Genomic DNA, 51,941 nt, shown 5'->3' on the forward strand with positions numbered 1-51,941 from the left:
GTTAAAGTACGAAGTGTGTAAATCATCCAAAAATGGCCATAAAATTCAAAATGGCCGACTTCCTGTTGACTTTAGGCTATGGGTTCTTGAGGCTTTTTTGTGCGTCTTGATACGATACATGTCCCCAGAAAATTTCGTACATGTAGGTTGAACGTGAACGAGGGGCTAATCATTTCCAATTTTCAAGGTGGCGCTAGCGAGTCATTTTGCCACGCCCATGTGCGAAACTTGTAGAATACGAAATTTTTCACCGGTTCTGACATGTTTGCAAATTTTGGTGAGTTTTCGAGTATGTTTAGGCCATGTCATTTGGGCCTACTTTGCAGAAAAAAAAAAAAAAAAAAAAAAAAAAAAAAAAAAAAAAAAAAAAAAAAAAAAAATAATCCGAGCAGATTCAATAGGGACCTCGCACGGTCGTGCTCGGGCCCTAATTAATCCCAATTTGGACAGGATTAGCTCAACAGGAGGAGGTACACTGCAAAAAATATCCACCTGAACTTAAATTTGATTTTATTGAAAATACATGAAACAAGTTCTGGCTCATGTTTACAATGCAAATAAACTTATTTTGATATTTTTCTTAAATTATGTGTTAGTTTGTTAATATTACTGGGATGGTCGGCCTTCTTTGAAGATACTGACAAAGATTTCATTGTAATCAAATGGAATTCTACCACTACGCTGGCATCATTTTTCACTTGTTTGAAAAAAAAAGGTAAACACAAAATGCTCTAGGGTTACTCAGTGAAAAAGCTCCTCCAGAGCCACACAATAATCAAATATCAATAGGCTTAGTAGTACTCCTCTTGACTATTGAACTAATGTTCTGTATAAAATTGTTGGCTCCCCTTTAAGACTTATTACTAGCTCAAACTGACATTTTTGCAGTGTAGGGGTTTAATCGTTACTGGCACAGGTCCATGCTTTCAGCCCCATCCACATCTGTCAAGTCTGATCAGGTTTAGGCATATTTGACAAGAATAATTTTCTCTGTAGATGAAGGAAAACCCGTTACGGCCTACAGGTGAAGCCTTACTTTTTCTCAGCAAGGAAGCATCTGAGGGAATTATAGCTACTATTCTCAGCTCAAACTTTATCTCCTTGACAACTGTGCACTTAATTTTGTCTTACTGTACAACAACCAATCTTTGTACGTGTGACTTTACAGCTCTTGGTGTTCAATCACAAAACCCCAGTCATAACCCTAAACAGGGCCTCACGGTGCTGCAGATACACATCTGGGCCTGAGTGGGCCATATAACATCACAACCATTACTCCATCTCCTGCTTACAGCAGCTGGAAGCCATTTATACTGGGCTGCTCCACTGGAGGCACTGGAGGGGGAGAAGCAGTGAGAAACACACATTTTTGCACACTTCTCAAGTTCCAACTCCTGTCCTTAATGTGTTTTCTGGCCTCACACCACAGGAAGTAAAACCTTATGGCTGATGACACAGCAAAAAAAGTTGGGGAGCAGCCACAGAGTAATTTATGGCTGTGCATAAAATAGAGAGAAAACACGTCATATGAATGTTTGGAATGGCTTCTCTTTGCAGTGGACACAAGAGATCCACATTAAAAATGTTAAATGGAAGTTGTGTTCTATGTCAGAGCAAAGGGAAGGGGGTGGTGTGTCAGGGCTGGTTGGTGATTGGGGGAGCTTTTTGTCCACCCCCTTTTTAAGTGCATAGTATAAAGATGGCTTCAGGCCCTAGTTTGGATATGTCTCTCATTTAGTCTTTACTCAGTATCTCCAGAATTGTTTGGCTGGCTGGTATCTGCAGAACAAAGAAGCCACATCGAAGCATTAGATTAATTTATTCATCCAAGTCACTGAACTGAAGGCAAAAGGTGACTTTATATAAATAAATAAAAAATAATACAATCTTTAAAAAAATACATATTTTATCACTTTAGTTAGCATACAAACTAACTAAATATTTATTTAAGCTGAGCAAATGTTAGCGACAGCTAGGGCTCACAGTGTCCTGTGTGTGCTGAATAGTGCCAGAGAAACACTGATTTTTAACGTGAAACTGCTTTATTCAGTGTTTCAACTGGTTTTAATCACTAGGTCCGTTTTATTTGGAGAGGAGGAGACCTCTGTGGTTAATTCAGCTCCCAGTAAAAACCTCCTGAACAATGAAAACTGAAGGACCCACGTTGCGCTTTTTATTATGCCTTTAATAAATCTGACAACTACAAATAATCTATAATAATATAAAACTGAAGCTAAATTAAAACATACTGTAACTAAACAACCACACTCACTAACACCAAAAACAAATCCCCCCATAAAGGGAGAGTAAGTGATTCTGCAGAAGGATTGTTGGTATTTGATCTCAACTGCCCAACAAATCCACCCCCTCCCTTCAGTACTCTCTCAGAAGCCCCGCCTCCCAAATTTCAAATATCTGAGGTTTCTCCAGCGTTGAAACTCCTTCGTCTCAGCCTGGCCATCCAACTTTCTTCTCTGTTCATGCTCTTCAGATCTTTTCCATTTTGTCTGTGTCTCGGCCATCTCTCCTTCTTCACAGTACCTGGAGTCCAGGACGTTCCAATGTGTCATTCAGAACTCTCTCTCCCACTGTCCACCTCCCCCCATCACTCCTGTGCACGAACGCCACCTGTTGCTGGAACAATGTTGTGTAGCAAGGTCCACATCACTTTTTTTTTTTTCCATTTATAGAGACTGTGAAGGAAAACCGGATATTTTTTTCAGAGCACACCCATTTGCTGAATTTAACAAAACATTTATTGGATAACAATCAATTATCCATTCACCCTCGATTATGGAGTGCTGGAACAAAATCATGGCGTCCACTTTTCTTTCTCACACATACTGTACTGCAAAAATGTCAGAACTGTTATGACTCACATTGCATTTTAACACCTCCGTTGTGCTGCTTCCGCAGGGTGCTGAATCAAATCTTATTGACTTACGTAATATCTAACTAAGCAGATACACACCTTAAATGCCTCCCTGTCAATCAACATGATTGTCATACTGACTGCGAGACGCCTGACCGTAGGCCTTCACAGCCATTTGCTCATGCGTTCTCCAGCCCCTCAGGCTGTGGTCTGATGATGTGTGTCGTGTGCAGGAGGCCAAACAATTGGTCCCCGTGCTGCTCTGCTTCCAACATGTTTACCTGCTCTTGGTTTATCGCTTGACAACCTTCACCTAAACTCAGGCTCAAGCTTACATGCGCCTGAGATCAAACGGACTGTCAGTTATTAACTTGTGTATGCTTAAAACATGTCAAGGTTTTTTGGAGTGATTCAATCCAGTAGTGTTGTGGGGGGGTTTTATACTAAGGTTGCCCATTTAAGCTAGCTGACTCCAGTATTTCAAAATCTGTCAGGTATACAGAAACAGGCATGATACATTTTAACCCAATGAACATATACATGAATATTTTATATTATTTCATACATTTCATAGGAGACATCCATGAACACGTACTTCTAAACCAAATAAAGTGATGCTACTTTCTTAAAAATCTTGAAAAGAGAACTTAAAGCAAGAATTTGTAACTTTTGAAAAAAGAAATATCACTTTGCTTTCAGCTGGAAATGATTAGGACAAGGCAATAAAAAGTGTGAAAAACAAGCTAGCAGAAAGAGAGAGGCCTCACACGGGGAGTTCCTCTTCTCTGGTCTGATAACGCTTTGATGGGCAGGCCTCAGAGGATGGGCTGCTATCCAGCTATAAGTCAGGCTGGGGACAAATGCTGTGTGGTGTTGTTTCATTTTAAAAAAACGTGATAAATTATCCTTTGTGACAGGAAAAGAGTGTAACAGCAGTGTTAAGCTAAACAAACGTGTGCCCTCTTGTTAATATGCAGAAGAGCTTACATCCCGTCAGTGCTGCACAAACACACCTGGGTCAGGGTCATAGTTCTTGTTGAATTTATAGCTACTTGACTTGGCACGTCAGCTGCCTAGCTGTAGTGAAGTCTGTTGCAGTGTGTGTGCTACCTCACACTCAGCATGGCAGGCCCTCACAGGGATACTAAAACAATATTTTCAACTTAACTGTCAGTGTGTCCATTTCTTATCCAGGAACAAAACATCAGCTTCATCTGTCGTGTTTTACTTTCCCACTGAGTGAAAATAATATTCAGCCAAAAGACGATCAGATGACTTCTTGTTATTGACATGAACGTCAGTCAACCACATGAGTTTAGGTTACTTCAAAATAGCACAATCAAGGACTGGTCCAGAGGTCTCTACCATTAGACTACAAGCAAGTGGCTTTTATGGCACGAGGCCCAGGATAACCCCATCTGGCATTCCCACAGGGAGAGAACCAGAGACAGAAACACAGATGTGAAGGCCACTGACCTCACAGTTCAGTCCAGCCTATGGGCTGGACCTCCCCACCCCAGCATTACGCACTATGATTGGTTGATTTCAATTTCCAATTTCCCAGTTTGGTGCGCATTATCTTTGGCACTAGAGAACACAAAAGCTGCCGTGTGAGAGCTGAAGTCGCCAATCAGCCTGTCATGATGAACGTGTCTAATACAGAATATGTCCCCTTTGGGAAATTTATCAATGTCTATAAAAGTGTAACTGCCGTTTTCACTCAGCAAACGGTTCACAAGATTTTATTGCAGGACGCCTAACAGTGTTTTCTTCAGTGTTGATAATGTTACACAACATGTCGAGAAAAAGAAGCGTCTGTCTTTGGTTTGAGTGATGTGGTCACAGATATAGTAGGTGAGACAAAAATGTGCCTTACAGCGTGACATGTTTTTTATGTTTAAATCTCCTTATGGTTAATCATAAAGAATCCTTCTACAGCCTCAACCAGCTTAGTGTTACTTAATTAAATAACACAGAGCTCTGTGGGGCTGTAGAGAAGTAATCTACTGACTTATCAGAACAGGAAATTCAGATTAAACCATACAAACTAGAGGCAAGATAAATTCTCAAAACAATAAATGTTAACAGTTTACGTGAAATCTATCAAGCCACATCACTTGTGAGCTGAAATGATACACACTGCAGTTGGTTCCATGTTGTGCCACAGGTCAACTAAATAGCATCAAACTGCTGGTACAAACTGAGCTTCTTCCTTCTCAGAGGCTGTCAGGATCATCTAATGAAAGGCATCAGATCAAAAAACAATCAGGGGTCCTGTTCATATTCATGTTTCCAGCGGGAGTCCTCTAACAACAGCCGAGCCATGGTCCCCAAAGTGAGAAGACACACAAGGGCCATACTAATTTGATTAAAACAGGACTCAAGGGGGATTTTCATTTTCTGAGGGAACGCCACCACAAACTGACATGCTGGGACAGACTGATTCTTGTCCTTTGCACACACCAGGAAATGAACACTACGTTTGAATGCATAAGACTCGCAGCGACCTATAGGAGTGATATTTTGGAAAGTATTTTCGTTTATAGGACATTCAATTTAAAAAATCTTAAAATAAGTACTTAAAATAAGATACTACAACTTTCATAGAACTTTTTGAGGAGCTGTCAATTGATGCTGTAGACTTTCGGCAACTAAGCTAAAGTTACTGCTCACATAGCTTTAAAGTTGATATAAATCTGCAAGTAGGTCTGGCCCTGGAAAAATAGGTAAAATGGTAAAATGTTTGGCGGTTTAGGATGAGGTGCACTGTTACGTTTCATCTGACTGTAAATGTTGTGGAGTTGGTTTCTCCAACAGCATGTGAGTTTGAAGTTTGAAGAAGCAGCGTGTTGCGACATGTGCATTGGTATGTTGTGTGTTGTGAGCTCAGATGGATTTTCAATGTCTTCAAGATTGTATCTTTTAATTAGATCCAATTGCAATTAAACCAGATGGTCCAAAAAACAAACAATTTAAAAAGCAAGCATTCCATACATATAAACATTACAGCACTTAGCTTTTTAATATGTCAGTAATTGTGGCCAAAGTAGTGTTATGTCTTAAGAGCAGAATGGGCAGTCCCACACATGCCTGAGATAAAGGTCCACAGGTTGCCAAAACAACACCCCAAACTTGTAGTATTAACGAGAGGAATGCTAAAACGAAAAAAAGAAAAGGCTGTTTTCATTAATCTTCAGTTGGTCATGAACATTTGTCACTAATGTAAATACAGTTATTTACCCTATGGAGCCATATGTGCAGACAACAGAGGGAGGGGACCGGCTGAGGCCTGCAGTGTTAATGTGTTCGGAAGGGAAACTGCTGTCTTAAGATAAACTGAGCATAAAGATAGGTGTGGTCATGTCCTAAACCAGGATATGGTGGTTAGCTCCTCTTTCAAAACAGTCTGGAAGGCAGACAAATGTGAAGGGACATACTGGACGAGTGCATTAAATTAGGATTAAAATGATAACTGTTCAAGTTAATTTGCTACTGACATGCAAGTATTACTAGTATTGACACTCAACTATTAAAGCAAGCAGTACTAAGCAATAATATCATTATCATAATTATACTTTTTCTGCCAGCCTCCCCCACAGCCACAGAAGACGTTTTCACAGGCTGAGTAGTAGTAACCATGACAAGTAAACTGGCTTCATGTGTAAAACATTCTCTCATTTGTATCTTTTCCAATTGTTTTGGACTTTTTATTTATTATTGTATCATTAATGAAATTTTCTATCTGTAAAATGAATCCATCTCAATTGTCTGAATGTGATTATAAGAGATAAACACTGAGATCAAATTATATGTCCAGCTATAGTCATCCCCTCAACATCCCTAAAAGAGCTCACCTCAATAATCAAATCACTCCGTGTTGACTAATAGTCTTAACAGTAGTGGTCGATAATAATAATAATAATAACAACTTGATTTTTATAGCGACTTTCACAGGACCCAAAGATGCTTTGCACATAACTAAGGAGACAGAACAACAAAAAAGTTATTCAGGATTGAATGCCTAGGTAAAGAGGTGGGTTTTTAGTAGATCTTTGAAAATGTCCACAGAGGGAGCATTTCGGCTCTCTGTGGGGATGGAGTTTCAAAGGATGGGTGATGCGACACTAAAGGCTCTGTCCCCAAAAGTCCGGAGTCTGGTGTGAAGGACAGAGAGCAAGCTCTTGTCGATGGACCGCAGGTTCCGTGAGGGAGCCCTGGCAGCTGAGTTCTGTGCAGCCTGTCTAGGACCTTGCTGGGTACCCCATACAGGTACGATCAATATGGGTTTTTCAATGCAGATGGGAATATTTAGAGAGCAGGCCGGCCAATGGCCATATATAATGCCGATATCAAAACAAAGAAGAGTCATGTATAATTCAATTATTTCATTATAGTATACATGGTTATCTTAGCCAGCAATGTGTTGTTTCAGACGGCCTCTTTATTAATGAATGAAATATAGAGTGGTGGTGATGGAGCAGTGGGTAAGACAAGTGCCTTTGGTGTGAGAGACCTGGGTTCAACTCCCCACTGTGACCCATCCACCATTGTGTCGCTGAGCAAGAAACTTAACCCCTAGTTGCTCCAGAGGCGTGCAACCTCTGACATATATAGCAATTGTGAGTTGCTTTGGATAAAAGTGTAAAAATGAGTAAAAGTAAATATAGAAAAACACATGGGGTATATATATATATGTGTACAGTATATAAGGCTAGCCAGTAATGGTTTTAGATTAGATCTGCCAATGCCGATTATCCCAGAATGACTATCACAAAAATATCCAGTGGAGTTTATCATAGTGTCACGTAGTTCTGTCTGTTCACTAAGACAAAAAAATCAATGTCGGAAAGGAAAGAGATTGCATGAGAATGATTTATGATGTTTACAAAGTATTTTTGGCAGCTTATCCTGCCTGTCAAGGTGACAGGTTCCTCCCAACTTCAAAACCACTTAACAAGCTGATGAATTACCCAACACCCCTCCTCTCATGACAGGAAGACCTGCGCTAGAGTGTGGTCGTCTTGGCAGAAACAACACTTGTTCTGAGAACAGACAAACAGGTTCAGGGACAACACACATGAATGTGTGCTCACGTCAGGAGGTGGACTAATACAGGAAAACAGGGCATAGCAGGAAATGCACTGTTATTGCCATCAGAAAGGCAAGAAAGACTAAATTTAAACCTAAGGCTTTGAATCTAAACTTTACATCTTCAGTGTCAGGTGTCTCCATTTGAGCTGCGGATTTTTAATCCAATTGGTGTAAGTCTGTATTATATTATTGGGTTATTATTTTGTGGGGGTTACAATACCAACACTTTAAACACATAGACAAGTCAAGCCTGTCAAGGTTTATACCAAGGTTACAACGTCATACTACTGAAGGGAAACCCGTTGGTCCTAGGCTAGTATGTCTAGGGAAAACAAAGCCTGACAGATCTTCCAAAGAAAGTATGCAGTAAGTGAAACATACCCCATGACACAGCAAGTAGGCCGACAGTTTGGATGCAGGATGACAGCTGGAGGGCAGCTGGAAATTACAGGATACCGCTTTATAGAATAAGAGCACAAAGGAGAGGAAAAAACACTCTACATGGTGTTCACGTAAAAGACTCCTTTTTATAGGAGGAGAAGCAATTTAACATGCGGTGAAAAGGAAAGGACAAATACAGAAAGATATATTATAAAATAATAATGACAGTACTAGGGTGAGAACCTGTTACTTTTGTTTGTTTTTTCTTGTAAACAAACAAAAGGTATGTTGTTTTGCAGCATACCTTCACACATTACTGCCACCTGTAACTCAGCGGAAGAGTGTGAAACCTTTGTCTGGAATGTGTATCTTGTCAATCGCCAGCCAGCGTCCAAATCTCCACAGGGAGGCATTGATGTTCAAACAAGAAATGAAGTGTTTCACAAAAAGTGAAATCAGGCTATGTTAAATGTTACAGTCTATCTTATTCCTATCACCAGCCACAATGAACATAGGGACCTGTCCTAGGACAGCACTGCGAAATGAGAGGTCATTTCAAAACTCATGTTCAGCCCTAGAGCAGAACACAACCTACTGAAACACCCAGAAATTACGACTTTTGGTAAAATGAAGTAAACAAAGCCTAACGCCTTAGTTCAATATGTGTGCTGTTTAAGATGTAGAGCTCCATCTGAGCCCTAAAGGCCCCGTAGAGATGAAACACAGAATGAGAGGCAACAAACCAAGAAGAGACAACAAACTCAACAGTAAGATGAATGCTTCAGGTTGAAATAAGCACAAACGTGGGCCGTTCTTTTCTTTTTTTGATCCAACCTTGGACTTGTTCTGGACTCAAACCTGACTGGGCCTGATCTTGGAGCACATCAGTAAATGACTGACTTGACTGGAATTTAGGTTCACAGGATTAAAACAGTCCTATTAAATGGATAGGAGGCATAAGAAATAGTCAGATAGATGCCCTCTATGTTCCATCGTGCTATAAGACTGTTGTTATCTTGTGAAAACAGAAAAGGCGGTGAAATCCTTGGAAGAAGTTGCATAAGTGAGCCTTGAGTCCATCTGTCGTGTCCTCGCCATATTCCCACCGTCCAGTTGTCTAAGCCTCGCTTGGGCATTACTCATCAAGACAGAGTGCCAATGAACTCTGGTCATTGGTGTCAATGGGTGGTGTGTGTGTACATTAGGTTGAGTTGCAGAGAGTATATCCATGTCAGACAGAGCTATATAAATAGCAGCAATGATAAAATAGTTTTTGTTTGTTTGTTAAAGACAAATTGATTGTGTTGGTGGATCTGTAAGACTATTTTGTGAGATTTTATCAACTGTAGGCTGAAGTTCATCACAAAAACAGCACAACAACATGAACAAAATGCAGATGAATATGATCGCAGTGGATCTGTCCTCTTACCACACCCCCACTCTAATATGTGAATCATTTAGTACTGTTCAGGTTCTGGACAACCAAAGAAGGGGTTTCTGCTTCATGCTCATCTGCCAAACAGCAGCACCAACAACAGTCCCTCCCTCCCTCCCTCTCTCTCTCTCTCTCTCTCTCTCACTCACACTGTGGTAGAGGTTTTTTTTGATGTGCCCTTTTCCTTGACTTCGCTCAAAAAAGGTCCCCCAGACCGCTTTATGACTTAAACCAACCTTTCTTGGAAATGAAGAGTGTCAAAACCTTATAACATCCTACACAAAACTTATTGTCAGTGGAATACACCACACGTGGCATTACATAGTGTCAGTTAAATAGCTGATAAAATAAATGTATTACAATACAGAATACGCAGAAGCCTGACATAAAGGAACTAAAATAAAGGTACGGCGAAATAGGAGCGTTTTTTGTTTGTGACAAGGTGAATTGCTTTTTACGATCATCTGTACAACGTTCGTTCATTCACAATTTAAGCGCCATGACAAATATCTGTCGTGTCTTCCCGTGTTTCCAGTCACTGAAAGCATGCTGCAACTACACACTGCTAACAACTTTCACAAAGACCGCTCAGTTTCTGACAGAAACCGTCACAACCCCTGAATAAACATCGCCACCACATTTAGTCCCACGGCATCACCTGAGTGTACATTATACCACTTTTATCCCCGCTGCCACTGAACCACAACTGGTTTTGTGTTGAGCATGATCGCCATGCCCCCCCCCCACCCCTCACCAGGAAACGACATTTCTCTTGCTAGCTGACGATAGCTAACTTACAGGGTGTAACGTACAGATGGCTTATTGGCAAACACATCTGACCAGTACTGGTGGAAAAAAACATAAAATACAGCAACAGAATTAATTGGAGTGTCACCGTCTCAATTCACCGAAACTAACTGTTTAACGTCATATGTCACCCAGCAAGACACCATTAACGTTTACACTGACTTTAATTCACTGAGTCACGCCGGAGCTTCCGAGGCCACAGCGCGCGCAATGGACTCCTCCAAAACAATACGCGTGGAGGAATTACACACTCCAGGTAGATCCCATACACCCCGCATGTAAAATAAATACGTGGCATGCTCAATTTTAAGGCCATTTACGGTGAATTCAAAAGTACAACCTCTAATCGTACGTCACCTGGAGTTGACGTCTGTACCCCCTCCCTCACTCACTCACCTGTCCTGAAGCGGAGGTCTTCATCGTCCTCGGAGCCGAACTCCCGGAGGAGGGAGAGGAAGAGTATACCGAAGGCGTTCTGGATCCCGAACACCGAGCCATTACACCACATAGCAGCCAGCATGACTATCCACCCCCAGCCGCCCTCGGGGTGCACAAAGTCAACCTCCTCCGCTCCTGGAGCCGCGGTTTGCTCCGGGACGGTCACTTTGCTGTCCCCGTTCTTCTTCTTCTCCTCCTCCTCAGGCCGCTTCTCCTCTGCGGGGACACCGGCGGGCACCCCATTCTCACCCGCTGTATCACCCTCTGGCATATTGTTCTCTTCTGTCATTGTTTGTATGTCAGAATATTAAAAAGCAAAGAAACAAGAAGGTTTTTTTAGTTTAAGAAAAATGAATACAGGTTATGTCTGAGCAACGACGGCTTTCGGGTTAGGGTAAAGGCACATCCATTGAGGTGAGCTGTGGCTGAAATGGTGCTGACAGCGCAGCATCTGGTCCTACATTAACTGTTAAAGCTTCCCTTGCAATATTATAAATAGACCGCGCGGAGGGGCGGGGCTCCAGGGAATCCTGTAGCTGATTGGACACTGTCACTGATCTGTGACGACCAGGTATCGAAATGCAGACAAAATGTGTCTTCAGTAGATACGGTTTTGCAAGACTAATAATAAAACATATAAAAATTGTACAGCATAATAAAAATTTCCCCTTCGGCAGCTCCCTCACTGCTATTATGAAAGGCCTCACTTCCCCTTTCCAGCTGCTAAAAATAGACTAACAGCCAGGCAAGCAGATGGACAGGCATGTAGAGGGATGTGCAGGCCAGGGAGCAGATAGTTAAAGACAAAATGTAAGTGAAGTGCGATTAAGGAGATCATAAGACTAAAAAGAAAAATAACAAAAGTGCAACTTCACAAAAAATATTATTCCCCTTAAAAGAGCCGCATTTTATTTAACACATTCACTGCCGTTGGTTACTAAACAGATTGCCACATGCCATTTTATAGGGGTAATAATTTTGTAAAATGATAATATGTAAAATGATAATTTTGTAAAATGATGTTGAAATTACTAATTAATCAAACTAGAAATGTAATGTTGTCAGTAGGCCTAACTGAATTACAGTTGTTGTTGCTGCAGTTATAAACAATCTGAGGATGCACACTTTATTTGCACACTAATATTTTGGTAAATAGTCCTAAATAGAGAAGGTAAGGGTGTAACCTGGCCTCCCAGAAGGTGAACTCGTTTGTAGCCTATCAGATAAATTAAAAGACATTACATTCATACATGTAGGTAATGACGTTTGTCATTTTCTGCTGGTGAGCAATAAACAGGTCAGGCAAGGAAACTTCAGTCGGCAAAATACACATGCCAAGTTCTTGTCAACTTTTACAAGGAGCAATAGAAAGCATCCCGGCTGGAAACATTACTAATTGGCATGGGATGTGCACAGGGCTAAACTTATAATCTGGCATACCGGGCAAATGCTCGGTGGACCACGCACCTTTGGGGCCAGTGTAAAGTAAATTATGTGTTTATATAACTGTTTTTAAAAAAACGGACCAACGACCGGCCCATAAACCATGGACAGTACAATTATCTGTACTGACACTGGGCCGGTGTAACACCAAAATCTGTGACCTATCAGATTCTGTGACTAAACCCAAACGACGATGTTTTCCTAACCATAACCAAGTACTTTTGGTGCTTAAACCCAACCAAGTACTTTTAGTACCTAAACCTAATCAAGTGCTTTTGGTGCCTAAACTTAACCAAACTGCAACTGCTTCACATCGTCAACAAAGTCTCTGGCGCTAATCTTCCCGTTTGGATCACAGAATCTGATAGGTCTCACATTTTGGTGTCACACCGGCACAGGCACTTGAAAGAGTAAAGGAGAGCTTTGGCCAACTGCCAGGCAGAGGAGGAGGCATGTTTTAGCGAGTGACAAAGTGACAGGGCTGAGTGAGAGAGTGAGCAGGAGGAGAGTGGAGGTGAAGCGGCAAGCATGGAGTAGCTCAACCTGTACGTAGGGAGCAGGGAGTGAGGCTCATTTACACTGGGGACGCTGGGGACATGTAGGCGACCCACCACTTTTTGAAAGCAGATGTTAAAATGTTCTGAAAAATAGCTCGCACCAAGAAATGTTAATTAACAAATAAAAATGCTATGAGAAAGGTTTATTTGCACAATAAGCCTGCAATGCAATGTAAATATAGAAGAAAACTCGAAAAAAAGTAACTTAAGTTAAAAACAATAAGTTACCAATTACTGCATTATAGTTTTATATTGTGATTTGTCACCTGCCACCTGAATTTTGTGCTTCCCTGGTGCAGAAAATGTCCCCAGAATGCAGAAAATTTATGTTTAATGCTCCAAATCTTCTGGGGGAGGACCCCAGGATCCCCGTATCAACTATTTCATCAATACATTTTATTTCTAAATAGTAGGCCTATTAAAATATATTCTTGTCTTGTTGTCATGGCCTCAATCTTGTGCAATGTTACATCTCTTGGGCTAAGTGTTTCATCACACCCCTAATCTGAGCACTTAAAGGGAAGGATGGTCTTTAATTTAAGGGCCGATGTTTTGTGCAAGTCTAGCCCTGGATGTGCACGGCTCAGGACAGGAGGGCTTTGCAGCAGGTAATTAAAACCACTCAGATCATACACATCCCATCAGTGATATCGGTGAGGTGCCTGCAGAGCTCAAAGGTTACTAAAAGAAAGTACCCACCCAGCCACAGCCTGTTCACCCTGGCAGCCATCTGGCAAGAGATAAAGAAGTATCTGCTGTCACAGCACCATACTGCAGAGCAGGTTCTTCCCTCAGGCTGTGAGATTCTTCAATCCTGTAATACTTTTCTGAGAGTAGCTTAAAAGGAACTTTAACCTAATCTCATTATACAACCTTGTGTTGTAAAATGATAAAACTACCATGTACTTTGTAACCATTGAGGTTACCGTTTGTTAGCTTGTGTTAGCAGCAGTCAAACATCACTCTTTCATAATATAGGACATGAAAGCATATTTATGATCTTTTGTCCCATCATTTAAAGCAACAAAGCAAGACTTCATTTAAGATTTCCCTCAAATTCAAGTATAGTGTTCTGGAAATTCCCTCCAGCTTTAATTATTAAGCCTATGAATTATCCCAAAAGTGCATTTAAAAGGGTCCACATAAGTACATTTGAAAATGGTACTAATCTACTCCCTGTGCAGTCAAATCAACCATTCGTAGTATTTTATTCCCAGAAACACAGCACATTATTACTAATGCAAGACAGTGAGCCCTTGTGTTATGTTATTATTGTTGAATTAAAATAAAGCTGAGGATAAAGACGCGTTTACAAAACTGATAAAGCTTCAACACTGTTTAGGAGAACCAGAATGTAAGCAAATAAAGCCCGACTTAACACAAAATCAGAAGTCATTGGGGACACAGATACAGTGAACACAGGAATACATTTTTTAATTAAAGATTTAAAAGCCCAACACAGTTTACAGATGGTTTTATTTCCTTTAAAGTGAGTGCTGCCAGAGAAATCCCATTTTTATACACTTATAGAAGAAACCACTGAACTACCAATAGATAGCATTTGATGGACTTTTCGGATGCCCGTGAACACATTCATGATTCTTAAGATAAAGAACCATCTGAAAGTCACATGGCACAGGGGATAGAAACACAATAAGGGCAGGAATAATAGAGCTGCATCCTCTTTGCTTAGTGGCTGCTCACATACTTGGCATGGCTGTAAAAGCTGCCAATGATTAGCACATGACCAGTCTTAAAAACAAGGTGTCCACAATAACAATGTGATAAACACTGACAGGTACTGAACATGAATCTGTGTGCACAGGTGGTGAAAGTGACCTCAGCTCTCTACTTTGGCCACTTTGGGTGCCTGTCCGTCCTGGTCTCCAGCGGCCGCCTCTCCCTTCCTCTTCCTCAGGCCCTTCATCTTACGTGTGTGCAGCTTGGACAGATCCTGCTTCTGCATGTGCACCCGGCCGAACTTGGTACCAAAGGCATTATGGGAAATGTTCTTCTTCTTCTTGGGCTGTAACAGTGAAAATGAGAAACATTAATGACGTGTCAGTTAGACAATTTAACTTTGTATTCAGACAACCTTTTTTGCCAGATGTTTTGTCATATTTTGGTCTTCTTGGAGACTTTTTAATGATTTACTCAACACACCTCCATTAAATACTCACAAAGAAACTGTCAATTCATACCACAGGCACTACTTTCCCACCACTGATACCTCTCTCTAAAGCTGCTCCACAGTTGGTATATATATATATCTCTCTCTCTCTCTCTCTCTATTTATCTATATATCTCTCTATCTCTCTAGATATAGATATACACACACACACACACACACAGACTTGTTTCCCAAGAATCTCTTCCAGAAGTTTTGTGGGTTTGAACATTTTTGAGCTGTGCAGCATGAGTTTGTAGTGCCAACAGAGGGTCAGTGAAGGGGTGAAGTGTAAAGGGTTTGTTGTTAATGTTAGCATGAACAACATTAGCACAGATAAGTACAGCTCAGAATGGCCAAGTCTAACGATGAAGAGTTTAAGACGTTCTAAAATGGTAACTGTGCAGAGGAACAATAATGTCTTTCCTCTGGCGCCACCTTCAGGACAAACTCAAACTTTCCATGGTGAACAGGATCCAAGGACAGCAAAGTCACCCATCAATTTTTCTGGGTGTGTTAATGTCAGAGGCCCAATCGCAATGCCCCCCCTAAACCCTGAGGCCTGAACCTTCACAGACTTTACTGACGTCACTTGGAAAGTGATTGAGTTTAAGAGGCTGCAAGGGCTCAAAATGCTGTAAACAGGAACGGGACAGCACTTTGCCACTTTATCACGTTACCTTGACGACGCTGAAACACGTTGCACACTTTTTATTTTATGTTTTTGCCTTATTTTTAAGTCCTGCAGGCTCTCGCCCTACAGAGTGGAGGAGAGGTAGTCTAAATGTCAATATATCCTCTGACTTACTGTGTTCTATGCAGCATCTTAAGTTAAGAAAACTCAGCATTTGTATCGATGCTTGTTTGTTTACGGTTTTCTTCTTCTCTTATAACGCGGATTTGCCGTGATATTTCTCTCGCTTCCGAGCTTCCCCTGGTGTTTTACGTCATACCGCTATGAACTGACGAATGAGTATAACCGGTCGGGAAAAGCACTTTTTAAACCTTATTTTGGGGCAAAGTTGTCAAACTCAGCGATTTTTATCAGATTTTAATGTTGATTCTATTCATGTAGTTTTTATGTCCCGGTGACCAGTAAAAGTCATGCAAAGTCTGTAACCGTGGGAGACATTTCCATCCAAGCCCTGTTAAGATTTTAACATTTTCCCAGGACAAATACCTCTCATTTTAATTTAATTCCCTTTTCCCATCAAAGGAAAGCTGACAGAGTCAGGAGAGATGTCCACAAATTCTATCCAAGTGATCTTTACCTTCAGAGCCTTGGGCTGTCTGTGAGCTAACTTGTACAAGTCATCTGAAGCCAGGTGTGTTCTTCTTAAAACCAAGTCAAATGATGGTCCGATCTCCTCAAGCTCTATCCGCGGTGTCCGGCATCCGGACTTCTTCAACAGACACCTGCAGCGACATAACAAGCAATCTCTCTGTTGAGTAAATGTTAGCAAAGAAAATATGCGTGGCTGGTTCATACCAAAATTCTACAACCCATCCAGTACTCTGACCCATGACAGAAGCAAACATGATTTTTAAAACCAATTCTATGTTTCTATACCTGTAGCTGCGCATGTAGATTTTCCCATCCAAGGCAGTAAAGTGCAGAACATGTTCTAAACCTGCCAGACGCACCGCAGACACAGTGGGACCTCTGAAGAAGTCTGCAAGGTGGGTCAAAGAAATGGACAGACTGATAGTAGTAGAACAAAAATACACAACCCTCACCCACCTCTACATCTAGAACCACAAATACCGAGTAGAATTAGTGTATACCTATGAGCAGGCTCTTCAGACGTCTGTGTTCATTGTCTGTATCAAAAGCCTCTCCTGCGAACACAAGCATCGGTTTGGTCCCCTCAGGACATTTGCTGGTCTGCAACAGAGAAACTAGATTTTAGGGGACAGTGAGTGGTTTTATCACTGGAAGAAGAAATGTCACTTTTATACTTCTGTTTGGAAAACTGTTTTCTGGCAAACAGAGCTGCACGGTCAGCCCACACATTTACATTTCATCTGTTTGTATACGCTTTAAACAAAACAACTCTTCGTGGTTTGATGAGGAGTTTGGTGCTGAAACAATTTCTTGTTGAACAACAGCTTTGTGCAGTGACCTGCAAGTCTGGTCATCACAGAGAGGTTGCCAGGTTTGGTTCCATCACGTCTGTATAACCCAAACCCAAAATATACCCACACACCGACTGACGCTGCAGCTCCAGACGTCTTTTTTTGTATACAAATAAGATCTGTGTTCAGAGGTTTTGGTACCTATATTTTGGAAGCGGTTTCCTGCTCCATATTTTACACATAGACATGAGATTGATGTTACACTGCAAAAACTGAGCTCTCAATAACAAGGGAAAAAAGCATTATAATGGGGGAAATATTACTTAAAATAAGCAAAATTATCTGCCAAACAGAACAAGAATATTTCACTTGCTACTTAAGGCCAAAAAAAGTTGAAACAAGTGAAATTCTCTAATATAAAAGCCGCCTGGTAAGAAGAAATATCTTGTCAGACAAAAAAAAGAAAGTTTTGCCTTCAATTAAGATAATTATTCTTACTAAAGATTTTATTTTTATTAAGTGTGCACTATTCCTTTGAAATAAAATCTGCCCTAAGACCCCATGTGCGGAAGAATACCTATTTCTGACTGGCAGGTGTCCTCTAAAGCGGTTTGCTTGGACACCCAAAACATAACTCACCAATTAACAGTTTAACCACTGCTCTAAATCAGTGCTCCAGGTATATCAAAGTGCAGGTAACCATAGCAACAACACACATGATGAAATGAACTTGACCATGGCTTCAACTGACTAGAAATGAAGAAAAGGCAGAATAATGCTTCTCCCAGGACCAGGAACCACACGGGGAGGGAGAAGGGCAGCAGAACATTCATTTTACAGTTATTACCGCACACTTTATGCACACTAGTTTGTCAATAAGACTGCAAATCCAATTTGCCTTAACAGAAAACACAGACGTTAACTGCAGCCATTACCTTGATCTCACTCAGAGAGACGTACTTCTCGACTCCAAGTTCAATCATATCAAGCACGTGAAAGTCAAACAGACGACCTGCAAACACACCAAAAGAAGCAATGACACACAAATCATTTGACCTGTCCTCACTCTAAACTGATCTGATGAACTCTGAAGCATGTAGCTTTAAGAAGAAAGCACAATCAGTTAACAGACAGGAAGACATTTCTTTCCATTGCTGATATTACACATTTTCTTCCACGCTGCAACACATAAAATAGATTTGGATGGTGTACAGATTAGGGTTTAGAAAATTATGTCGACAGTAAGCAGATATTGGGCAACATGCGAGTTGACTAGATCTGGCCCGAATGTCATTCTTTGAGCTTCGAAGCTTCGACAGTAATTAACAGAAGCTGTGTAGGCGGTGCGCGAGGAGAGGTTGGGGGGGTCGCAGTTGTGTTACGTCAATTGTTTAGATGTCTGACAAGCAGGCTGTCATTTCAAAAGCTACAGTTATGTAAGAAATGGATAGAAGTGGAACAGCTGAGGCAGGATGAATGCCCATGTAGTTCTGTCAATGACATGAGTGAGGGACAATCTGATGGGCAGATTGAACAGACAGGATGATTATGCAAAATCTGCTTTTAATTTTTATTATTAATTTATTATTAATTATAGGCTATTTGATCTGTAATTATTTATGAAAACTGTAAAGTAAATACACCCCATAACTGCCACACTGTAATTATTATCACTCAGTTTAGCTGAGGGCTTCATTTTGTTTCCCCTTTGATGTGAACTGAATGCATTATGTTCACTGCTGTGGGTGCATGTCAGGTGCTTTTATAGAAATTATCTACTGTACATTCAATTGGAAATATGTAGAAAAAACACACACAATAACATGGCTTTTAATGTACGTTTAAAAGTTAGTGAGCGAGAAGAGAATTTACCAAATATAAGGTTGTTGGGCCGTTTCTTGTTGTGGGATCCAAACAGAAACAGAGAGCAGTCTGTCTTCTTGGAGAAAAATTCCTGATGAAGAGTTAAAATGATTAGTAATACTACTAACAACCATGTTGACGACATTTAACTGTCATAATGAAATTGGGGTGTTCTATGTTTCTAGTACACTCACCAGTGATGTTGAGTCCTCAAAGGGCCGTGTTATGTTCTTCCTGAAAAGAAAGGACAGATCTTATTAGATTTTAGCACTCAAACATTTCCTAACAAATAGGAAGATGACTAATGGTGCTGACTAAACACGAACAATAGTTTGTATTTATATTCAGTCAAATTCATCTTTGAATTGATATCTAATTAGCTTACCAGTTTAGCAGTGATTCTGCTGGTTTGTAAAGGATTTATCTGTACCCAAGCTCACATCATATCTAAATTTTTCAAAGGACTCAGTTAAAGAATAATATTGTTTTTGACAGGATCTAAGTCCCCCTGTGTTTTTTATAAACTAGATATAAACTACTTACTTCTTGTACAGCACAGCATTGGGCTTCTTTAGGGCATACTGCAGAAAAAGAAAAAGATTTAAAAGGGTGGTACTTAGTCTGGAATTCTGGGTGTGTTTTGGGCTTAACATGCAATTAACCAATCAGAGTGTCAACTCCCCTTCCCTTTGAAAGCCAGGTGCGCTTGCACCATGGCGCATTGCTATTATAATGACGAATGAAGGGCACAATATTAAAAACTGATTTAATGGCAGACTCACAGCAGCGAGGGGGACAGAAGTGTGGACGTGATATAAAAACCATCTCTGAGCATGAAGCCTGATGTTCCTCTGCAGCTCTCTGGTTTATCAGTAAAGTAACAGACAGACAGAGGCTGTCCCCTCTATGAAACATCTGGATCCACACTGTGCTGCATTATTAGAAACTATGATGAACCGGTCGTGGGTCACATCCCTCAACCAACAGTGGTTTCTTTATTTTGAGTTTTATTTTGAGTTTTCCTTTAACGATTTACTTTCATGATTAGAGAGGCTGCTGTCAGTCATTCAACATTCCCATGTGTGCAGTAAAGTCACAGCTAATACCATGGGCATTTAAGCAGCAAAACAAAAAGAACTGTAGTTATAAACTTGACATGACAGGACAGAGAAAACTCTCTGAAATAATCTAGACACTCTGATGGAGTTCAGAATTGATCAGGAGGACGGCTGCTTTCCACCAAACTGTTTCATTGTATGAACCTGGACTGTGTGTGACACCTTCTGGATGTGTAGAAGAACATAGAAAATGAATTAACATTAGTTCTTGACCAATCCTGTCAGCGTGTTGGGAGATTTAAATAATCCATGAAGTTACCTCTGCTATGGCTTGTGTGTAAGGGTTCAGTGTGTAATATTTCTGAGGATCTATCGACAGAAATGCAATATAATATAACTATGTTTTCAGTGGTGTATAAAAACCTTACATAATGAACCATTATATTTTTATTACCTTAGAATGAGCCTTTTTTATCTACATAACTGCCGTCGTTATGTTTCTACCGTAGCCGTCAACGAACAAACAGCGCCACAGAGCGCGTTTCATCATCACGGCTTTCTTCTTCTGCTTGTAAAATTCCGGTAGTATAGACACCCGTCAATACATTGAATATGTACAAAGAAGAAGAGGAAATAATAATAATACTAGTAATATACAGTCAGTGAGTACTCTTCTGGTTTATTAGAAGAGAAGTGACATTTGGACAAATGAAGGAGCACACACGTGTTATTTAGCACGAGAGCCGCCAGCGTGTGGATCTTTATACCATGACGCCAGACGAGTCGGGACAGATACAAACATCTGACGGCAGAAATCACGGATGTTGTGGATTTTCCCAGATGGAAGGCTATAATGTGGGACAGATGTTTTCAAAGTGGTGCTGAAGTTGTCTGTTTTCTGCTGGACAGGTAAATAAGTTTTTCAGACTATAGCAATGCAAAAGAAAGCTGTTTGATAGTTTTAGCTAGAAGCTGGCCATAATCACGAGAGACTTGACATGTTTCCCCTGTCAGTGGTGTGAAATATGGATTAATTTCATGGCGCCTACTTATTCTCCTGCCTGTGGTTTGGCTTTGCTGGTTATGGTTACGTTAGCAAGACAATCAGCTGATCAGTAACATTAATTGGCAATAAAACCGTAACGTTAGCTTAGAGCATGGAAGCATCAGCCAGCTAAACTTTTACAGTACTGGTAGAAAAATATGCAGCGTTACTTGGATTGGTTTATTCTCTAGCGCTGGCTTTTGCTTGTGGTGTAAACTTCATGTAGTTACTCTCTCTCTCTCTCTCTCTCCAGCGCTCTGTTTTGGCTTTGTTACGTGGACAGAAATGTGCCGTTACCTTCCTGAGGCAGATGATGAATATTATTGGCAATAAAATGGTAACAGCAGAGAAGCTCAGATCAGCAGCTAAACTTCACATTTTACTGCCTTGGTGGAAAACATGTATTTCTTTTTACTGCTAATGGTGATATATAACAAGACCATGTGCCTGTCAAGTGACCAATAAATACTTTCCGAATTTGCATTAAAAATGAAAAAGAAGCGTGTTTTTTGGGTATTTTTTTGGTCATTGGTGCAATTGCTTTCTGCTGCCTTAAGATAGCAATGCGCCAACAATTTGCCTGAACACACCTCATTTTAAGCCCAACACTCCCATGGGCACACAGATGGGCGCAAGTGCAAGCGCATCATCAGGTTACTTACTATGTCCTTGAGGGCCTGGGTGATGGTTTGACTGGTGTTCCCCCCTTTCATAATCATGGCAGTCTTCACATCCTCCGTCAGCTTGGGCGCTCTGCTCTCCAAGAAGCGCTTGGCGCGCTTTGTCTTGGGTTTTCTGAGGATACACACAAACACAGGGGAAGATAACGAGCGGCCAGTGCTGTTCAGTGCTACAGAACATCATCATCTCATCAGAGTCCCAATATATTTAAAATGATGATAAAAATAAAGGAATGTTAAACATGGCACTGATTCTCAGGAGCTTTTAATTGTTTATTCTTTAATATTGCTGGTTATTGTTGCTCACTGTACTGTAGAAATCAACAATATCATCAGTTTTACAGCCGGTTTATGGTGAGCTTTGAAAGCAAGGGCAAACCCACATTACACCTCATTTGATCTCACAATTTCTCTACCCTTTGCTAAATTAAACTCTTGAATTTAAATATAAAACTATTTCAAAGTGTTTATTGGGCTAGAGAGAAGGTTTGTTGAAAGAACTGGCTGATATAGTAATTAACCACTTTGCCTATCCTAATTTGAGTAATTATGATATAACAATACAGCTTCACAAATTATTAAACATTCATACTTTTTACGTTTCAGATGATTTCTTTAAATGATGATTCTGTTATGGTTTTCCCTGTTAAGCTAAATGGGCCATATTAACACTATTTTAGCTTCAGTAAATTGATTTGATCTTAATTTATAAACTAAAAGGAATAAAGAGTTCATTAAGGAACTCTACAATTTACTGATATTTAAAGTAACCTATACAGACTAAGATGAGCACCAGAGCTTCAACAACTAGTCAATTAGTTGTCAACTATTAAATTAATCGGCAACTATTTTGATAATCGTTTCATTCCTCCTCTGTGACAGTAACCTGAATATCTTTGGATCGACATCATCTTGGGCTTTGGGAAAACAGTGATTACTGTTTGTAGACCAAATCAAGAAAATAATCTACAAATGAATCGAATGAAAATAATCGTCAGTTGCAGCCCTACATGATAAAAGAAATGATAAATGATAAAAGAAACTTTGCAATAATAATGCCTTTTCCTAATTTAATGCAATTTATTGACATCTACCCTTTGCTAGGCAAATAAAACAGGGATAAACCTTTGTCATCTCATGCTAAAAAAGTTATCTGGCAATTCAATAGTCCAGACCACCCCTCAAACTAAGTAGAGCCCTAGGTGTAGGAGTATATAGTTCACCTGCCTATGGTTATTTAGTACTGGATTATAACCAGAGTAGGCTACTATCTTGGCAGCCTATCTTGTGACTGCTGGCCTAATTTATTATTAAAATATTATTTATTATTAAATATGAGTTGACACCACTTAAAATTAACGACAGCTCCCTCCATAGTGTAACGTTAGCAGTTGTAGCTGCTGTACGATAATAGTTATACTTTAGTGCTTACCATTGTATATCACTAGAATACCTTTACGTCTGCAGAAGAAATATAACTGAAACACGTACAAATCAGAATAATATCCAACCGTAATACACATTTATCATAAAATTCCTGTGCTCTATTCTTCCCTTGGCATTTCAGACTGACCTTCCACACAGCAAACTCTGAATAAAGTAACGTTAACTGACAGTTCAGAAATTATACTGCGATAATTATCATTATTGTTTTATTGCCCAGCCCTAGCTCAACATAGTGTGATTTTCACTGAAAGTAGATACCGAGCTATTCGTGTCGACCACGGCCCTGATAAATTCACGTTCACGTTAGAAATAGATGTAAACATCAACCTCTGTCTATACGTGAAGCTCGCGTTAGCGGACCAGCGTCATGCTAGGCTAACGTTAGCGGTCTTTACAAGATTTAGTTTCACGAGCACTGAACAAGCTAACCCTGGAGAGTATACATACAGAACACGGGAAGACAGCAAATTCCTAAGAATTGTCAAACTTACATTATACCGTCTAACTGCGTCATTTTCTGCCTTTATTCGTGTTCCTGTCCGCAAAAGCAGAATCACGCTGCGGTTCTTCCACGTGAATTCAGGGGGAGGAAGACAACACTGGTGTTGTTCTTCTTCTTTGGTGGAACGGTGGTTGATATCCTGCTTCTAGTGAATTACCGCCATCTAGTGTCAAAGCTGCACCCCGCCGCACAAACTGTCCACTAGGGGGAGCTACAGACTGAAAGAACCACTTTGAAATGCTGCCAAGTATCTGAACCAGAATCTGAATCTGGATCTTGTTCTGTACGGTCAATAGGTGCGTTCGAGATGACTGCGGCTGACTTTCGCCGACTTGATAGTTTAACGTGAGCTGCAGGCGACTGCAGGGGCGGGGAATGAAAACTGCGTCGTCACCTCGGACACATTCTACCTGTGTGAGCTTACTGTGAGCTGCTCAGGAGCAATGACTGATCTCACAGCATTTGCAAAGAAAATTTCTTATGTTTAATTTAAACTCTAACACTTCGGCTCACACAGGCCGTTTATGTATTTATTTAATATTTAATATTTAAAATACCCTAGATTGATGACGTCCAGAATGCACTATCAACATTGTAGGTTTCATCTCTTCACCTCCTTGCTATTTGTCTATGAGTAAGGGGGAGATGTGGCTATTAGTGGAATTGACCATTCAAATTCACTTTATGTTTATTTGACATCACTTACTCCTGAGGAAATCCAATTTATGTGTGAATGTTCACATAAACAGAAGATAATCCAATCGCTTGTTTTTGTGAACATGCTAAAAGCATTTGCTTACAACCGTAGGCTTTATCTAGACCTGTGTTTAGGAGATATGTTCTAGTCTACAAGCCCTGCTGCCACATTAGGTAAAGTTCTGTAGGTTTTGGTGAGGAATGTGAAGCCCCTGTGAATTGTGAATTGTGAATATTACTCGTATACTCATTGGTTATCTGGGGTAACTCATTGGGCAACTGGACTGGTTGAACTTGCTACTTGCAGACATTTTGCCTGCATTACTGCAACAGGGGCGATTCTAGGATGAGACCTTTAGGGGTTCTCAGCCCAGTGAGAATGTAGCATGCATAAAATGCCTTTCAAAAGTGTTCACTAATTGGTGGAGAGTGTAAGTAAGCCTATTAGAGAGGAGCTGGTGCAGAGCAGAGCAGGTTAGTAAGGATGTCACTTTGGGTTGAAAAGTGCTGGGGACGTAAGGGCTCAGTTTAGGGGCGTGAAGATACATTTTGGTTATGAGATGTGACAATGCACGAGACAGAGATGGGGACTCAAGTTAGAGACTGGGACTCGAGTGCGATTTAAGTCGCACACACAGTGACTTCAGACTCGACTCGGACTCGAGGTGCGGGACTCATGAATAATGTTTATTTTTAGGAAACGTCTGATGAGCTTGCTGTTATTCCCTCCCCCCGTTACCTATAACCTGCCTACGTAACACGTAGCATCTGCGGCGCGCGGCCGCACAACACCGGCAGCTGCTGTGCCATTCATCATAAACTTTTGTTGCAACGCACATTAGGCTGGATGGTTGTGCTCTGTAAGTTAAAAACAGACAGATTTATTGTTGATTATGTCACAGTTTTATTTAGTTAACGTTACACTGGGTTTAAGAGTCTGGGGAGTGTGTTGACTTACAGTATTTAATAAGCCGTCAGTAATCGCATTGCACATTACATGGTTGTGCTCTGTAAGTGAAAAACAGGTTACAGTTACAGTATACCTTATAGCTATGCAGTTTTATAAGCAGCCTGGATTGAACGTAGCAGTTGATACAACATTCGTAATAACCACGAGAGACTTGACTCTAGCTCAAAGACTTGTGAGCATCTCTGGCACGAGAACAAGACAAGAAGATTTTTAGCACTATTTAGATAAAATATTTGATGCAGAAATATATGTGAGGGGGGTCTCTGGGTCCTCCCCCAGAAGATTTTGAGCATTAAACTCGTAATTTTCTGCATTCTGGAGACATTTTCTGCTCCAATTTATGGTGGAAATGTCTGTTTTATATGAGGGAAAACTGTATTGCATTGCACGTTTTCATTTGTTAGTTAACATTTCTTGCTGCAAGAACACTTTTAACAAATGCTTTCAAAAAGTGATGTGGACAAAATCAGCCATTTCAGAATGTAGTGGGGACATGTCCCCAGCGTCCCCAGTGTAAGTGACACCTATGTGGTCAGTGGACCAGTTAGGGTCAGCTCGTGTTTACTCCCTTGGAGGATGGAGCGTGTTAAAAGTGTTTCCCTAAGCTAAGTGTTCAGTGTTGTGTTTTCAGTTAAATCTTGTTACATACTTGCTTTCTCTTTTAAGAAAGTAGTTTGCTGTTGCTGATTGAGTTTTATTTGTCATCCATCCATCCATCCATCGTCAACCGCTTATCCTGCATTGGGCTGGAGCCAATCCCAGCTGACATCGGGCGCAAGGCGGGGTACAGGTCGCCAGTCCATCGCAGGGCCACACATAGACGAACAACCACTCACGCTCACACTCACACCCAAGGACAATTTAGGGTCACCAATCAACCTAACCATCAAAAATCCCATTGATGTCATACGCAGTAATAGCTCTTACAAATATTTGTTGCTGCTCTTACTAGTATCTATTGTCACATGGAGATCTCTTACTGTATTGATGCTTTTTTGATGCTTGTGTGTTGTTCCTCAAATGTACGCTTTGGATAAAAGGAAATGTAATGTAATGTGATGTCCATCAGGTGGTAGCATGTCTTACTACATGAAAATGAAACACAGAGGGAAGGTGTCTTAATAAGGTAAACAGTGGGGTATAAACAAACTAATCTGACCTCACGTGAAAGTAATAATAAAAATAATAATCTTCATTTATAGATCACTTTTCAAAAGACAACTTCACATCACCTTGATAAGGACACCACAGGTGGGGATTCCCTGCCAAGCTCCTTGGAAGAGAGGTAAAACGTCTTGTCTTCATCCAAGTCCAATTACTCTTGATTTTAACCTTCCTCGAAAAACCATGACCTGGATGACTGAGGACTTGAAGTATTGGACAGCAACTCCCAACATTAGTGTTTTGGTGAGGTTAATGAGTTTTGGCCCTACAGTGGTGTTTGCATGGTGTGCTCTTCCCTTCACTTCCAACAAGTGTAAATACCACAATGCAGAGACTTTTTTTCTGTTTTCTTGAGCTAGGAGCTCGTGTGAGTCATTTGTGTATTTATTTAGCAATTGTTTGGTATAATTGTTATTGGTAGTGGTGGAAAGTGACTGAGTAACTTTACTCAAGTACTGTACTTAAATACAATTTTGTGGTACTTGTTATGCTACTTTATAGTTTTTCTGTACCAAATATTGTAACTGTTACCTCTCTACGTTTATTTAAAAGCTACATTTACTAGGATTAAAGTTTTACATACAGGATATATACTCTGGTAGGGGTGCAAAATTAACTTTTTTGTCCACCAGCCAATGGCTAATGCTAATGCTCAAAGTGTGCCAATCACTCAAACACACTCTGTGTTGAGTACTGCATATGTAATATTAATAATCCAGTAATATGATGTCACACTGACGGGGGTCATTCTGCTGCCTAATACGTGATTTTACTTTTGATACTTTAAGTCCATGTTTTGAATGCAAGACTTTTACTTGTGGCAATTCTACCCTCAGGTATTAGTATTCCTACTACTAAATACAACATCTGAATACATTTTCCACCACTGAGTAAACATCTGAAATGTATGTATTAACTATTTTTCCAAAACTACATTTCCCAAAACAGAGTAAAGATATTATCTGAGGGCTGATCTTATTTCCTTGAGTACAATTTTGATGCACTTGTACTTAACTTGCGGATTACCATTTTCCACTACTGTACTTTATACTTCTACTCCAATACATTTCAGAGGAAAACATTGTATCAAGCTCTGCACTGTATCTTGTGACCCTGTGACCTAGTGAGCCTGGGAGCTACTGGCCGGGAAGTGCAAGTACATGTTGTAGTTTGCTAACTGTTTAGGTAAGGCAGAGAGTGGATTACAATAGTCAAGCTTAGATGAGACAAAAGCATGAACAAGTGTTTCAGCGTCAGCCATGGAAAGAATGGAATGGATCTTGGCAATGTGAAATTGTAAAAACAGCTGTGTTCATACTGAGATCACTAAATTTATTGTTAATCTGCTTTGGTCTGAGAATTAGCATTTCACTTTTATAGCATTGATAAGGCAAGGCAAGTTTATTTGCATAGCACATTTTAACAACAAGGCAATTCAAATTGCTTTAGATAAAACATAAAAGCAACGTAGGGAAATATAAAAAGACATTTAAATACGATTTTTTAAAAAGAGTTAAATTGAAAATAAATACAAGTTTATTTACCCGGTATACCTATGTTTGGTTTTGTAGAATCTTAACTACATTTTTTCCGCGTAATTTCTATAATGGGCGACAATTAATCAGGCTTTCCACCTTCCATTGTTTTGCTTTTTATTTCCCATTTCTCACACAAGTCAAACCTGATCCTCTTTATCATTTGGTATTTTTTACCTCTTATTCACGACAAGAAGGAAGTTAGATGACATCATTTCTCATTTGCATTCTTCCAGTTTCACCGGCCGATGACAGGTGTCAGCTCAATGGAAATGTAAAGCCATGTATCATCTGCATAGAAATGGGAACCTAGTTTGTAACGGTTGAGGAATACACCATGGGGCAACATGTAAATAGAAAAGAGGAAAGGGCCTAGCTCAGATCCCTGTTGCACCCCATAACTGAACTTCTTGTGGTCTGATGAAGAGTTGTGTAAGACAAAATGAGATCATATAAGCCAGGACCAAAGAACTGCATTTGCATTCAATCAATAAAAAAATATGGAGAAACAACATATTTAACAATCAAATCATCAGACAATCTTTGTCTATAACAAAATACATAAATCATTGACAAAAGCATCTTGCCTCCTTTTCCAGGGTTAGCAAACTTCTATCAACATTCAACAACCATTCCAGTTGTTGATCATGTGTACATCAGAATATTTCAGTTTTGTCGAGCCATTTTATGGCATCATAAATCACAGTACAAAAAAATGGGACTCACTTTCCACTTCTCATAAATCACATAGCTCACACAATCAGTTTTCCTCCTGAACGTTTTTGAATGGACCGGCCTCAATGGCCACAGGAGGAACACCAGCTCTCAACTGTGCAACTAAAGATCTTTGGCTTTTAAATAAATGAGATATAACATGCAATTTCACAGATGGATCATTTCGCATATTCATTGTATTGACCCTGGTACCCTGGTCTCCCTGAAGACTGAAGTCAGCTGGAAGAAGCTTCTGAGGTCTGATGAGAGACCAATATTGAACTTTTTGCTTCTGTGCAGGATCCCCAGGGAGGCTTGTGAGGGCAGAAGGTACAGTTGAAACCAGTAGTTTACATACACTATATAAAAAGACACATATGCTTTTTTCCTCACTGTCTGACATGAAATCAGACAATCACCTTCCTGTTTTATGTCCGTTAGGATTACCAAAATTATTTCTATTTGCTAAATGCCAGAATAATAACCATTTTTCATTACTTTCTTCAAAGTCAGAAGTTTACATACACTAAGATTACAATGCTTTTAAACAATTTTGGAAAGCCCGGATGATGATGACATGTCTTTGGAAGCTTCTGAAAGGTGTATTGACAACATTTGAGTTAATTAGAGACACATCTGTGGATGCTTTTTAAGGCACACCTGAAACACACTGCCTCTTTGCGTAACATCGTGGGAAAGTCAAAACAAATCAGCCAAGATATCAGGAAGAGAATTGTGGGCTTGCACAAGTCTGGTTCATCCTTGGGTGCAACAATTATAAGCAAGTGTAAACACCATGGGAATGTCCAGCCATCATACTGCTCAGGAAGGAGACGGGTTCTGTGTCCCACTGATGAACATGCTTTGGTCTGAAATGTGCATATCAACCCAAGAATAAAAGCAAAAGACCTCGTGAAGATGCTGGCTGAAGCTGGTAAGAGTGTGTCATTATCCACAGTGAAACGGATACTGTACCGACATGGGCTAAAAGGCCACTCTGCCAGGAAGAAGCCATTACTCCAAAAGAAACAAAAAAGCCAGATTACAGTTTGCAAATGCACACAGGGACAAAGACCTTCATTTTTTGAGACATGTCCTGTGGTTTAACAAAACTAAAATCGAACTGTTTGGCCATAATAACCATCGTTACGTTTGGAGGAAAAAGGGGGAAGCTTGCAAGTCTGAGTACACCATCCCAACTGTGAAATACGGGGGTGGCAGCATCATGTTGTGGAGTTGTTTTGCTGCAGGAGGGACTGGTGCACTTCACAAAATAGATGGCATCATGAGTTAAGAACATTATGTGGAAATACTAAAGCAACACCTCAAGACCCAAGTGATACAGTTTAAAGGCAATGGTACCAAATAAATCCTTCTCTCATTATTCTGGCATTTAGCAAATATAAATAATTTTGGTAATCCTAACGGACATAAAACAGGAAGTGAGTGAGTTATATAGTGTACGCAAACTTCTGATTTCAACTGTAAGTGAACATAGTGACCTGTGTGTTGGAGGTGACTAAACCAACCTGCACTGACGATTAATCATTTTTTATTCTGTTGAGCTTTTTATCTTGATACATTTTATTTTTTTTAAAGTCTATGGTTAGATCTAATTACAAATTTTGCTCTTAAATGCTCTGGACTGAAAAAAAAAAAAAAACTCAAATAAAGAACACAGTTGCACGGATAAGTATCTTTTTTTATTGAAGCATCAAGCTCATAGCACAGATATATTTAGCACATCTTGACCATCCAAAGAACAGCAAAAGAAAGAATTAGAACAGCAAAGTTTCTCCTTCAGTACATCCTGATAGATCCTGCAACTGTGCCCATGTCACCCAGGGGAGGCTTTTACTTCCCCTTCCGCTGGAATATTTCAGAAGAGTCACAGAGGAAGGGAAAGTGAAATAAAAACATGATTTAGTCAGCTTTGAAAAGGTCATCCCTTAACACACTTGCTTTGAACACTAGTTCAACAAAACATTTGGACAAGAGGGGGGGGAAAAAAAAAAAAAAAAAAAAAAAAATTATATATATATATATATTGGTCCGCAGCAAAATACAAAATATTTTTTGTATAAAATTCTATTACCATTCAACTGCAAAAATGCATTTTGAGTTCACTGTATAAAATATAAAACAAAATAGCAATGATTCACACCAACAAGGCTAAAATGTACTTTAGGAACAGTCAGCATTAAACTGCTTCAGTATTTTTAAATTATTATTATTTTTTTTTTTTACAGTTTAAATCCCCTAAATGAGCGACTTTTTATTTATTTTTTTTAAAAAAAAAAAAAGGACCCATTACAGTCACGGCAGATCACCCAAGTCATTTGACAGCAAGTTGAAAGTAGTTCATGCAAGAGCAGAAAATTGGTCCTCAGGAAAAGAATGAAACCACTCCAAAACGCCATGATAGACAAACTAGAGAGAAACTATTCCAAGTGTCAACTTCACTGCTCATTCTAAGATGAACTGTTCCAACTGGCTCACAGATGCCTTAGGTGATTAATGCACTGTTACAGGTGCTGATGCAATCATCGCAGATCAAAGAAAAGGGCTGAAAGCAGGTTAGATTCCCGCCGCGTCTTCCCCCCAATTCAAACTGCATTCTCTGGCAGGAGAAGCACTGTGAACGCTACTGAAGTCAGGCAGGCAGAGAGAACAAACATTGGGCGTCTGACAAACGTTTCATGAAGTAATAAATAAGAAACCTAACCTGCATTCAGCACTTGAAATAAGATTACATGTTGACCCAGCCCCTAAAGGAAAGAGTCCCCGCCTATCCAAAACACATCAGGATGTGGTAGTTGCAACTACACTTTCAGCTGGTAAAACAAGAGGAAGGTGAAGCACAGACCTACTGACAAAAGGAGGAAGAGACGGCGCTACATTACACTGTCAAGCAACACGGCACTAGTAGTCACATGCACCATGGTGTCACAGGATTTTCCCCCCCTCAACAAACAAAAAGGGCATTGATCCAAACAAAAAGAAAAACTGCTATGGGTGTCACATTTTCGACCAATTCACTGCAAAAAATGTCTGGGCACAATAAATTTAATAAAATGGCAGTTTATGCAGCAGTTACATGTGGAATGATCCGGGATCCCCCTGGCATGCTCAGACTGGTGGGCCTCTATTGTGTGCCTACAGATTTCTGTATGGGGCGGAAAGAGTCAGAGAGAGGATAGATATTATGTGGGAAGAAGAAAAATGCTTTGCTGGGCAACTAAGCAAAAAGTGTCTGATTCATTATTTCCCATTCAAAGCGGGCGCAGCCAGGAGGGCCAGCTCTCGTCATGTCACGGTTCTGGGGCCAGCTGACAGTCTGACTCTGGCAGGGCGAGACCTGCAGCGAGCTGGACAATGGCTGGTCGACAGAGGTCATTGTGAACGCTGTGTGTGCATGTGTGTGGGAAGAGGAGGGTGGGGGTGTGCTCTCCTGGAGTCGTACATTCAGCTCAAACCCGGTCCAGGCTTTTCTCTAGAGATGTGTACATTCGAAAGACAGGAGGGGGGGGCGGGGGCGGGCAGGCCGCTGCTTTACACTGCTAGTGCTACATTCAGTTTGAACATTTTCCATTTAAATTCATGTAAATGTGGAAAATTAAGAGTGCTGAATATGACGGGTGTGTATAGGATAGAACCTTCCTATAGACACAGCCCGCTATAACAATAAGGATTCATAAATAGATTTCCAGGCATACAACTTTAAAGGCTGTCTATTTGGGGGAAACAAGACTACAGTAGGTGATTGTCGAGGTGGAGGAGCACAAATGGATGAATGCAGGTCAGCTTCGAAGCCCAGCAAAAGCAGGAAGTATTTTGCTTAAGTGCAGTTTACAGCAACCAAAGAGCCCATTGACCAATGAAAACATTTTATCCAATAGTGCGACATTAAACATCAAGTATGGCATTCGTTTTCAGAGAAACTTCAAAAAAATGTCCCGACGATGTTTGGAATGGCCAAAAGCTTACCACGACTTATACATTCAATGAAACTTGAGACAAAATGTCTTCTTTTACCATGAGTAAACAGGTTTTTAAGTGCGCTGAAGAACTGGTTGCGATTCATAAATACCAATTGTCATATTAGGTGGAGAATTTTAATAGACAAGCTGAGTTGAGCTGATTAAGGGGCAGACTGATCTGAGCATGTCAGGGCCCTGGCCTAGTGTGGGCGGAAGCCTTGTCTGTGGGGGATGAGGGGGGACACCTGCAGGAAGGGACCGTTGTACTGGGTAGAGGTGGACAGCCTCAAACAGAGCGTGTTTAATTCCTCTACATGCACTTCAAGATCACAGCAAGAGTGAGCTAGAATATCGAAACAGAGAAAAGAGCCGTCATGCAAGAGATCTAAGTCACAGGTACAACAATGCAAACAACTCAAACTGGAGGTTAAACTAGGGCTCGCAACCGCGTCAGCACCGGGAGATTCTGAACGACGACGGCAGCAGAGGGAGGGGAAGAGGAGGGGGTAGAGAGGGGGGCAGGAGGACAACAAGCTCTCTACTGGGGGGTGAAGCCAGCCGCAGGGGGAGAGCCCCGAGCGGCTGCCTTTCTTTTTACGCCTCTTCTTCATTCTCAACCCTCAGCTCTGCTGGTTCTGCTGGCGGTTCTGGGCGTAACTTGTGAAGACAAAATTGTAGTCGTTGAATTGAGCCAACTGGCGGTCGAGACGCTTGTAGCCCTCGAGTTTCTGGGCAGAAGAAAAGACACTGCGACATTTGGAGCTCTGCAGGGGCAAATAGAAGCAGAGAGGGAAAAAACAAAAACGGGTTTATTCTGTGACAAACAAAATAAAAAAAATCACTGTGAATGAATGAAAGCATGTATTTTAGCGATACCTGATTGACGAAAAGCGTAGTCACAAATTTTCCTGGCTTGAACACCTCCACCACCTTCCTGACCAGATCATCGTACGATGTCTGGGACAGGTTGGTTTCAAAGCTGACGTAGGAGAACTCCGGCTCCGGGGTGATGTGGATGGTCCAGTAAGTTCCCTGGAGAAGACAACATGCAGAGCCACGTTACAGAGATGTTTACATCGTTGTCACAACAAAGGCAACAGATTAAATTAAAAAAAATAAATAAAAACAAACCAAAAAAAAAACACTCACGTCCGTCTTCATTCCATTCATTGAGTATCCACAAGGGTTGAACATTGTGGCATCGATCACAGAACCTGGTATCAGGTCACGAATTCCACTCATCTGCAGCAAGAAATGAAGAAATGAAGACTAGGTCAACGCTGATTCATGTTTTAGACCCTCCATGTCTGCCCACCAACTGAATTCTTTACAAACCTTAACGTGTTCCCATCACAACAATGGACGGCTTACATGTGCTGTTGACAGAAAAAGAAACTACTTACACGAGTGACATCACTTGCAGAAACACCATCTTTCATATAGAACTGGTCCATAATGGCTGGATCGAGGTCACTCATCAGAACTTCCAGCGTCTGATCCGCATGCTTGTTCTCCCAGTACTCTGGTAAGTCCAGGGTAAACAGGTACCTGTGGGCGACAGGCAGTGAACAGTTATTAAGGTCTGTTACCAAATCAGGAGAAAGCGTCGCCGAGTTTAACCATGACAAGACCGTACAGCAGGGGTCGGTAAATAAGTCTGGCATCAGCCCAAATTTTTTCAAGTCATTAGATGGCGGCCCAGAACACAGTCATTTGATTATTAAAATGATCCATTACGTACCGTGCGCCTCCTTAGCTCAGTCAGTAGTGCACAGGACTCACGTTTGAGGGGTTGTGTTAAATCCCTGCTTGCTGCTAGTACCCCCCCCAACAAATTGATCATGAAGAACTCGTTTTACATCAAGCACAGTTAAGCATGTGCAGGAGTGTGTGCGTCCCAGTGACTGGTCCACGTTAACTTATGGAGCTTATTTTCATGTCCCCGGTATCTCCAGGCAGGGGAAGTTCCTGCGTTTCTCAGTCAGAGGAATCGCATCTCACGTTCTCTCTGCTTTCCCAGAGGTGTGTCAAGCAAGCCAGAGACTTCTTCTGAATCTTCTTCAGAAATTTTCAAAGTAAAAGCTCTCAATTAAACAGAACATAAAGTCCTGCTGTGAAAACAATCTTGCGCTTTTAGTTTGTAGGCACAATCCCTTAAGAGGAAGTGATTATGGTATTAACTTTTGCTGTCATGACTGAGATCTGTTTCAGCACCAGCCGCTATCATTTTTATTTTGGCCGCTGCTAAAGTAATCTGGCCATGGGCCAGATATTATTGCTGGTGGGCCAGCTTTGGCCCGCCTTTTGCCGACCACTGCTGTACACGAAGTTCTGAAAGAGCTTTGATACTGGCAGAATTAGCCAGAGAACAGGAGTGACCTTTTTACCCCAGTCTCATGATTGAATTAGATACAGTGGTTATCTCTGCTAAAATCCAAATGTCATGGCGCAATATCCTGCCGTGGCTGAAACTCAACAACACAGAAGCCTCTACAATCTTTGGCTGCCTTTTCATTTATCTAGTGCTTGTGTTTTTTTATTTGGCCTTTTCTTTGGAGAAAAAAATAAAGACAAACATCTTTCAAGGACAAAAATCAGTGGAGAGTATAATTCAGTATTCATTACGACAAAAAACACCTACTGATACTAGCAACACCGTGTGACAACACATGACGATTCAACCAGTACAGGAAACTGATGCTTACCAGCAGTCAGAGTTCAAACGTCCCATACAGTAGGCTGCGCCATCTAGAAGAAGCAAAAAGAATTTGTTTTAATTGTCCTTATGGTTAATATTTGCATGAAACCATCTCAAATATGGAGTTACATGCATCGGTTATTTCTAGAGCCCAAGGCGACTTCTTCAGCCTTCCTAACAGATACGCTGGAGCGCAATTCTAAAGGAGGCACTGTACCATTATGGTTTCTTTACAGATGCATTCTCTGGACATTTTTCAGGAAGGAAAAATGGGAACGACTAAAAGGAGGGTGGTGCTAAGATTATATAATGCTACCCACTTGGGAATATCTGGCTGAGAAAGTCCACTTCCTCCTGGAAGTTTCGATGAGGGAACTCTTGATGGGTTGGCTTCATAAAGTTCTTGCGGGAGTAGAAGAAATTCTGTGAAAAACAAAATAAAGATACAAAATGTGAGAGAAGAGCTTTGGGCATCAGGTGATGGCTACAGAAACCAAGTCAAATGTTGTATTTCATCACATGTGCATTTAGCTTGGTAGGCTGTTACATATAGTCAAGGCTGTGTGTGTCCTACCTCGATGGCATCGAAACCGCAGTACTCCCTGGCGAGTTCCAGCAGAGGCACCAGTGCTTGCAGTAAGAGGGTGGTTCCGCACGTCTTCAAAATGAAACGTCTCTTGGAGACAAACATGCTACTCTCACTGTGGAAGGAATGAAGGAGAGGTGTAAAACAGCTCTACCGTTTCCTTTATTACACATGTGATGATTAACTGGTGGCTCTGCTTCCACCCATGTCCTGCTATACTTTAATGACTACACCCAGAGGTGAAACAATCTAATCTAAGACTGGGACAAACATATTTGTAGATCAAAAGGCAGCATTTGTTCTACGGTTTCCCCCCCTTCCTGTGTAGTAATTTGTCAAGCATGGTGCCAACATTTCCAAGATTAAGAACTCAATTCCCACTTACAGACACTTCACACGTATTAATAGGAACTGCATACATCACTTGGAAATATAGATGTTTCCTTGAAACATGTACACTTGTCACATCCCCCTTGGTTATACAATAAATAAAACAATGAAGACTATGCAGAATGTAATGCATGTGCCCATGGCTCCATCTCTTCACCTGAGACAGACTGTGATGTCAACGGCAAGCGGCTTACAGGTGTCTAATCCTGCCTGCCGTCTAATCAGCAGGAAAACAGAGCATACTATGTATCAGGGCTGTAACTGTTCTGAAACAGAAACCTAAATCGCGACACAAACGTCCACAGTCTTGTGTGGCGGATCCGAGAGACAGAACCGCGACGCACCAGCTCCCCGGACTGTTGAGACAGATTACTGATTAATACAGTGTAACTGCGGCGGTCAGTGGGGATGGTAGCGGTGTAGGCCTATATCATAGCCCATTTGCTTTGACAGTAGGTTATTCTAGGTCATTTTCCACCTTAGTTTAGTGTTTTAACCATTTTTGCCGTATGTGGGTCGACACCGAAACTAATGTTAGTGAGTGACATCTGTAGTGGTCGTTCACTGTTGCTCCGTAATATAAAATTTCTACCATGTCCACTTAATGTAATATACAACATCTGTGTGTTTCTCTGCATGCTGAAGTGGGTTTCAAAATATACTTTGGCAGGTGCTAATATACCTGGCCGGTACGGTTAGTGCAAATTGAGTATTAGTATAGAAGTATGTGGATTTTGTGTAGAATTTCTGAGTAAGAACCGTGATCTTACTGGACATACTCAACCGCCCCAAAATGCACTGAGCCTCTTCAGACTGCAATGGCGATCATCCGATGCAGTCACATGACTCTTACTTGAGTATACTTCAGTGTGAACAGTCTGCTGGAAATAGCATACTTAAATCGTTCATTAGTATACAGAACCTACTGATTGAGCATGTACTAGGCAGCATTAGTTAGTATGTGATTTCACAGCACTCACCTGAGTATATAAGCTTCCTGCTTGTCAGACTTTGTCACACTTATGATCAAACAATGCACATTCTCCAAAAGTTTGTCCCACTCAAACCTAGAAGAAGAGAAATGAAAAGAGACATTTAGCATTAATTTACCGTATTTTATTATTAACTTGTTAGCAATTTTTATTTGTTGGTACTGTGCGAGTACTGGAGTGAAAGTCCTAACAGGGAGAGATTCTGGTTTTTGGAAATTATACTGCTAGGGGGACTATCACAAAACAAAGCAACATCCAGTAGATATTAAGACATTTCTGTAATTTGTCTATTGAAATACAGCAGATGTATGTATTCATTTGACCTGAAACCTCACAATGCTACATTTTGGAAGAAGAAATGGTTCAGACTGACAGGAAGAAGTACTTGCTAGGTGCAGGAAAGCTGCAGGGTAACATGGATTTAGGTTGTTTGAACATTGGCCCCACTTCCTTGTCCCTTGGCAAACAGAAAATCACAGGCTGTGGCAGACAACACCACCAACGGCAGTAAGGCTGCTTATGTCACTGCCCCACCCCCCACACACACAAACCTCACATTTGTGCCACACAGCTGCGGTACAAATGCAGCTGCGTCACGTCGTTACTACCTTGGAGAGCAGCCTGGGCAAACTAGATCGTCGAGTAAGAAGTACAGCCTGGGCCCGCAGGGCACTCACAAGCAGCAAATATTGCAACGTTCAGCTCCTGAGAGACCGATGAACCTACAGCCTTTTCTAGGGAACCTCTGAATGAGGAATGTGCCTCAGTGACAGTGACTAGACTGTCAGCACCAGTTCTCTTAACTGGCAGTGACAGCTCTGGTCAGAGAGCAGGTGTAAGCAGTAAGTCAGTTATTCACCAACTACTTAAATTACGTAGCTTTCCACCCGCCTATGGTTATGCACTGTAAAAACCGAGCATATTAAAAACTGAGGGGAAAGAGCTGTAAATATCATGAGGCTGTGGGGAAACCCTGGGATAACACTAAAGAAAGTCCATCTGCTAAGTTTTGCCACTACTCCACCAGAAATGTGTAAACGGATATAAATATTAAGAAAATAAATAGCTGGGGGTGGTCTACAAACCAGACACACTACTACATGACTACGTAGTTCCAGTCTGGCCAGGGAACCTTGTTGGATCCCACCCTGGCTTCATTTACACAGCAACCCTACAAAAATCCTGCACGGTACATGTGGATCAGAAAACCAAAGTAACACAAATGCCACCTTAAAGATTAGACCGGTGAAATGCCAAATTTTAAAGTTACTGGTGTTGATTGATAACTTGGAGCATATCTGCCTAACTATCATTGATAGAGAAAAAACAAAAAAAGCACAGCTTCACATTGTCACTGGCCTTTAGATATATTTGCAAAAAACTAAAACACCGAACACATGGATGGAACCTCAACTGACCAATCCTACATCCCGCCTCCTTTTGCTCTGCGCTCCGATAACAGTTGAGCAAGCTTTGTTGATTCAACTCACATCTCCACGCTCGTGAAGAAAGTTCAGAAAAAAAAAAATAAAAATTTGAGGAAGCTTAACAAGGCCAAATTGACCCTTTGCTAAGCCCGCCCCCCTTAGTTACTGTTGCTAAGTCCTAGAGTCCTGGTTTTATTTTAGGTTTTGAAAAGAGAATAAAATCGTACATCTATCAACTTCTCTGGGTAGCTGCTGTAATTATTACAAGAGCCCCAGGAACAGCGTTTGACCATATCTAAGAAAAATACAGCCAAAAAATAAATAAAAGCTAGAAAATGACTTTTTGCATTAGAGCTAACGGAGCGCAGCCACGAAATTGTCTCAAAAAGTTCTTGTCAGCTTTTACAGAGGAGCAATGGAAAGCACTGGGAACATCACAAACTGGCATGGGATGTGCACGGCCCAGGACTGGAGGGCTCTGCAGCAGGTGATTGATGCTCGGGAGATGGGTACCAATGATCTTCTGAGCAGTTTAAGTGATATTGCTGAGGTGCCTACAGAGCCCAAAGGATACTAAAGGACAGTACCCACCCACCCACAGCCTGTTCACCCTGCTGCATTCTGGGAAGAGGTACAGTGTATAAGTTTCTGCTGCCACACCAGACTGCAGAGCAGCTTTTCCCCCCCAAAGCTATCACACTCTTAAACTCAAATCTATCCTCAGCACTGTTCCGTTGAGGATAGTTGCTGTAACAACCTGCTGTAATGTGACAGATATACCTCGTACCTCGGTACCCGGCAGATCCTCGGTCAACTTTCCCCCTTCCTGTTCTTAGATATGCTATGTAGTGTTTCCTATACATGGATTTTTTTTTGGCGGCCTGCCAAATTACCAATGCTGACCGCCACATATTGATTTTCAATTTTTTACCATTTAAAAATTGTGAATCTGCACGCAAAGACTGACTCAGCCCCTCCTCTCGCTCGACCCTCTCTCACACAAACACATTGACTGTAACAGCTCCTCCTCTTCATGTACAATCTGAATCAAAACATGATCATGGGCTGGAGGCAGGATTGTTGCTGGCTTTTCCCGCAGAGAAGATTCCTGAATCAGTCAGGAGTTCTCTCAGCTGAATAATTGCCCCAGTAAACAATTTCATAATGAGTTTATGGTCTGAATCACTAGTTTCATGTCTTCAATAGAAAATTATGTTCATTTAGTAAATTATGGTCCCATTTAGAGGAAAATAGGGGTTGTGATGGAGCCGTGGATAAGACATGCCTTTGGTGAGAGAGACCCTCAACATGGCGGTGGCCCTATCGGCCAAACTCGAGGCTTCAAAACAGCAGTCCACAAACCAACAGGTGACGTCACGATGACTACGCCCACTCCTTATATATAGTCTATGGTTGAAAGGGAAAACGCATCTTGAAGATGGTTAAGAAGGACACACTTGATACCTATAACAATGCAAGGAGTCTTCAAGGAAATTGATTTAGTCACATATTAAAATAGCAAATGTCAGCAAAGTGCTAGCTAACGTATTGCGTGGTCCATTTGGGTTTTTCAATGGCCACTGCAGATTTTTAGAGAGCAGGGTGGCTGATATAATAACAAAGAAAAGTCATGTAAAGTTCCACTATTTCATGCAGAGTACAATCTAATATACATGTCATTCAGCTGCATTATTCTCTATAATTATTCCCTCTACAACAATATACACTGAAAAGGGGGTCCAACCTGGCATAGCAAGTGGCTGGAGAGTGTATATTTAACACTAGCTATTAATGGTTTCAGATTAGATCTGCTGTTATCTAAGATGACGTATTGGCCAATTATCTCAAAATGCCAGAGATGAGTCCGATTAGTCAGCCTATCACTATAAACCATCATAGAAATTAACGTTTTAATGTAAACATTGATAGAATATCTGATAGAATAAAACCCCTAAATGCCTTGTTTACGTGTAAATACAGAGTAAGAAGAGGAGGAGAGCACATAACTTGTCGTTAGAGCCTGACAAATTTATCAGAGTGCCGATATGAGCCAACTGCAGATAAATCGGTATCAGCGTTGATAACAGCTGATTAATGACAATTAAAAAATAAACTTTCACAGCCACACAATACAGCGATCAGCTGCTCACGGTAAATGACTAATAAATATATCCCCCATCACTTGTCCTCTTAGCCCAAATACATTTGACAACATTCATGAACATACTTGCTAACCCTCCTGATTTTCCTGGGAGACTTTGTCCTCTCCTGGTTTCCTCCCGTGGTCAGAATCCTGATTTTCCATATTTCTCCCAATTTATGACCGATGTTCACAACCTGCTGCTGGCACTGTACAGTGCATATCAAGGCCAGTTTATTTTTGTATTAGATGCATTCAAGAGCAGCGTTTCCTCTCTGTCACTGTATCGTAGATCGCATGTTTAAGAGCCAGGTGGTGGCTGGAAAAAGAGTGTTGGTAAAGGGATAAACTAGATGTGAATATGCTGCATTAACAGCAGCAGGGTTTGGTTATAGTTTCTGTTTGGCAGGCACACATAATACAGACACCATTTTCCTTTCAAGTTCATTAGTAGTACTGCTAGTAATACTTTTTTTTTTTTTTACCTTTAATGTAGTTTTAAACATTTGAGTCTTATTTATCAATACTTTAGTATATTGTTGTACTTTAGTGTACAATTAATAAAAGTATATGTTTAAACTGCATTATGTCATGTTATCTTGATGAGGTCTAAATGCATTGTTAAAAACAAAGATTAACCCTATGTTTCCGAAAAGAGATTATATTGCAACTACAGAGAACATTTTTGACTTCTGATTACTGTCTACATAAGTTATTTAAACATATGAAAATAAATACTAGGTTCCTAGCTATGTTTGTTCCACCTTCATAGATGTGACGTTACTGTATTACTTGAGAAAGGTATGTTTGGTTTCTACTCCAGCATGCCCCTTATTAGCTGCTGCAGTGCAGGATGAATAATAAGCCAGTTTCTCAACATGTTCTTATTCCTAATCATACAATTAATTTGATGAAATGCATAGTGGAGCGAGGCTGGCCCGCTGAAGGCACAGCTTCAGTCCAAAATAGTGGCAGCGCTATCTAGCGGCAGTTGTCAAGTAAAAGCACGCAGGTTTTGCCTCTTTGCTTCTAAATTCTTTGGCGTTGCCATGTTTCTTTTTGTCAAGCTTGTCCAAACTATGAACAGTAACAGAGCTAGGTGAAACTTGAAAGCTAGGACTTCCAGGAGTCCACAAACACAACAGTTGTCATAGAACCAAAGCAGCAAATGCTGAATTAACAGATTACCATTCTTCTGAGACGCTGGGTGTCATGTAATCAGTGTACTCCAGCTGTCATGAATGTTGACTACCTACTTCAGTGAGTGTGCGCATGTGTTATTATTATGATGTGCCTCAGCAGTCAGAGGCCAACATTAACTTACCAACAGACCTCATACAGATGATTAGGAGACAAAACTATGTCAAGTGTCACAAACATCTTTTACATGGATAAACACCCACACTGTTCATCACCAGAGCTGCACCTGTCGGTTGTTGTGGTCTCCAAATTTAATTTGCTCCCCACAGAGAATGAGATAACCATGTCACGTTGCAGGCTAAAGGTGAACAGGCTAGCTTCATAGTCCTGCCCCATCTTACTTCTTGACCATGGCCACCATATTTAGACATAAAAGTGAACGGGAGTATTGCGTGTGCATCAACACTGAGCCCTTTTCATTACTTGTATGTTGTGTTGCTGTAAGGATGTGTACTATACACGCAGGGGTTATTTGATAGTGAATATAGATGGGAAAGGTTTACCTCCTGCTTCTGTTTGTGACAACGGTAAGGCATGCAGCCTCGTTTCTTGTTCATCGCATTATCAGCTTCACTGGCCAAGTACAGTATGTTACACATACAAAAGGAATTCGACTCCGGTTTCAAGATGCTCTCAATCTTACTACAAAGAACAATTTACAGGAAGGTAGAAATGGACAACAAAGCTGAGTAAAAATAGGTTGTCATGGCATTGGCGGCGCAAGTAGATGCGGCCACCAGCAGCTTCATTAAACTTTGCAATTTATTTTACTAGTACCCCTCAGGGCTATGTTCACTGCCCCCTCCTGTTCACGCTGTACACCCATGACATGGAGAGAACCGTTTGCGGATGACACCACCATCACCAGCCGGATTTCAAACAATGATGAGACAAGTCCATACAAGTAGGTGAAAATGGGTCCATCCACTTATCTAGTGGGTGGTTATGTACTGTATATACAGGGTTCAAGATTCACTGATGGATTATATGTACATTAGTGTATTTTAAGCTATAAATATAATTTGTAGCTAAGAGGATGTCTAAGTGTTACAGGGTTATTAACCCTATATGGCTGACTTAACAGTTCATCTGAGGGATGGTGTGAGGAAAGAATGGTTCTTATGTCTGGCAGTTCTGGAGTACAGCGCTGTAGAGCCTACCAGAGTTGTGGTAGTTGTGTCCAGGTTGCGATGGATCTGCAGTGATGTTTCCTAACTCTGGAGCTGTACCTCTACTGGTTGCAATGCGTTTACATGAAAGTTAACCAAGCTTAAACCCTGACGCAGCCATTCTACGTAAAACTGGCATTTCTCCTTTCTGCCTTTGATATTTAATACAATGTGAAATAGCAGAAACAGGCGGGCCACTTTATACAAACAAAGATAAGCTCCACAGGTATGACTTGGCCAGTTAAAATTTTATGCGTCGTCACCCCCAACCTCCACATAAGGGCATAGCTGTCGCAACATGCCAGCTTCCCAGAGTCATAGCAGAGGAACAGCGTTACTGGAGACCTGGGTCAGCTCTCGTTTCAGTGTGAAATGGACACCAGAGGCTATTTGTGGTTGCTCGGCAGCATCAGATTTTCCTAAAAGAAAGTAGATGCCAGGAAAGGACCCGATTACACTGCCAGCAAGTAGTTTACAGAGTTTTAATCCTTGCCCAAGACAGGGACACGTGGTGTACCAAGATGACACAGGTTCCAAGAATTCTGGCTACTTTAGATGCAAAATTTAAAAGACTGGAGAGCTAAAACGACAACATAAAAATGATCAGACAGCTACATTCACAAGAGGTCATAACTAACATTTAGCTGCGGAGTCATGAGGGCCACATTTTGAAGTGTGTATAATTGATCATGATTTTAACTGGTCCTCAGGACTAGTTGCTTGACAATCACTAGAAGCAGACTGCTGTTGACCCCCGAGGAAGGACAGCAGAGGTAAAGTGAGCGAGCTCCACATTTGTGAATCATAGGCCCTTTGAGATCCCTCTGAGCGGTTAATCTGCCGCCAGGCTTTAAATTAATGCTAGTCCTCCTTGACCTGACCGGCCACACACACACACACACACACACACTTCTTAAAACGGACCTCTCTAAAATCGACGTAATGGCCAGGAAAGTCACTCATCCTGAAGGCAGAATTATTCTTGAACTCTGTGTCAAGCAGTTTAAAAAAAAGAAAAAGAAAAAAGAAAAAAAGAAAAAATGTTAAACCCCAAACAATGTAGAAGAACAGAAAATGCAAGTAAAAACAGGAAAGAAGGACGTGCTGCTGGGTGAATTTTTCCTAGTTGACAGTTCGAATCGACTAACACCTCTAGTTGCTCTACGCCCACACTGAAGAGTCAACACCTGTCTGGTGGGAATTTTATTCAGCACCAGATAGCGACATAACTGTCATCTTGAACTATAAATGTATGACTGACTCCCTTTCCTCAGCCTTGAGGCACACTAACATTTATTTGGTGTTGTTGACTAGGGGCTTAGGTCAACAACCATTCACATCCAATTCGCTGAATGTCCCATCACTCAGACATTCCACGTTCTTTGAATGCAGCGCCTCTAAGCAAATCACAGTAGGAGACCCGCTAACCAATCAGAGGAGCTGGGAGGAGAGATCCTCCATGGCTGCAAACGTGACCGGAACAAGGACTGCAGGCAATGTTAGTCGAACCTACAGATCTTGGGGCTGCCGTGCAATATGTGACATAACATAAATTAAATAAGCAGCTCCGCGTCAGTCATGAGATCTCATACCAAAACATTCTGATGGCTGAAATTTAGACGGCATTTGAGGTCCGGTCTTACTGGCAACCAAAGCTACAACCCTCCCATCTTCATTGCAAAACTAATCCCATGTGGTTGACCAGAAACTGAAATTTGAAGGATCTGTGACTTTTACGTCAGTGTGTGTCCGTCTGTGTTGGTCGCTGCAACAGAGGAAACACGCGGTGACGACAGGCGACCACATGCTTGACACCTTCGGCGAGGCCCGCTCGTTGAATGACGCAGAGAGAAAAAAAAAACCCTCCTAATTTACGGCCATACAAACCCTCAATGTCATTTTATTAAACCCGGTTTGGTTTACGTAAAGCATGTAGCTTAACTTAGTACATTTAAGCACTCCGATATAACGTTAAAGTTGCTATAACGTTAGTCAGACGGAGTCCCGACATCGATGCTGGGGGAATAAAAACGCGTGCGCACCGATCGGGTGGGGGAAGAAAAAAAAAGAAAAAAATTTATTAAGCCCGCCTAATGTTAGCATTAAAGTGAGCGGATAAACGTTGGTGAAATGAAAGACGCTTTAAAATAACAGACATATTTAAGTCGTATCACGAGTCAGAAAACAGCAGGAGACAGCGAACAGTATTTTAATGTTTTCTCCCAGGAACAAACGTCTGCTAAGTTAAGGTTCGCCAGCTAGAAACGGGCTGCCAACTTGCTGTCAAGACAGCTATATAATAGAACTGATCTATCCCTCACAAAAACAAGAGAGGGAACACATCGATATACTAAAATGTTTACTGCCATAAATGTCCTCGACGAAGAATGAATGACTCAGCTTGGAAGTGGCACTGTTAAAAGGGGGAGGTGGCCATTTTCCAGTGACGGTGTTAGCTAGCTTACTAGTAACGTTAAGTTAGTGGGCTTTAGTGTGAATTTGACTCGCTTCCTACTCCTGTCTAGCTAACTAAGGACAAAGGCCTCTATAAAACGTCTCTACTAATGATTACAGAGAGTATACTACCACTGGACAACAAGGTTTCGCCACATTTAAGTTAACTGGTAACATGTCACGGACTGGGGGAATGAAACCAAGCATATGGCCGGTGTTTCAGCCAACATTTCCATATGCTCCAGAGGACGGACAAACCTTGGGATGGTACGGAGGTCCCCGGTTCCTTTGGTCTCATCCTGCCGAGAGAACCACACCTCCAACAGCTTCTCTGTCCCCTCGAAGAAATGTGCACCGTTATCTTCCATCATGAGACAACAGACACCCAACAAAAAATATAAAACGTCGGTTATAACGTTTACAGCTTAATGAAACCTTCCTCGATCCGTTATAATTTATTGAGGTACAGTCCTTTAAGCAATCCGGGTGTTGATTTTCTTGAGTTACCGTCTTCCCTTTTGCAGAGAATACCGTTAGCGAGTGCTAGCTAATATCGCCGGCCATACTGTGTAGAGCACTGAATGGAGATGGCGCGGTGGTTTTATATGCTAGCCACAGTTACGTCACTCTCAACTTTAGCCAATCTGATTGTACGGGTTCTGGCTTGTGCTATGCGGTTGGTTCAGGGACCTATCAATCATTGTAAAAACAGGGGTTTCCTCACGTGACGTTATATTTTTACAGCCAACACATAGCGTGCCGTGGTCCTGTACAAAATTATTAAAAACCATAGAATGTAGTTAAAAACTACAGTACATTTTATTTCGCATTGCCTGCCTGCCTCAAGCGATTTCAGAGTTGGCTCTAAAAAAAAAAAACAACACAACGCAAAGGCGGTGCTGAAAAGTTGAGGAAGAAAAAAAGAGGTCTATTGGCAGGTGCAGCACAGTGCCTCTTTATTACAGACTTTTCTTTTGTGCTGCTGTTACTTAAAGACAGCAGTGATGATTCCTGCAGCTGGGGTGGGTAGTAGCCTAACTTGTTAAAAGCAACGCAAATTTGTAAAATAAAATAAAAAAATTGTTGGTCACTTTTCACGTTCCTTTATTATAACTATATTTTTACTCTTCACTCCAGTAGTTTCTTTGGGCCACTAGCCTAATCTACTTTTAATTTCGATGGAAATTAACCTGTTTCTTTTTTCCAATTAACATGGTTGCTATTTGTTTTATAGCGATTACTGAGTCCATTAAACAGAATGTCACAGGTGTAACTAATATTGGCTTTCACTCAGCTGTTCTTTAGGCTATTCGGCAAACAATCATTTTTGGGATGAATAGAGAGAGAGTGTGTACAACAGACTCTAAACCTTCTCTTACGTTGTTTAATATCCATTCTGTGTTCCTTAGTTGAGACACTGAGAGAGTGACAAGGTCGGGTAAATTGGTGACGTCATCATAGTGGAACCATGCATAACTTTCCCTAAAGGTGACAAACATTAGGGACATACCTGAAATGCCCTTTTTTGGTAATGAAAGTGCTGCAGTTCCACATTCCTCTTATGACTTTAGGGGGAAGTTCTATAGCCGAATGGTTATTTTATGCAACCACTCAAGGCGCTTTTACACTACATAACATTGACCATTCACACACATTCATACACTGAATTGAACTGGGGGATTGAACCGCCAATCTTTTGATTAACGGGCAACCTGCTCTACATCCTGAGGCACAGCTACCCCATTTTATAGTCACATAACAATGTTACAAAGAGGACATAATCAGAACGTTCTCATATGGCAGGCCCCGAACCCCCCTAGCATTTCAGCATCCCCCCAGGTTCAAAGTCGCTCCTACACCCCTGCATTTTAGACTTAGGCTACATTATAATAGTATGACAGTAAATTATGTTAATCTGCGACCCTATTTTAAAATGTGGTTATATTTTATCTATGTATCACATAAACATTGCATTTTAGAGCTCCAATATGCTTAGGCAAATTTCTATGTGAACTACGTGCTTCTGTTCATATGGATTACATGTCTGTACATTAAATTCTCGCTACATACAATCGTAATAATGCATTCATTTATTGTTCTTACACAAACAACTACTCAATGTTGACTCAAAAAATGAATTAACTGCAGTTAAAGGACTGCATTTTATAAACATTACATTGTACATTATAACTGCACAAGTCAATAAGTAACTGCATTTAGCAACCATTAAAATAATGACATAGCAAGCATTTGCTTTAGATCCTGCGTTGGAAATTACTGTAGTAATAATAATAATTATAATAATAATAATAATAATAATAATAATAATAATAATAATAATGTGTTGTTTTGACCTTATCTGAAAATAAACTAATTAATTAATTTCTATTTTTCTGTAAAGACCTAATTTAGCCTTTTTTTGCACTACCTTAATAATAATTGGCATATATGCTATGTAATTAACAGCTCAGTGATTTAAAAAAAAGAATGTATAAAGACTAAAAAAAAAAGGTGTTTATACACTGGACCATGAAATCCAAACCACCGATGCCTGCATGTTTGAAGAGCGTTCATGAGTACGCGAAGTGCAACAAACCGCAGAGAGAAACGCGGGTTGTAGTTTCCAATATCACCGTTTGCCAGCTTGCGAACTGCGGCGCCTGCTCAGAAGAACTACCTTACCCAGCGAGCCCTGCGCGCCAATTAGAAACGTCAACGAGCCAGTGAACATTAAGCGGAGCAGACCAAAATCCCAAACAAGGAAATGGTGGGGGAATAAAACGACCAGATTATTTAATTAATGCATGTAATAATTAATATTTTATTTTATTGTAAATTAAGACGTATTTATGGGTTAAAATGGATTACGACTTCAAAACAAAGCTGGCGGCCGAGAGGGAGAGAGTAGAAGATCTGTTCGAATATGAAGGTTGCAAAGTGGGTCGAGGCACCTACGGGCACGTTTATAAAGCTAAGCGCAAAGACGGGTAAGATAACCGTGAATGTTATTGTTTCTACTGACTGAAAGCTGACTGCAGGGTGCATTTTGTGGACACACACCTCGGTTATGTGTTGAACGGGGCATTAGATTTGAACCTCCCCGTTGCGATAACCCGTGTCTCTGTGTTTTTGTTTTCATGTAACGCACTCACTCACTCATCAACGGTCCCCCTCCTCCCTTTCCTCCTCCTCTTCGCCAACCCCCCGAAAAACAACACGGTAAAGCAGCGGTTATTTTTTTGACAAGTCTCGTCTTTACGGCGGCAACGAAGAGGACTTGTTCTGAACGTACCGTTTGTAAACGCACTGGAGAGCGCTGGGATCGTCATTCAACGTGATAGTGACATTTCAGCGTCTTTTCTCGGCCCAGCTGCTCCCCCCTCCCATTTTTAACATTATGCGCTGCCAAACTTTTTTTTAGACTGGCAGTTGAATGTAATCTGTTTGCTATTACTCTTTACATTGATACTGTCAAGCATGTGGCAGTGCAATGCACGTGTGAATAAAATGTATAACAGGGACAGGAAGATGGACAAATATGCTGTCACATTTCTGTTGTAGCAGGGTGCCTATTTTTGCCAGAATTGGCACAGTCCCTGTTGACAAAAATACTCGTCATTTTATTTTAATAGTGAAATTTGTTTTATTCTAAAATGTGTAAGATCACCAAAGTTAGGTTAATCACTCTGAGCTGAAAGGTTGGAAAGTAAATTGAATGCAAGAAGTGCTCTAGTGCATGGCCACTTGTTTTCTATTCTTCCTTTCATAATTTAAATTGTATATCTTAGTTGTTGTTTTTTTGGCTGCTTGTAAAACAAAGCAAGAGGTATGAAGCAGTGATGTATTGATCCCACATTCTATATCAACATTAGTGCCTCTAATGACCTCATTACAGGGATCAGGTATGTGACCAATCCACATGAAATACTGTTTCTTTGTCATTGATATAACATTTTAATAATACAGTATATCACTGTTGATATGGCATTGCAATAATTCAATTTAATAACTTTCAAAAACAACATTTGCACGCCTCAAAAGAATGTTACAGAGATCAGGTATGAGGCAGATGTGACTGCAGATGACCAGATGTGATTGTTTCACATTCAGTAGTGTGCCTTAGTAAATGTTTTTTATAAAATTGCAATAATACAGCAAGTCATTGTTGAGATAAAATTGTAATAACACAATTTGATAAATCCTCTAGAATATATAATAGAAATTTGCACAAGCCTTAGCTAGATGTGACAGATGTGACCAGATGCGATTAAAGTTACAGCCATGAAGGTTGTGACTCACTGAGAAGTAAAGCCCAGTCAAGGCTGCCTGCAGTGTCTTATCGTATTCACTAGGCTAGATGATAAAGATTTGAGGTGAGGTCAAAAGGGTGATGCAGGTCAATGGCAGTCATTTCTGCAGCAGTAACACAGGAGAGCTTATTTAATGCTGTGAGGTAATAACCTCTTTTAAGGTTTTATAGATTTTGTTCAGGGGATACACTGTATATAGCGTACCTAAGGGCTTTCTTAAAAAATACTGATCCAATTACTGAAGAAATACAGTGGCTAAAATATTCAGGAAGAGGTTAAGCGTGCTTCAACTGGCTCACAAGCAATCAGGCCAGTCTGGTGCTCTCAGAGCAAGCCAAATCTTGTATCAAGTGGAGACTTAAGAGAAAAGATCAAGAGTGTACTGACGCACAGGGACTTGAGTAGGTAACATTGGAGAAACTAGCAAGCGACCATCAGGCCACCCTCCAAAGCCACTCCCCAAAACTCATGTTCACTTCCAGTGAGTGCACGGGCAGAATGCACGCAGGTAGGCCAGCCATTCATTTTCATGCAGGTGTACTTTTTAGAAGTACTTTATAATGTGGTCATTTTTGTTGTTGTTGTTTTTGTATATGTATTACCAGAAAATGTATAAAATAGCAGTGAACTGTAATCCCATATGGGGCTGGCCAAATATTTGGCATGATAATAAAATAAAAACTAAACTATACTTTTCTAAAAATAAAGTGCTAATACACACCGGAGTGCTCTACTCCTTCATGTTTTGTCCCCGGGCTATTGTGGGTATTAATTTGTGACAAGAATAGCCCGGTGCATTGGTGGTGTTATGTTGTCTTATAAAATAATTTAAAGCACAGGTGCAACTGATGACATTAACAATGGCTCAGTTCTGACTAACTAACTGCAGTGCAGAGTTACTCGTTATACCTGTACTGCCATAACAAATCCAAATCCAAGTGAACCAAGCAGTGTAGCGTTAACAATATGTTTTTATTTCAGCTCCACAATCCATCAAGAGAATTTTAAGTGACTATGTCAGTATGTCACCTCTAAGAGTTGTGCATACAGTGAGGAAAATAAGTATTTGAACACCCTGCTATTTTACAAGTTCTCCCACTTAGAGATCATGGAGGGGTGTGAAATTGTCATCGTAGGTGCATGTCCACTGTGAGAGACATAATCTAAAAAAAAATATCCAGAAATCACAATGTATGATTTTTTAACTATTTATTTGTATGATACAGCTGCAAATAAGTATTTGAACACCTGAGAAAATCAATGTTAATATTTGGTACAGTAGCCTTTGTTTGGTCAAACGTTTCCTGTAGTTTTTCACCAGGTTTGCACACACTGCAGGAGGGATTTTGGCCCACTCCTCCACACAGATCTTCTCTAGATCAGTCAGGTTTCTGGGCTGTCGCTGAGAAACACGGAGTTTGAGCTCCCTCCAAAGATTCTCTATTGGGTTTAGGTCTGGGGACTGGCTAGGCCACGCCAGAACCTTGATATGCTTCTTACAGAGCCACTCCTTGGTTATCCTGGCTGTGTGCTTCAGGTCATTGTCATGTTGGAAGACCCGGCCTCGACCCATCTTCAATGCTCTAACTGAGGGAAGGAGGTTGTTCCCCAAAATCTCGCAATACATGGCCCCGGTCATCCTCTCCTTAATACAG

General features: G+C 40.9%; 3 protein-coding genes across 3 annotated transcripts; all 3 read right to left on the reverse strand.

The window, feature by feature from the left end:
* Positions 1–1,763: 1,763 nt before the first annotated feature.
* LOC123967121 (monocarboxylate transporter 10-like) lies at positions 1,764–11,466 on the reverse strand. Its single transcript, XM_046043142.1, has 2 exons — positions 10,983–11,466; positions 1,764–2,693 (listed from the first exon to the last, which is right to left on the reverse strand). The coding sequence occupies exons 1-2, from the start codon at positions 11,311–11,313 to the stop codon at positions 2,665–2,667; spliced, it is 360 nt and encodes a 119-aa protein (XP_045899098.1). The 5' UTR covers positions 11,314–11,466; the 3' UTR covers positions 1,764–2,664.
* Positions 11,467–14,432: 2,966 nt separating this feature from the next.
* Positions 14,433–23,994, reverse strand: rpf2 (ribosome production factor 2 homolog). Its single transcript, XM_046043143.1, has 10 exons — positions 23,851–23,994; positions 21,896–22,028; positions 19,674–19,711; positions 19,325–19,364; positions 19,140–19,221; positions 18,203–18,279; positions 16,977–17,076; positions 16,762–16,864; positions 16,463–16,607; positions 14,433–15,050 (listed from the first exon to the last, which is right to left on the reverse strand). The coding sequence occupies exons 1-10, from the start codon at positions 23,871–23,873 to the stop codon at positions 14,865–14,867; spliced, it is 927 nt and encodes a 308-aa protein (XP_045899099.1). The 5' UTR covers positions 23,874–23,994; the 3' UTR covers positions 14,433–14,864.
* A 6,630-nt stretch (positions 23,995–30,624) lies between these two features.
* Positions 30,625–46,551, reverse strand: amd1 (adenosylmethionine decarboxylase 1). The gene is made up of 9 exons (XM_046043141.1): positions 46,235–46,551; positions 37,575–37,661; positions 36,193–36,319; positions 35,939–36,041; positions 35,626–35,668; positions 34,324–34,468; positions 34,070–34,162; positions 33,797–33,952; positions 30,625–33,684 (listed from the first exon to the last, which is right to left on the reverse strand). Exons 1-9 carry the CDS (start codon positions 46,345–46,347, stop codon positions 33,541–33,543), a joined length of 1,011 nt encoding a protein of 336 aa, XP_045899097.1. The 5' UTR covers positions 46,348–46,551; the 3' UTR covers positions 30,625–33,540.
* Between the last annotated feature and the right edge of the window lie 5,390 nt (positions 46,552–51,941).

This window comes from Micropterus dolomieu, unplaced genomic scaffold (assembly GCF_021292245.1).
Source record: "Micropterus dolomieu isolate WLL.071019.BEF.003 ecotype Adirondacks unplaced genomic scaffold, ASM2129224v1 scaffold_44, whole genome shotgun sequence".
NCBI classification, from domain to species: Eukaryota; Metazoa; Chordata; class Actinopteri; order Centrarchiformes; family Centrarchidae; genus Micropterus; species Micropterus dolomieu.

Bases quoted from the DNA above. Each gene is read 5' to 3' on its own strand.
- LOC123967121 (XM_046043142.1), bottom strand. From the start codon at position 11,313: ATGACAGAAGAGAACAATATGCCAGAGGGTGATACAGCGGGTGAGAAT. The intron at 2,694-10,982 runs GTGAGTGAGTGA...TTTCCTTCACAG, and splicing joins AGACCTCCGCTTCAGGACAG to TCTCTATAAATGGAAAAAAA.
- rpf2 (XM_046043143.1), bottom strand. From the start codon at position 23,873: ATGACGCAGTTAGACGGTATAAT. The intron at 18,280-19,139 runs GTAAATTCTCTT...GTGTGTTTGCAG, and splicing joins GCCCAACAACCTTATATTTG to GTCGTCTGTTTGACTTTCAC. The intron at 16,865-16,976 runs GTATACACTAAT...CCCACCTTGCAG, and splicing joins TCTGAAGAGCCTGCTCATAG to ACTTCTTCAGAGGTCCCACT.
- amd1 (XM_046043141.1), bottom strand. From the start codon at position 46,347: ATGATGGAAGATAACGGTGCACATTTCTTCGAGGGGACAGAGAAGCTG. The intron at 36,320-37,574 runs GTGAGTGCTGTG...TTCCTTCCACAG, and splicing joins CAGGAAGCTTATATACTCAG to TGAGAGTAGCATGTTTGTCT. The intron at 34,469-35,625 runs GTAAGCATCAGT...TGTCGCCCACAG, and splicing joins CGTTTGAACTCTGACTGCTG to GTACCTGTTTACCCTGGACT.